Source organism: Ictalurus furcatus, chromosome 9 (assembly GCF_023375685.1).
Source record: "Ictalurus furcatus strain D&B chromosome 9, Billie_1.0, whole genome shotgun sequence".
NCBI lineage: Eukaryota > Metazoa > Chordata > Actinopteri > Siluriformes > Ictaluridae > Ictalurus > Ictalurus furcatus.
In genome coordinates, this window is record NC_071263.1 from 13,348,723 (window position 1) to 13,420,811 (window position 72,089).

The 72,089-nt window shown below is 39.4% G+C and overlaps 3 protein-coding genes and 1 long non-coding RNA gene across 8 annotated transcripts in view; 2 read left to right on the plus strand and 2 right to left on the minus strand.

Annotated features, from left to right (window-relative positions):
- mideasb (mitotic deacetylase associated SANT domain protein b) overlaps window positions 1-6,835 on the plus strand; it is a 32,263-nt gene extending 25,428 nt beyond the window's left edge. For both annotated transcript variants that reach the window (XM_053632713.1, XM_053632712.1), the window contains exons 10-13: window positions 237-380; window positions 472-594; window positions 948-1,132; window positions 5,844-6,835. In XM_053632713.1, coding sequence (XP_053488688.1) covers window positions 237-380; window positions 472-594; window positions 948-1,132; window positions 5,844-6,078 — 687 coding nt within the window. In that variant the 3' untranslated portion in view covers window positions 6,079-6,835. The remainder of the gene's footprint in view (window positions 1-236; window positions 381-471; window positions 595-947; window positions 1,133-5,843) is intronic.
- An 8,371-nt stretch (window positions 6,836-15,206) lies between these two features.
- Window positions 15,207-19,768, minus strand: crip1 (cysteine-rich protein 1). The gene is made up of 5 exons (XM_053633764.1): window positions 19,614-19,768; window positions 16,526-16,620; window positions 16,256-16,313; window positions 15,726-15,786; window positions 15,207-15,575 (listed from the first exon to the last, which is right to left on the minus strand). Exons 1-4 carry the CDS (start codon window positions 19,651-19,653, stop codon window positions 15,746-15,748), a joined length of 234 nt encoding a protein of 77 aa, XP_053489739.1. The 5' UTR covers window positions 19,654-19,768; the 3' UTR covers window positions 15,207-15,575; window positions 15,726-15,745.
- Window positions 19,769-19,791: 23 nt separating this feature from the next.
- Window positions 19,792-59,052, plus strand: LOC128613160 (uncharacterized). Of its 4 annotated transcripts, XR_008386840.1 has the most exons (5): window positions 19,792-19,857; window positions 24,139-24,300; window positions 24,709-24,884; window positions 46,130-46,187; window positions 58,265-59,052. It is a non-coding gene; the product is annotated as an uncharacterized LOC128613160 (long non-coding RNA). The 4 variants fall into 4 exon arrangements; XR_008386839.1 differs by lacking the exon at window positions 58,265-59,052 and having other exon boundaries at window positions 46,130-47,217; XR_008386838.1 differs by lacking the exons at window positions 46,130-46,187; window positions 58,265-59,052 and adding an exon at window positions 25,322-25,578.
- Window positions 40,852-57,218, minus strand: crip2 (cysteine-rich protein 2). The gene is made up of 8 exons (XM_053633763.1): window positions 57,077-57,218; window positions 49,606-49,700; window positions 45,075-45,132; window positions 43,503-43,637; window positions 43,224-43,292; window positions 43,040-43,134; window positions 42,267-42,324; window positions 40,852-42,021 (listed from the first exon to the last, which is right to left on the minus strand). Exons 1-8 carry the CDS (start codon window positions 57,117-57,119, stop codon window positions 41,954-41,956), a joined length of 621 nt encoding a protein of 206 aa, XP_053489738.1. The 5' UTR covers window positions 57,120-57,218; the 3' UTR covers window positions 40,852-41,953.
- Window positions 59,053-72,089: the final 13,037 nt, after the last annotated feature.

The window sequence follows — 72,089 nt, forward strand, 5'->3', positions numbered from 1 at the left end:
AAATAGACTTGCACTTTGATTTCACTTGATTTACATCATGCTGCATATTCACACAACTGGTGTGGACAGTGCAAGAGAAGGCCATCTTGTCATTCATTCATTCATTCAATCATTTATTTATTTTATTGCCTGGCTCAGTCTTTCACACTGTTGCATCGTTATTTGTGGAATAGATGTCTGCTTTCCTAAGCGCTGCGACGTTCACCCGCCACATTGTTGTTGTGGTTGATTCGAAGGTAAACTCCAAGACAGTGGCTCAGTGTGTGGAGTTCTACTACACCTACAAGAAGCAGGTGAAGATCGGCAGGAATGGCACGCTCCTCTACGGTGAAGCAGAGCCTCCTGAAACACGGCCCCCGGAGGAGGAGGTGGACTATAAAGTAAGCCTGTGTGTCTGTGCATGTGGGTTTTATCTCGTATTGACTGGTTTAGAGTGGTAGGGTTTGTAATCTTATCTGCCATCCTGAATAGGGTTCACAGAGATTTGATTTGCGAAAGGAAGAGGAACAGGACAGGAAGTGGGAGGTATCAGGGGACAGGAAGCGAGAGAGCAGCCCTGACAGGGTGACTCAATCTCTACAGGCCAATGAAAGTGTGAGTATCAAGTTGTCCAAACCTTGGGATAAATATAAAGGGGGAAATGAATGGATTCATTTAGCGTATTTGTTACAATTCCTGATGAACTGTTCTACTATTTATTCATAAATGAATAAAACCAAATAAAACTGCAGCTAAATGAAATCCAGATTGTTTATTGTAACTTGCTGCGTTTGTGTAAGACTCATGTCTGGTGCCCTCTTGTGGCTAAAAGCTGTAACAGCATGCTGCTGTTGCTGTAGTAAGGCACAAGTATACTGTAGCTCGAGTGCTGAAATAAGCCATGATAAAAAATATCTTGCGTATGATTTCCTCCCTGTGACTGACTGACTAATCCTCTTATGCTCCAGACTGGGGTAGTACTGGTCCTAAGGAATCAGCAGGATGGAAGACGGGACCATCCAACGGTTACGGTGAGCCACGCCCCCACGGTGCCTCCTAAACCCCGGCCAGAGAGCACAGTGCGGAAGAGCGGGGTTGGGACAAAGGGCTCTGCAGGACAAGAGGGAGAATTTCCATGCAAAAAATGTGGAAGGTAAGACTGCATTGAAACAGACATCAGTGCTGGTGCTTACGAAACACCAGTTTTATGCAAAGAGCTAAGAAAGTCAAACTGGTCTAGGAACAGGAAGAGTAGGAAAGCATGTGATCAAGATTTTAACATTGGTTATGTCACAGATAACACTGCCAATACTCTCTAAATGATTGTTTTCGTATTACTGGCCTGACTTTAAGATGAGACAAGAATATTAACATGCGACTCAAAGTACAGGTGGCGAATATACCCGTGACATTTCTCAAATCATTTTTAATTTTATTGGTTTATGGCAGGGGCTTTCTACTAAAACTCATAATGGTCCCACTAGATTCCTTTCTTACAGAAGTCCTGATAAGCAATTAACTTGACTGAATGTTGACAACTTAATACTTAACTTAATGCCAATAAATACCACACATCCATTATTCTTGTCGGGGGTTTTTTTTTTTCTTCGCAGTGTCACTTCACATGACCAATTTTCATTACTGAATTCTGAATTTCCAGACATTTGTTTTGAGCTTGAAGAAGAGAATAAACACAAACCTCTTTACCCAGTTGTCTTTTAAAAAAAATAAATAAATAAAAGGTGACTACAAATGGGTCTGTGACATCAAATTATTATAATAATACTGGGTCAGGCCTCTTTTTGCTGTGATTCTGGTCCATGTTGACTGCATCAGGCAATACCTGTAGATTTTTCAGGTGAACTTTCATGATGCGAATCTCTCGTTCTACCACGTCCCAAAGGTGTTCTATTGGATTCAGATCCGGTGACTGGGAAGGCCAATGTACTCGTCATGCTCATGAAACCAGTTTGAGACGACTTTTGCTTTGTGACACGGTGCATTATCATGCTGGAAGTAGTCATTAGAAGATAGTAAATTGTGGACATGAAGGGATGCACATGATCAGCAACAATACTCAAATAGACTGTGGACATTCAAGTGATGATCGATTGGTATTAATGACCCAAAGAGTGCCAAGAAATCATTCCTCACACCATTACACCACCTCCACCAGCCTGGACTGTTGACACAACGCAGGTTATGTCCATGGATTCATGCTGTTGGTGCCAAATTCTGACCATTTGTTTACCTCAGCACAAATCAAGATTAATCAGACCAGGCTACATTTTTCCAGTGTTTAACTGTCCAGTTGTGGTGAGTCTGCAGCCTCAGTTTCTGTTCTTGTCTGACAGAAGTGGAACCCGACAGGGTCAAGATTCGAAGTCTTGTGCGTTTTGAGATGCTTTTCGGCTCCCCGCAGTTGTACAGTGTTGTTATGAGTTACTGTAGCCTTTCCGTCAGCTTGATCCAGTCTGGTCATTCTCTGTTGACCGCTCTCATCAAGGTGTTTCCATTCCACAGAACTGCCGCTTACTGGATGTTTTTTTTTCTTTATTGCACCACTCTGAGTAAACCACAAAAAATCTTGAGTTGCTGACCCACAGACAGTTTTTTCCTTTTCCCTCCTCCCCCATACCTTGATCACTTCTGCTACAGTATTTATAGAGTGCTTGCTTCGATCTACTGCATTTCTCTTTTGGTACTGCAGTCTGCCAGCTGATGACCTCTGGTATATGGTGCATATTACACACATTTCTTTATGGAAATGTGATCTAAAAATGATTACTGTCAGACGTCTTGCATCCACTACTAAGAACTGAAACCAAACCAAAAAAAATCCATTTATTTTCAACAATCAAGCGACACAAAGAGCTGCAGTTTTTAATACCTCCTCGGTCTATCTAAATCACTCAAACAGTTTTTGTTCATCTCTTCATCTTCATTTGTTATGTGTGGATTCTTGAGAGCCACGGCCGCTCTGATTTACTGTCTGATGTCTTCATTTATGCTTAACAGATCCACACTGGCACGAGCAGGCGCCAAACTGAAGTGCTCATGGTAGTCGTAGCAGCTGTTAGTCACTGTGTCATGTGCATGAACATTGTTTTTTAATTACCTGTGATCACATTGCCAGCTTCTGTTGATCTGATCTTAATGCTGAAAATAACTTTGAAGTTGTTAGGATATGTTTGTGTGTGTGTGTGTGTGTGTGCAACCCTGTGTGCAACATGTCATTTCCCTTTGTAGTTTTGCTCAAGTGCAAAATCTATGCTCATGTAACCCTTTGAGTATGGGTTTAAATCCTGCTATTCAAGACCTCACCATCTCAAAGCATCAGATTATAATTGATCACATATACATATGCATGGGGTATTTCTTCACATACCCCAGCATGTTAGGAAGTTGGGGTCAGAGCACCGGGTCAACCATGATACAGCGTCCCTGGAGCGGAGAGGGTTAAGGGCCCACCAGTGGCAGCTTGGCAGTGCTGAGGCTTGAACCCCCGACCTTCCGATCAGTAACCCAGAGCCTTAACCAGCAAGCCACCACTGCACTGTTTAAGTGCTGGCTTTGAGCTTTATCTTCTTCCTTTGTTGCATGTAGCAGGAACACGACGTGTGTGTATAATAGGGAAAGTTTGTGAGTAATCTGCATCAGAGTATATCAGTTGAGAGCAATAAAACACAACAGAACATCCGATTCCAATAAGAGGTCCCATATCATATCAGTAATGGCAATGGCGGGCACTGTTATTATCAACTGTCTCTTAGCAACTGAAAGTTTTGAGTAGTGTTCAGTGCCATGCGCTCTGCTGTGTGTGTGTGTGTGTGTGTGTGTGTGTGTGTGTTTCGCCAGTAACCGAGTGCGCACGTGTGTGACTTGGAACATGAAAACATCTTGTACGCGCTGTCCTTCTGCCCACTCACCATTGGCCACTGCTGCTCGTTTGTGTTTTGCCAGTGCATCTGCTCGCACTTTGTCACAAGGCGAATCTCGCTCGTACTTCCTGCTTATCGCAGTATGTGGCCGTATTCCGAGAGCGGTTCATAGCAAGGTGTTTTGATGCTTCATATAATCAAGCAGATCTTTATTGGCAAACGTCTTTCACACGGTTTGTTAACATCAGAAAAGGCACAATATGAATCTTCAAAGGTTAGTGTGTTTATGTGAAGAACAAGATGAGCTGATCTCTGGCATTTTGTAATTTGATTTAAATGTATTAAGGAAAGGATTGGAATACAGGATCCTTTACGACAATTGTTCGCCGCTGAAGATTTGAAACACGATGAAGCATGCTGTTCTAGGTGGTGTGATCCGTTACCTCCCCTTCGTTGGTTTATTTAAAAAAAAAAAATCTTAACAGCCCGTCTTTAAGTATTTATTCCTCTGGTACCACAGTAATTTGGCGCCAGTTCTAATTTAAAAAAATGTATTAATGAATGACATCATAGTTTTTTTTTTGCAGTGTATAGTTAGGTGTAATGTTTAATGTTGCTGTGAAACAAGTTATTTCCTGTTCTCACTATAAACAGTTATTCCCTCACTAACCCCCCCTCTCTCTTTCTCTCTCTCTCTCTCTCTCTCTCTCTTTCTTTCTCTTTCTTTTTCTCTATCTCTTTCTTTCTCTCTCTCTCTTTTTCAAGCATAATAAGAAAAAAACGTTGCTTGTCATGTTACTGAGGAACCGCAAAACCCAAAGCCCTTTGTCCTGAGGACGTACCTGTGTCAGAAAACTTGTGCAAAGTGCTGTCGCTAGAGACACTAGAGAAAATGTTAAATAAATGTCTTCTAACAGAAGACTTCACACGCATTTCTTACTCTGCATTGAGCGTTCAGCATGCACCTGTAAATTGTTTCTCTAGATGCAGTAGTGTATTAGAACGTGTGCATTAATTTCAACTTGTGGTTTTTATTGATCCAGAACTGTCTGAGCCATGCTGTTCTATAAAATACATTTTTAATGTAGGGGGTGGAAAGGTGGCTTAGTGGTTAGCACGTTTTGCTAAATTCTTGAATCCCATCTTCGACCCTGTGTGCGCAGAGTTTGCTTGTTCTCTCCGTAGTTCGGGGGTTTCCTGCAGGTACTCCGCTTTCCTCCCTCAGTCCAAAGACTTGTGGTTGTAGGCTGATTGGTGTGTGAACGGGTGTGTGATTGTGTGTCTATCCAGGATGTCCTTTGCCTTGTACACAGAGTCTCCTGGGATAGGCTCCAGGCTCCCTGCAGCACTGTGTAGGATAAGCGGTACACAAAACGGATGGATGGACGTAAAAAAAAGTGTCAAAACTGGCCACTCAGTTGGTTATATTAAGCCTGTAACACGTATTAAATCAGACCCTCCAGGATTTCTCGATTGCAGAATTGAACGCAAAATCAAGGAAACGCCGCAATATTAGGATGTGACGGCATCACAGCGCGCATTCAGCCAAAAGCCCTCATCGATTCATGTGCGTCGAACGTGATTACAGTTAAAAGGTCTGATTCACCGACAAACATCACTGCAGTTAAAATCTCGCCAATTGAAGTAGTTTTTCACCAAAAAAAAAAAAAAAAGCACAAAAACTCTGCAAGTTGCAATCACCAATTTTGAAAAAAGCCGCCGCAAAATCAAGCAACTCCCCGGAGTTTGACCATGCTTCTAAAGGCAACACTGTGCAGATTAAGACGTGTGTGTGTGTGTGTGTGTGTGTGTGTGAGTGATTTAATGCGGCTCTGCTGGTTAGAACAACCACCGGAGATGCCTGCGCCATGACTAAAAGAATAAATATTTACTTGTACATTCCTGGCACAGTTCAGCTGCTGTGTAATTCAGTCTTTCTGGTGGCTAACCCCAGCGTGTGTGTTCTGTGTGTCATTTCCGCAGGATATTCTATAAGGTGAAAAGCCGGAGCGCTCACATGAAGAGCCACGCCGAGCAAGAGAAGAAAGCGGCGGCTCTCCGGCAACGCGAGGCCGAGGAGCGTGCGGCGGCCGCTGCAGCAGCCTTAATAGCTGCTCAACAGAATGGATCTCGAGGGGAGCAAGCGGCGACACGGCGAGCCAGCAGCGAGGACTCCTCAGACGAGGAAGACTCCACAGACGATGAAGACTGGCACTAGCAAATACTTGGGTCTCTTTTTTTGCTTGCTGGAGCTGGGACTCGTTTTCCAACACGACCTGATGCGCTGGTCTGGCTGAGGAGGAATAACGGGGAGATAGAACATGAACGTCTTCAGGGACTAACTTACTCCATTAATGTGTGTGTGTGTGTGTGTGTGTGTGTGTATGGGCATGTGCCAGAGTGTGAGTGTCAAAGAGAAGCATTCAGGGTTTCTCGGTCAGACATAGGGCTATAGGGAGTACAAGCCAACGGTGTGTGTCTGTGTGTGTCTGTGTGTGTCTGTGTGTGCCAGAGAGTTAGTGTGAAAGAGAAGCATTCAGGATTTCTCGTTCAGACATAGGGCTATAGGGAGTACAAGCCAAGGGGTGTGTGTGTGTGTGTGTGTTTGTGTGTGTGTGTGTGTGTGTGTGTGTTTGTGTGGGTGGAGCGAGGGGCAGTAAAAAACACTGTCTCAAAACACATTCAGACCCCTTACACACACTGCTCCACCTGCTTCCCCTACTCACCTACCCAGCCCAGACTCGCTTCACCTCTCTATTATCCGCTGTGACTCAGTGCTCCGGACTCTGCAAGACATACAAACTGGCAAAGACAGGAGGACGGACTAATGTCTCTCTTCATACCCGCGTTTTTTTCCTCTTTTGATTTTTCTAAATGAAATGTGTTTGAGACTCTCTCTTACGGTTGACTGCCAAAAGCTTGCACAGCTGTACTTGTGCACTAGTTTGTTTTTGTCCCCCCCCCCCCCCCCCCCCCCCCCCCCCCCATTTCGTGATGTTGGGCTTTGGTGTTTTCGTTATGTTTACTTCTGGCCACATCGCTGATGCCTTGGATGTTTGACACTTTTAATCGTGATATGACAATCAATTTTACAGAGGTTCTTTTTTTTTTTTTTATATATATATATATATATATCCAACAAAGCATCATTGTTTTTGATATAGTCATTATTATTATTATTGTTATAATTATCATTATTAGTGTCGTCATTGTACTGTTATATTGTTTTTGGGAAAGGTAACTTTTTATCATTTAGCTGTTAGTTTATTTAAGACTTTTGCTACCTGTGTTTGCGGTGTGTAAAGCTTCTGTAAGGTATCAGGCAGGAAAAGACAGAAACAGAAACCGAGGGTGAAAGTGCAATAGAACAATTTGATATCTTGATGCAAATGTGCTGCCCCTCCTCCTCGTCCTCCTCCTTGTCCTCCATTCCCTGTCCAACTCCAACGCGATCTGAACTTGAACTGAACCCTAATGCAGCCTCGGTTGAACAAGATCATTTGAAGATATTTATTTAATGTTATGTTTTAGGGGGGAATAGAACAAATGTGCTTGAGTGGCTAAAGAATGAAGCGTAAAGTGTTTCAGTTTCTAGCGCTGTGTCGTCACACTCGGACTCTGCTGGCCCAGCACTTGGCGATATCACCATGGCAACAGAGGCTGCTGAACCCCCCCATCCTGTAAGAACAGCCACACTGTGGAGATCTCAGCCAAGAGTAACGGTTCCAATTACTGCTCATCACACTTCAGTCTGCTATGCACTCTGTGTGTGTGTGTGTGTGTGTGTGTGTGTGTGTGTGTGTGGAAGTGTGTTTTTATGCACACATATGTGTATGTATGTGTGGCTGTGTATGGGTGTTAACACCAATAATAAAAACTGTTTCAGACTCAGCCAAGTGAGAAGGAGAAGCTTCCAGATCTATTCAGATTTATTTTTTTATTTTTTTTTTGAATTCTGTATTGGTTGCGAACTTGTGAAGAACTTGACCTGCTCTTTCATACGGGCAGGCCAGGGACCTTGTGGTAAGATGGGTGAGCCAAGGTTGTTTTTTTTTTTTTAAATTAATATAAAAAAAGAAATAAATACAGGATTTGCTGCCACGGAGCCACTGTTGCTTTTATTCAGCCAAGGGAAATGCTTGTATAGGTAATATAATATATACTGTACAAACACGCAGACACATACACGTGTGTGTGTGTGTGTGTGCGTGTATATATATATATATATATATATATATATATATATATATATATATATATATATATATATATATATATATATATATATATGCACACACACCCACTGTGTGTGTGCTTGTGTATAAGAATGAAACAAAATGTATACTTTCTATGCTATTTTCATAGGGACTCGTACACTAATGGTGACCTACATAGAAGTACTTTTTACTACAGTATAACTTATTTGTGTTTAAATTTAATGATCAATTATTGTTTTAAAATAATAAATATGTTAAAAATATATATCCTCTTTGTAAAGTCCTAATTTTTAGTTACAAGCTTGCAAAGAAAATACTGTATTTTCCAAAAAAAAAATTCAAACTGCACAATATGCCACAAGATGTCAGTCTTGTCAGAGAATGCTCCGGCCCTCGACTCGTACAGGGATGGAGAAGTTTCGGGATCCGTCTGCCTTTCAGCTTGTTTTGATTGGAGTTGTTTGATTTGATCTCACGCCATGTTAGCATAAACTTCAGTTCTGTTCGATTATACAGTAGGGCCAGGAATATTGATTGGCAGACAGACAAGCTTCAAGACACAAATGTTTTATGATGTATTGTACATTGCAAAATCCAGAAAGTTGTGCAAATAATATGTCCGTATTCATCAAAGCCTTATCCTATACTGAACAAACTACTCCTTTAACCAAAACTTGGCACAAAGATCTCTCGCTCTGGAATCAGGTCACAGCTTGTGGATTTCTTCTGATGGACTGCAACAGAGTTCCATAAGTTCTAACTTTTTCATAGGTGTTCATTTTGTCTGATTTGTTCTAATCACCTTCTGAATTGAGGCTAGATTTACTCTTGATTCTAGAGGAAGTTTTCTTTTTCTTTCTTTCTTTCTTTTTTTTTGTTGTTTTTTTCTTTTTAATTTCTGATTATAACTTTCCAGCTCAGCAGCTTGAGCATGTCTGTTGTTGGCAGCTGGTGCTGGTCAGAAAAAAACTAGATATTTCATCCTTCCATCCATTCTCTTTATCCTACACAGGGTCGTGGGAAGCCTGGAGCCTATCCCAGGGGATTCGGGGTACAAGACTGGGGGACACACTGGACGGGGTGCCAATCCATTTCAGGGCACAATTGCACACACATTTGCACACACATTCAGACACTACAGACACTTTGGACATGAAAATCAGGCTATAATGCATATCTTTGGACTGAGGGAGGAAACCGGAGTACCTGGAGGAAACCCCCGAAGCACGGGCAGAACATGCAGTCTCCACGCACACAGAGCGGAGGTAGGAATCTGGAGGTGCGAGGTAAACCTGCTAAACTCTAAGCCACCGTGCCCCAGCCAGATATTTCAGCAGGTTACAATTTCGGTTTAATTTTATGTGACAAAACATACTTTCTGAGTTATTCATTTAAAAGTATACACTGGTTGTGGTCGAGGACCATCTCACACTTCTGACTCGTATTGAAATGTATAACTCATATTGACTAAGTTTCCCAAAAGCATTGCAGTACAGATATCATTGTTAAAATAGATCTAGCAGAACACGGTCAGTTAGGATATTTTAAAGTACTTTGTGAAACTTGACTTGTATGTCAGATGCATGTAATTTGCAATAATTCCTAAATATAGTATTGTGCCACCCAGATTAAGACTATTTATAATCTAAAGTGAGTTAATACACAAAATAACCCCTCTCAGCATTATGAGACTGTCAGTTGAGGCAGTTAGGAAAAAATGATTATGTGGAATTCCCCTGCACTTCTATAGAGCTTTAAATGGTTTCATTGTGATGGTGTATCCGAGGTCAGGGTTGTGATGCGGCCACTGGCAGAGAGTAAGACCTGACTGAGACCTCCAAAATTCAGCTACCTTTGAGGCATAAATAAGTCAAAGCTTCTCTCAGTTTTCTGTATTATATCTGTAATACACTTCGATAATGCAACTAAAACAGGAATACTCCATGTCTTAATTCGATTTGTGTTTAATTCGAGTATGACTTTAGTCGGATTAAGGTCATCGATAATCGCTGTTTACATGGTAGTTTCTTAATCAGGGTATTGTCTTAATCGGGTTAATATTGGATTATTGTTGTCCATGTAAATGTACTGACTGTTGCCTTATTTTTAGATTCGTGTAATTTATTAGTGTACTCAGTGGCTTAATGGTTAGTGTCCCCTGCCTTGCTCTCCGAGTTCCTGGGACAGGCTCCAGGCTCCCTCCCTCCCTATGTAGGATAAGCTGTACGGAAAATGGATGGATTAGTGTAGTTTATTTTTAAACAGTGTAACAAGGGACAAATGCACCTCAGTCATGGAATCATCTTTCTGTTAACATTGTAGTCATAATGCAGTGCAAGTGCAAACCTCTCTAAAGTTACATATATCATCACACCTTTTGGTTTGAACAGTGAGGCTGTGCTTCATTTAACTTTTTAAAAATAATAATAAAAAAGCTTTTAGCTGACTTAATAAGCATTTATGATATTTATCACATATTTGGTGATAATACACATTTGGTAGCTAATAATAGGAAGCTATTATTGACATTATAAATCACTTATGGCCTGGGCATATTCTTAAAGGTTTTCCAGAGAGGCTGTGATCTGAAGGAGCAATGAGAGATGTTGGGGAGATGTGTATGATGTTGCTATGGTGTAGAGCACAGATCCAGGCTGGAGCAGAGACAGGAACTGTGCTGAAACACATGCCAGAATAAGCAATCTGGATTCAGGGAAAGACAAATGAGTGCCTGGTGAATATATATTCTCTCTCTGTCACGCTGTCACTCACTCTCTCTCTCTCTATATCTCTCTCTCTCTCTATATATATATCTATCTCTCTCTGTGTCTCTCTCTTTATGTCTCTCTCTCTGTCTCTCTCACTATCTATCTCTCTATCTATCTTTTTGTCTCTCTGTCTCTCTCTTTATCTATGTCTCTCTCTCTCTCTCACTCTCTCTATAACTCTCGCTCTCACACACACAGACACACACACACCATTCAGGCTTAACCCTGGACAAAAAGATAAAGAATATGAATCAGACAAAAAACTGACATATGGAAACAATGAAAGATCTAAGGAGCTACTTTACAGAAAGATCTATTTTATGAAAGTGCATAACGTGGGTCTGCACAATGTAAAACCTGCAGTATTTTAAATGTATTAATCAGTGGAAAGTCAGTATTGAAGCAACGAGGGAACTCGTGGAAAGAAAGCGTTCATATTTTCTTTCATCTTCCAAATTTGAAACAAAACTGACCCTACAATTATGTTTAGATTGGTGGAGTTTTAAGTGATGCAGTAGATCATAGACTTCTGAGGAGAAATGATCCTTGTTCTGACCGTTTGCTGACTTTTATCTGATTACAGGCTTGTAAATGCCCTATAGGCCTAGAGTTTACATACCGTCAAGGGAAAACTTCAGAAGTTTGAAATAGGAAACAGCATATGTAATTGCTTCTCAGTTTGTACATATTTTATCTCATCAGCCAAATCATTTTGACTGAAACGATGTAGAAACAATTCTTCTCTTGCTTGCATTTACAGCTTGTGCAGAATTTACACTAATTGTGTGCCAGGCCTATCTGACATCTCCTGTTTGCGTTGTTAATTTTACAGCTCTCATTAAGCACTGTAAATAACACACAGCAGGAGCTGGCCTGGAGAACTGTAGCACCACGGTGATGCCAGCCAAGAGTTGTGGAGCCGTCTAGGAGTTTCATCATGCCAGCAGGCTAGAGTTTCTTTTAGGAAGCCCTAATCCATACACCAGAGGCAGAAATGTGGTGACCTTTCAAATGCACAATGTTTGTCCTTCTTCTCACTTTGCCCTCATTAGCTCCCTATAGCACATTTGCAGAGAAGTGCTACACTGTAAGTCAATCCTTCCAACAAGCGTAACTGCTTCCATTTCCTCTCCTTCATTACTGTGGAGTGAAGGAGAGGGTGAGCTGGAGAGAGGTATGACAGAAATGGGAACCTTACATGCTCAGTCAATGAGACAAATGGAGACCAGGTTTTACAGTAACTCCCTATCTTACAATTTATGAATAGAACATTGTTTCAGTTGTCCTGTTGAAGTAACACTTTGATTTATGATTTATTAGGTATGATTTATTAGGAAAACGCACAAGGTCTCATAGTGCCTTGGTAGGAGTTCAGTACTGTGCACGTTACTGGATTTCTTGCCAAAATGTTAGCATATAAATGAGGTCTGTGTGAAGGATGGGAGAACAACACATTTTTAAATGGATAAGAGACATTTAGGATTTTCATGGTATACGAGGACATCAGCATGGCGTTCGGACTTCAGCATCCTTATATTGTATCAGAGACTTTTGTATTCAGCTAAGATTAAAATTCTTTTCTAAGAATGACTTTAAAGTAACTTGACCAGTATCCATCTATTTTTCATACCGCTTATCCTACACAGGGTCAGAGGGAGCCTGGGGCCTGGAACCTATCCCAGGGAACTTGCGGCACAAGGCGGGTGACACCCTGAATGGGGTGCCAACCAATCGCAGGCCACAATCGCAGGCCACAATCGCACACTATGGATAATTTTAAAATGCTAATCAGCCTACAACACATGTCATTGGACTGAGGGAGGAAACTGGAGTACCCGGAAGAAACCCCCAGTGCACGGGGAGAACATATAAGCTCCGTGCACACAGGGTGCAGGTGGAGGGATTCGAATCGAACCAGCAACAGCGGAGGTGCGAGGCAAACATGCTAATCACTAACCCACTGTTCCCCTCCTCCACAAACATGACCAATATTGCAAATAAAAAACTATTACTATTTATGAAACTGTCTCCTACAAGAGAGTTTGAAATGTCACCTTACTTTTCTGTCCTTTTGTAATGAGAAGTTCATTTAACTGTACAACCCAATGAAGCTTTAGTGTAATTATGTTGAAGATGTTGACATGGAAGCATTACGATAGAATGGCACAAAAATGCTTGTTATATTTTAAAAGAAGTGATTGATAACAAGTGACTCAAACAGCAAACAGATTAACCAATACACCAGGAAACTATGTGCATGTTTTTTCCACTTGCAAAACAGTATAAGTGGCAAAAAGCATATTTTCCAGTTTGATAATGTGATTATCCAGGCTTATGCAATGAAGTAGTTCAATTCAAGACCTCTATCCACAGCTCCCTTTAAGGCCACGCACATGCACAGCACAATGGTAGAAAAGTATATATGAGAGGAGAACGGCCAAGTAGTTACACTCCAGATTCCAGGAATGACTGAATTTGAGAGGTTTGCAGCAATCTGGTTGGATTAAAAGTGCAGTTTTTTGAGCTACTGTACACCAATGTGACACACTGGCAAAGCTGTATGTCTGTGTCAGCATAGAATCATTCACATTTATTCATTTGGCAGACACTTTTACTAAATTGACTTGAAATGAGGCAGACTATCATCCAAGCATACAGCTGTTAAAGTTTATATATATATATATATATATATATATATATATATATATATATATATATATATATATATATATGGTCTATATAGGGTCACAGTGTAGTCAATACCAATTAATTTATGTAATTATGGTGCATATATTTTATGTCGAGAACTCAAAGCACCATGAACTAAATTTCCCTAATGCTGGGGAAAAAAAACAAGTTTTTTGTTTTTAGTTAAGGAGTACAAATGAACACTAAGATTTAACTGAAAACTGGGGTGCAGTTCAAGTTTGTCTAGTATCTACATATTTTAGTGTTCATTAATGCCTTGCAGAAAACAACATAGGGCTAAAGGTTTTATTATTATTTTATATTTTAAATGTTTATTGCATATAATTTGCCAGATTAGAATGAAGTACATGAGATGTTAAAAATCACGACATGAACAAGTTAAAACATACCTGCTTCCATGAAAGTAGTACTTACAGTACTTTGATTTTTGGATACTGATAATCCGATTAAACTATTCACTATTCCTATTCTTTTTGCTTTTATAAGATTGAGAAATATCCTTTTATTAAAAACTAATAAAGGGAAAAGTATTTTGCTATTGTAACCCTGCTGAATTCAGATTGCAAGAGAACAGACATGAGGAAATTTAGGGATTAAAGATGATCATTTATAAGTGAAAGATTGATGTGTCAGACTATTTCAGGATTCTATATTAATGCCATGGTTGATATTAGAAAAAGTTTATATTGACTTATGTGAGATTTCATTACTGAGTCAAGTTGTGATGTGAGCATGTTCTTCCTGTGTGAACTGATAAAAATGAGAGGGTGGAGGAAAAAAAATGTATTATTATATCCACATGGTCAACTTCTCACATAACATTATAAAAAGTCAGACACCAATAAGGTCATAAGAGCCGAAACAGATGTCTTGTCTTTTTTAAAAAATTTTTTTTATCTCTCTGGCTCTCTATCTACAGTCCCTCAGAATAAGATAAAGCGTCTTTGTTTAGAGGGCTAAGGCATGTGAAAGAGACAGGGTGTTGGCAGGGCATGTGTTGGGTCTTGTTTGGGTTTGTTCCCATGGCAATGTCCACCCTCTGATGGCAGGAGGAAATTGGTGCTGTATGTGTGCACTGAAGAGGACAGTTGAAAACAGATAGGAGTGGCTGGATAATTCAAATCGGTCAAATCTGGGACGGCGGAGAAGACCGAGAATCACTTTAAGACTCCTCTATTGAGTCAGTGTTCTCGATGTGAGTGGGACTGTTCCAGATTTGAGCATTCCATAAGTAGGCAAAGTGAAGGAATGTTACCATATAAGGACATTCTAGTAGTTGGTAAAATGTTGGTACTTAATTGAATCAAAAGCTTAAATACCATTCAGTCGTTCGGCTTCATTCTCAAGCAACTGAGTGATTTATTTAAGAGGAAATGACTGCTAAAATGTAGGACATTAATCTGAAATTAAATCTGCCTTCTAAGTTCTCCTGGGAGCATACACATTTCTAAAGATTGAAGAGTGGAATACAGTTTGTAGGCACTAATTTGTTGGATATGTTTCAGGACTTCTAGTGCAGTAGTTTAAGTGGCAACACTTTTCTGCCCTCTTCTGATGTACAAAATGCAAATAAGCAAGGAGGTCAAAGAACAGAAGTGTATGTGTGAAGGTAAAACAGAGTTTGAATGAGAAATGACACTCCTACACATGAATTTTTACAACTCAAATGTTTAATTACAAAAATTATTTTGTATAGTGCTTCAGAATTATCCCAAGCATCATTTCATGGTTTTATGTATATTAAACTACCTTGCTTAATTTCTTACACTGCATTAAGGCTGGTTTTTGGACTAAAATGTAAATGCCAGTGGACATTAATCAATGAAAAAACATTTTTGTCTAAATTCAGCCTTAACGTAGAGCTCGGAAATCAGCCCTCATTGCTCAGAACACAAAATAGTATGTCCATAAACAGAGGGCCATGGTTTGGTCACTTTTTTCTTCGGTTTAGCTATCTATAGATAAAAATGCTTGCAGCATGGTGTCCTTCTTTCCACTGCTGGGTCATAGAGGGAGGAAACCTGTAAGTCAAAGCCAGAACCAGTATAAACACCACATAATCAATGGACATCAATAGGGTGTGTACTCAGAGCAACTGATAAGGAAAATAAACATTTGTGTAGTTTTTAGGTCTTGAACTACATAATGAATTCACCTCTAAAAATACTCACCTAAAGCCTGCACCTGAGATTTATTTGAATGTGTGGCTCTCTGTGCCTCCACGTCCAAATCCTGAGAGAGACAAAGTGAGAAAAACAGAACGAGTGAGACACTTCAACATATGACATGTTGGCAAATGTTTCAGCTCCATGAGGAAACATTGACAGCCTATAGCAAGGTTTTCTTATCTGGTTACCTGGAATCAACAACCCCAGTCTGCTTATATGAAATTCCTACCAGACCTACAAAGGTGGATCCCTTTTAAAGTGCAGATAAACATTTGGAGTGCAGTTCTCTAAGAAGCAATCCATTTCTGCAAGTAGTGAATGATAAGCTATTGATAAGAAGCCTTAAAGGATTAGCTCTCTGAGCTCAGTTAAATGAACATTAAGATTTAGTGGTTTTGGAAGGACACCATATTTCCTAAATCTATCCATCCATCTATTATAGATCTATTCTTAGTTGAGAAGTCAACCCTGACTGAATGACCAAGATATAATCCAAAGGTGTGGTAATGCAACAGTGAATATTCTTCACTCACCTTTGGGTCCGAATAGTGCAGAGTAACATGGTTTGTTACAGTACGGTTTTCCCTCATGCTGAGAAAGAAAACGTAACTCAGTTTATTGCATATAAATGGATATGGAGCAAAGCCCGTTTGTCCAATCTTCCCCAAGACAAACTTGATTCTACTGTAGTTCCAGACATTGTTTTGACTGCATTGTGATGCCAAAATCAACAGCCCAAGAGTAGAGTCAAAACAGTATTGAGTTACTTTTATTTAATGATTTGCGGTTGATGCGAATCTTACCTCCGCATGGGAGCCTGCAGACAGGGTTTTATTGCATTTCTCACACTTCAGACAGGGTCTGTGCCAGTCCTTACCCAGAGATGACACTCTCTCGGCTGAAACACAGAGACAAGCACTATTGTAATTCTAAAATATGGTTAACGTTGTGAGGGTTTTTATTTTATTTGAGAATGACCATTGTAAAAAGCACAATACAAATAGAATTGAAGATTTTATCCTGATACTACAAATACATCTCTATCTGAATACTCCTCAGATCCTTGCGAGCAAGTCTAATAAAATCAGCTCCACTCAAATTTATTTTTTCCCTTCCCAGTTGTCTCCAAGTTATGGTAAGAAAGACATTAACTCGATGCGTTTCCTGCACAAAAGAATGAGCCCTAAGGAATTCACTACCCCTCCCTTGCAAAGGCCAATAAACTAGGCTTTATCTGTGGGGTATTGCGTAAAAGACAAGAAAACATCTCCCATGACGATCATAAAACAAGGCAAGGACAGAAAGTCATGCATCATGAGACTTTTTACTAGTATTGATGTCTGCACATGCTTTTGTGTCAAAAGATTTTTTTTTAGGAATTGTATGCATTGCATGGAGGCCAAAAGCTTGCAACCCCATGGAGACCGCCCCCCCAAAAAAAGGAAGAGAAAGATGTCAAAAGGCTTTGTACATAAAGTGCAGCACATAAAGCAACCAATAAAATGCAATGCAAATGTAAAATTTAAGTGAAACATTACAATGGCGTTAATTGCTATTAGGCACATCAGACCTGAGGTATAATGTGATTGCGTAGCTGTAGAAGCTATTTCCCAAACTAAACTGAGTTTAGGATAGCATAAAGTTTAATATTGGAACAAACAATATGGCCTGTATAAAATTAAGGCTTGGAGTGGAAGGTGGTGTATTAAATAACTGAAAAGGCTTGGTCCAGAAAGTGTGTGCGTGCACGTATGTGCCCCTTGTATTTTTGCCATGATGTCCTCATCAATTTACCGAGTTTGATGGACTTTACAGATGATCTGTTCTGTATATCGGAGTCCTGGTTACTCCCAGTGACGCACACTAAGGAGCAGGAGAGCTCATTCAAAGCACACACAAAACACGCACGCACAACCATAGAAAATCCTTCTACTGAGAAAAGGTGACTGAGGATAGGAAGGTAAGTGACAGCAGTGGATAGAAATGTGTTGTTTTTCATATGGGTATTTCCTTTCCTGAAAACACTGGTTTATAGAGTAAAAACGATTCTGATAGGATCTCTGACTTGCTTCGTACGAGTCTAACTTCTTGTTCAGTGTTCTGTGAAAACCCTTCAGAGGAAGTGGAAAAATAGATAGAGGTTTCGTTTCACATTTTTAAAAAAATAAATAAACACACACACACACACACACACACACACACACACACACACACACACACACACACACACAGACACACAGACACACAGACACACAGACACACACACAGACACACACACACAGACACACACACACAGACACACACACACACAGACACACCACCTTTATGCACCTAGACAACCTTTATTTAACCCAAGTGAACTAATTATCACTCTAACTTTCCCATGTGGTGTGTGTGTATTTTGTCCCAAATTCATGAAGAGAAATATGAAGTCCATGAGCATAGAGTTCTATGGTGATTACTGGTAAATCTCCAGACACTGAGGATTGTTCTGCTTTGTCCTAAACTGCTCCTCCTACACTGCTGCTGTAGCTGTGGGAGGAAGGCAGGGGGCTTTTGAATTCCTCTAAGGGTGGATTTTATTATTATTTTTTCCATCTCTGGAATATAATAATGTTAAGCCTCCATCAGCCAAGCAGCAATAAAATGATTGCTTCCATCTGAACATTAGTGGTGTAATGAACGAGAAGGTTAACAGATATCAACACTGCTTGTTTCTTCATTTTACTGAGTACATATGCAAAAAACCCCAAAACAACAGCATTTAGAAACATTAGGAGGATGTAACCAGTTGAAAATGCTTTCACAGCTTAATAGAAAATCACCAGAACAGCTGTACCAGTATACAGTATAGCAAAAACAGCAATCGTCGCAACACTGCACTTTGAAACTCACTCTATTGGAGTACACTACATTCCCAGTTTTTAGAGTCTTTCTGGTTTCAACCACTGAATGATATTAAATGTCCTCCCTACTAATTCATTCAAACCTACATAAATATGTACTGTAAACTTTGGACAGATCACAGAGAAGACAGAACAAGCTACTTTTATATATAGAAACAATGACAGAGACACTACAACCCTGACAAAGATGAAGCAGTTACTGAATGAATCATGGGGTTTATTTGGCAGAAGGTGGGCATATTGTCTACAGGAAGGGGGGGGGGGGATATTGGAGGATCAGTTCATCCTACTGTTTGCACTATGTAGGAGCCCAGACGTGTGAGTGTGTGTGAGACTGCTTTGTATTGTAGTCTCAATGTCTTTGCACACCTCAGGCAAAACCCTCCTGACACCAGTCTAAGAGAAACGCTTCAGGTTGTTTTACATGAAACAGAGCATCTCTCATCTCATCTAATTCCCAGATGATCCAGTCAGGATCAACCTGCAGTGTCTGTGTGCTCTACAGGGATTTAAGAGGCACTTTCTTCTTTCAACTTTTATCCTTTTCAGATTACTTTAAGGCAAGGTGTTTTTTTTTTTTGGACCCGTTAAATATGAAGTATTGTCAGAGATTTTCAGCTTCTTAAAATAAAAACAAATAACACTCGTTAGGCCTATTTAGGTAGGCTACATTTATAATAATAATAATAATAATAATAATAATAATAATAATAATAATAATAATATACAGTTATGTTCACTCTCTTTCACAATATTATCTCCTAGCACTGCCCAAACAACTTTCTACCGGACATATTATTCACGAAACAGGAAGTGAGTTCGCATATAGTGCCCATTTTTTTGGTGCACTTCCTTGACGCGCCCTATTTGCGCAATGCACGTTAACACTTGAACATAACTTGTATAACATAACTCGAGTTAACATTCATTTTTGCGTTCTCTTCTTATTAAAAAATAAAAACCAAGCGGAAAGACGTTAGCTTACCAAAGTACACTTCCTTGCTGCACTTGGGGCATTTAGGCATGTTGGCAGTTGCAGTAAAGTTTCCTCTCTAGAATGAAATAGCTCCGGGCGGAACGTCTTACTCAGCAGCAGCAGCAGTTATTAACCCTCCACCTGCACTGACCTCGCCTTCAGCTCCTTCCGCGCTTTTATACAGCGGTGAAGGGGAGGCTCTCAGAGTGCGAGTGTGAGTGTGTGAGTGTGTGTGTGTAAAGGAAGAAAAACGGTAAGTTATGTAAAAACAATTAAGTTATTTCAGTGATTAAGTTATGTCAGAATGATAAGTTATTGGCCAACGCTTCATCAAAACAGTATGGTGAATTCAGATATATTGGAATAGTTTTTGAATTTCTATTTAAATAGCTATGCTTTCTTTCCATTAATGAAATAAAAATATCCCAAAACATTTCTGAAATCCTCAAGATGTTGTATATTTAAATACGAAGGAACAATTTTTCTATCACATTCCTTATTCTGTAGAAGCACTGCTTACCCTGAAAACTATTTTAATGACGTTCATTAATCTTGACAGATTATTTTTATTTGGTTGGTTAGGTCATCGACCTTTTTCATCCATCTTTTCTGTTTAAAACATTATTTATTTGTAACATACTTATTTCTAATCCTAGCGTCAATAAATTGAGTTTCAATAACAGGACTTGGAAAAAACAAACAAAGACAAACCCTCCAAATTCATCAACAACATCTTGTAATGTTTTATGAACACAGCAGAAGAAGTTCAGTTTGCTACATATTAAGATGTTGGCCTAAGAAACATTTTATAATTCATTCTTACATCAATAACAACAATAACAGGGTTTAGAAAATTGAAAAAAAATATTTTCCAAATTCACAAATCTTGTCTAAAGTTCAACATGGACAGATTAATTCAGAAACACAGTGAAAAGTTCATCCATCCATCCATCCATCCATCCATCTATTTTCCATACCGCTTATCCTAGACAGGGTCGTGGGGAGCCTGGAGTCTGTCCTAGGGAACTCTGGGCACAAGGTGGCGGACACCCTGGACGGGGTGGGAACCCATCACAGGGCACAATCGCACACACATTCATACACTATATGGACAATTTTGGAAATGCCAATCAACCTATACCAACGCGTATGAAAAACCCCACAGTAAATGTAATATTTTATAATTGAGATAATTATAATATAACTTGCAGTAACAGCATAACATGGATGTTTTAAAAAAAAAAAAAATCACCATCGATCTCTAAATTTATATGAACACAGTACGTATGCTGAAGTAAGTAAGTAAAAATCTCTGCATACTAAGTAGGCGTTCTAGAAATCCCAGTCTACCTCATCCCCCTTATTAAGCTGTTTCACAAAAACACCATTTAATGCAGATAAAATCCAACAGTACATCATTTAACCCTAGCTGTGGGGTGTTTAGTGCGTCCATTCACCCTCTCTCCACTTATTGTTTTAAGACTATTCCAATTAACCTGTACGACGCTGTCATGAAAATGATTACATTCTAAACATATCTACACGACTTTATGCTTATGTTACAGTAGTTAAGCTTATGTACATGCACTATAAATATGTGAAATATATTAGGTGCGGCAATTTTATGACCTTATGGAGAAAAGAGTCAAAGCATTTGTCATATATCAAAGCACATGTCGTATATCGGGGTTCACTTCCGGTTTGATCCTGACCTCACTTCCTTATATGATGTCACAGGAGTGATGTCACTTTTATCAAGCACTTCCCCTGGAAGAGCTTAGTAACATAAGCTTTGAAATTCACTAATCAGGCCAGGAAATAAATCTGCTAAGTTTTACTGTCCCATTATACCTGAATTCACCATAAGTTCATAAAAGAGAACTAATCTTTTATTATTATTATTCTTTTAGATTTAGTTTATTATCTTTAGCTTTAGCTTTTACTTTATTTTAGTTTAGGTATACAATTACTTACTGTTTGTTAACCCATTTCAACTGTCCATCAATGAAAAGAGACCACCACTGATAAGATAATTTGGTGATTGATATGAGAGTGTGTATGGCACTGGTATCACCTCACTGTCCCTACTGGGTTGAGAAACAGTTCCCCAACCAAAAATATTTACTTAACAGGACCTCTGTGGTCAGAAATAACAACTAATGAAGGTTTAGAGGACACTTAACACACTCTGGTATGGAAGAAGATAACCCTACATAGACCTACAAGACAGATGTGTCTAAAAAGTAGCTAGTAAGTGTAGATAGTGTTTAAAAATTCTACCAATGCTGCTACACCTAATACGCTCATACCAATGCCAACGCCAGATACACTACCAAGGCACTATCATGTCGGTGTCATAGCTGCGCTGAGATAACATATACAGTATATAATAATATCCAAATACTATCTGGCTTATCATGGTCCCCTTCCACTGGTGAACTGGGTAGAGGTGGGTTGATGAATTCACTGAGGTTTATGAGTGTAAGTGTATTTCTTTTAGAATACTGTATTCATATTAATCGTCTTAAGTAGCATGGCTACCTATATATACATCAGTGTCACAGTGAGGCGAACAGCAGCACTACCATATTAACAAAGGCCACGAGATTGACGGAGCCTTCAAAGAGCCTAGACTAAAAACCTTTCATTTTTATCAGAGGTGGAAATAGTGCACAACAGGGACTAACTGTATTTATTCAAGTACCATTCTGACATACAATTTAGTATAGTATTTGGAGTGTTTTTTCCCACCCAAAGGTGCACTTGTGGTTAATACCTTCTTTATTCAGTCCGTACAAGAGTCTGTTGAGTTTTTTGTGATTGTTTTTTTGTGGAAAACTACTCGAATTGGTGAAATTGCAATTGCACAAAATTGTTCTGCACCATCCTTTACAGTGATGTCTTGTTGGTAAATGAAACTTTTTTGCTGTACTCATGTTCAATGCACATGAATCGAAGAGGGATTTGGCTGAATGTGCATTGTGATAATGTCACATGATGCGTCTCAGCCCAAATCTGCAGAACATCTGTGGTAATTTGCAAGCATTCTTACAGGCGGTCTACAAGATCCTCCTAATAATGGTGGCGTTTGCTTGATTTTGCATAAATTTCTGCCAAATCCTGGATTATTATGTTCTCTTATGTGCAAGATTTTCAAGCAGGTTATAGTATAACTTTTAGCATAGTGTGTTGAATCTGTGGGTATTACTTATTCCCAATGCCCCATGTGGAGAATAGACCACCAGTAAACATTGACCAGTTTGTCTTTATGCTGTTCAAGTTAAGGCCAACTATTTGATGGTGTCTCTCCCACAGCTGTTTGTTCTTCCTTTGTTTATGGGTTGTTGTAGGCAATTGGTCCTAGATGAATGCCAAACATTATAGATTTGTAGATATGAACTGTGGAGTGGAATAATACACAAGGAGGCGGGCTAAAATAGGGAAATAATAGGGAATAATGACACATTATTTTAAATAATAGGGAAGAATGACACATGACAAGAATGTCTTTTTCCATTTATAGTATGTTTAACGTCCGCAAAACATGTTCTTTTTTGTTATCAATTGTAACCGCTATAAACAGCTGTTCCCAGATCAGCCTCTCCTTTTTCTTTATCTTGGAGTTAATAAGACACAAAATGCAATATTTAAAGTTACAGCTTTACCACTGACTGTTATAACTGTTATAACTGACAATGCTCAATAAACGTGTCCTAACAGAAAATTGACACTTTAAATGATGTTTCTGTGGCGTGTCCACCATACAAGTCCCTGTGAATTAGCTGTTACTGTATATAGCATATTGGAGTGAGCAGATTAACATAAACCTGTGATTTGCCTTGTGGCCAAACTATTTTCAGAGCAAAAGAATTATACAATGATTCAACACCTTCTGACCAATCAGATTCAAGATTTCAACAATAACTACCCACTAAGAACGACCTTAGTATCTAAGCTTGGATAGATTAGATGTGGATATAACTGTTTTACTATGATGCCTTCATTGGGAAAGTTAGGTTTATGAATAATTGCATGTATTCATTTAGTTGGTGGATACTTAAAGTACTTAAATTAGCACTTTTCATTAAAACAAAAACAAAAAAATGGTATTTTCTTACTATATTACCTCCCAACAGAGTTTTAAGACTGATTGTGTTCTTAGTCCGTGAGCTTGCGAACCAGTATCGGGATGTATTTATTGATGGAGACTTCAAAACACTTCTGTAAGTCGCTCTGGACAAGGGCGTCTGCCAAATGCCGTAAATGTAAATGTAAATGTAGATACTGCAGGTGCTCCCAGGAATGCTAAATAGCCAGAGGCTAATTTTGTTTCCCAACCTTTGTACTTTCTTTGTTTGGAATTTATTTGAAATTTGGGTTTTACTGACATTTGCTACTCATTTGTTGCCCAAACTACAGAGTTTATGAGATTCCTTTACCCTGATCTTGTTCTGATTCCAGCTTAACACTGGATGACATTTCACACTCTGTTCTTTTTTTTCTTTCTTTCTTTTTTTTTTTTTAAACATTTCAGCTATGCCAGGTCTGTGCTGTTCAGGAAACAAATGGCACCTCTCCGAGTTCTTGAAACTTAACATCACAGACTCCCAAATTATTACAGTTTGAGTCAGTCTGAAGAATACACGCAGTTGAACTGGTGATTTATTGAACAAATAAAAAATGACACTGAAGACAGGTACGTTTTGTACAAGCCCAACTTGGAAAACGGAATAATTAAACTTGTTCAAAGGTCCACACTTTCTTAAAAGTGATTAAGGGATTTTCCTTTAATGATTATATCTTTATTAAAATTGTTGAATAGGTATTTAGTGCTTGGAGTCTGCAGCTTTGTTTATGTACTGAATAGTGAGCGCTCTGTACCTCTCAGTGCAATTGACAAACTCAGGGTAGTATTTCAAGACATTATATACATGAAAATAAAATATAAGTTATGCAGTAGTAAGTGAGAAATGAAGAGTAATGATCAGGGATAATAACACTTTCTAAAGCAAATACAGTATGAAAGTTCCTGTAATCAAGTTGTATTTTGGTTATGTAAAGGGGCAAAGACACACTAAAACTTGTTCCCTTCTTTTCTGTACAGATTAGCTTTGAACCTATACGATTTGCGTGCATGTGGTCACTTTGCATTAGGCTGCAAACCGCCAATGGCCACTCCTCATCATTGTTGACTTGTCTCCCAGTGAAGATAAAGAAGACCCAGACCAAACCCATGTGTTTCTCAAATACATCATGTCAACCACTTAATTGCTCAGTAAGGTATGTATCCAAGCACGTACACACACACAAATAATGTGAGCTGTTGTGGCATATTGATTGTCTGAAAATTGTGGGTGTTTTTTTATTTAAATTTTTTTAACCATATTACTTTTTTTTGTAATGAGTCCAGCTGATGCAAAAGCTCCTATTTGAAATATGAATAATGTTCAAATATTTATAAACACTAATATAACAAGATGCTTTTTAATCTGTGTAGTTGTCTGAATAAGGTTTCGGTTCATACGTTTCATACTTTAATGAGCAAAATTCACCAATGACACTGATCCTCTCCAATAATGTGTTTCACTGATCATGGCTCATCTGAGTAGAGGTAAAATAAATCAGACTCAACTGCCTCATGGCACCTTTAAAAACAGATCTGTGTATAATGCCACCCAAGTCATGCATGACCTCACTTCCCTGTTCATCTCTCAAAGGTAGAACACCCTGCTTATGTTTCATCACCATTGCCTGCCATCACCATTGCCTGGGTTTTCTCATTCTCCCTTCTAATTACGTTCCTGTGCCCTGTGTGTGCACCTCCATGCTTTATGAGCTGTGATATTCACCTTCAAGGATGTTTCCATGGAATTTAATTTCCAGTATGTCCAGGAAACCATGTGGCTTTATAATGATTTGTTTTCTTTCTTATATTCTCATTTTTCTGATTATTACCATGCGCACGGTTCCTCCCTTAACCTCAGCAGGAGTGTCTGACCTCAGAACCTGCAGGGCTTTCCTCATTCCTGAAGAGGTGCCAACCTACAGCAGAGCGTGTGCAGACATGAAGGGTGCCAGGCAGTAGTGGCTCAGTGGTTAATGCTCTGGATTACTAATCTGATGGTTGAGGGTTTAGGCCCCAGCACTGCCAAGCTGCCATACCACTATTGGGCCCTTGAGCAGAACCCTCAACACTCTCTGTTCCAGGGGTGTCATTATCATATCTATCCCTGCACTCTAACCCCAACTTCCTAACAAGCTAGTATATGTGATAAAAAGAAGGATATAGTGGTGGTTGACAAGGAGAAAAAGATGGCAGTTGTGATAGATGTGGCAATCCCAGCTGACAGTAATAACAGGCAGAAGGAGCATGAGAAGATCAAGAAGTACCAGAGGCTAAAGGAACAACTGGAACAGATGTAGAAGGTGAAGTCCAAAGTGGTCCCAGTGCTAATAGGTGCATTATAGGGCTGTGAACCTCAAATGGGATAAGTGGCTCCAGCAGATTCCAGGTACAACATCTGAAGTCCTAGGAACCAACCAACCATCAGAGAGGGAGACCACCCACACATATCATTTTATCATGTGAAAAGGAATATTTGTACTGAACATTCTGAAGTCCTGAACCTGATTCCATGTTTTGTATTATTCACCATGTACTGTACATACTGTACTTTATGTACTAGCTAGCTAAATTTTAAGGCTTAGTCATTAGTTAGTTTATGTATTGTGTCTTTGCCCACCAGCTATCTAGAAACAGTGTAGTCATAACTTGAACAACAGCAAACATATGGCATATTTACCACCCTAGTTCAAAAGTAAGGCACAAATTCTACCTGAACTCAGCATGACACACCATTTAGGCTTCGTCTGTGCATGATCTGTAAATGTTTTGTCTACAAGAGTTTCATGTGTGGTAACTGGTAATTCTTACAGTATTTCATACAACTGAACAGTTAGAAACTGTTAATTTCCTGTAATTTATCTGCTTTAAAGTTTGGCACAGAATGTTTTTGTTGAAGGGCTGTTTCCATGAGCTGGATGCTTGTAGGAGCAGGTTATGGATCTTGCTGTAGTAGGATTGAAAGAATACAGTACTCTTCAGGCATTATAGCCTTTAAACTGACAGACACTGTCCAGGCTAAAAGCATCATTTCTGTATAGTGACAGGGGTGTGGAGCTGGGAACAAGACCGGTTTATATGAGGTGAATAGTATCAGTTGGTCTAGACTTTTTGTGCACTGAAAAAATAGCCGTTACAAAACGATAATAAGAAAACGATAACACACACACACACACACACACACCATATATATAGATAAACGCAAGACCATGGTAACAATGGAATGCCATGTAAACATAACTATGATGTGGTTGTTCTGACATTTTTGGTTGTTGAAATTATTTAACACTGACACCTGTACTTTTCACACATTATATATATTAAGGCCATAGGTGAGCCGTAAACACATCATAGCACTTAAAAGAAGCCATGTGTGTTAGTCTAGGCTAAGGTTAGTACAGAGCCTCTCAGTCTGTCCTGCAGGGCCTGCAGCAGTTTTTTTTCTTGCTGTACATTATTTCCAAATACAAACGGGCCATGAAATTTAAACTATTCAGCCAAAATGGTTGATATTACACTTAACTGGATACACTTATTTAGAAAGCATACAGTCCCCTCTGAAAGTATTGGAAGAACAAGGCCAATTCTATTGTTTTTGCTATACACTGAAGACATTTTGGGTTTGAGCTCAAAAGATGAATATGAGATGATAGATAAGAATTTCAGCTTTCATTTCCAGATATTTATTGTACATCTAAATGTGTTAAACAACTTTGAACATGGGACCTTTGGTGGCAGACCACCACTTTTTAGGTGAGCAAAAGTATTGGGAAAAGCTAAAGTAAATTAAAGCATATCCCTTGCTTGCAATAACTGCATCAAGATGGTGACCCACTGACATCACCAAAATGATGCGTTCTTCTTTTGTGATGCTTTTCCAGGCTTGTATCACATCTTCTTTCAGTTGTTGTATGTTTTGGAGGGTTTCTTGGATGCATTTCTCAGTAAATTGGCAGACAGATTGTTCCTGTAATCTTCTGAATTCATTCTGCTGCTACCATCATGAGTTCCATCATCAATAAGGATTAAGTGAGCCTGTACCAGAAGCAGCCATGCAAGCCCAAGTCAAGGTTTTGGATCATGAACAGATCCTTTCTTTCTACACACTTTGGCCTTCCCATTACTTTGGTAGAGGTTAATCTTGTGGTTCATCTCTGTATTTCTTTGCGAATTCCAATCTGGCCTTCTGATTCTTACTGCTGATAAGCTGTTTGCATCTTGTGGTTTGGACTCTATATTTCTGCTCTTAAAGTCTTTTTTGAATGGTGGATACCTTCACCCCTGCCCTGTGGAGGTTGTTGGTGATGTCACTGACTGTTGTTCCTTGGCTGACCTGTCTGATGTCTGGTTGTTAATACACCAGTGTTTTTTTTTTCTTTGTCAGGACATTCCAAATTGTTGTTTTGGCTATGCCCAATGCTTGTGCAATGCTTTGATCACTTGAAAAAAATGGGTGTGTTCAAACAAAAGGTATCATGTTCTAAGAGGTAAATATGAGGAAATGAAAGCTGAAATTCTTATCTATCATGTTATATTCATCTTTTGATCTCAAACCCAAATGTCTTCAGTGTATAGGAAAAAGAAGAAAAAAAATCGGACTTGCCGTTCCAATACTTCCGGACGGGACTGTATCAAATCTAACACACGTGGGGGTAATAATGCATATTTTACTTGCAATGATGAAAAATAGTGATGGGCCTTACTGAAGAAAAGGAAACAGACCTTAAGTGAAGCTGACCTGTTTGTGTTTCCATTTACAGGAGCAAACATGGTAAGACTGTGATTAGTATACAGTATCTACAGCAGTAAATAGACTTTACACTTCTAAAAGTCAGGCTTTGAATCTTCTATCTTTCTAGCTTACTAAATAAGTTGTGCTCAGTTTTCAGAATTACAACATATGTTACTTAACAACCTGTTCTAATGAAATTGCTCAACTTTCACACCTCGATGCAAGCATAAAATGTCGACTAACTGATTCATTCTTCTTTCTTATCTGTAATGCATTCCATGATAAATTCATGAATTCACTGATGCAGTGTATTACACTTAATTAGTATCTATGTATTTTCATTGTACTTTAAACTTGTGTTCTACAAGAAAGCGATTTGTATATTCTAGGGAGTTGTGGGAAGGCTAGTGTTCATGTAAATGCTTCATGCAAAAGGGCACATGTGGAGGACTGAAAGCCTGTTGAATGCTGTGGCTGAAATATGGCAAAAGTGATGAAAAAATCAGGTTTTGGCCTAAATTGTGTTTTTGTTTTTTTTCTATCTATACAAACTTTAACAAATTGTAAAGCAAAAACAAAACAAACAAACATAACTATAGTCTGGTATAAAGACAGAGGTTTTTATGGACATACTTGTGATTTACAGTATATATCCTTTTTATTGCAATGTAAATGTAAATTGCAACGTTCTGCAGTTTCTGTTTTGGGGAATCCAGACTTTAAGACTATAACTTTACTCTCAGTTTAGAAAATACACGAAAGGGAAACATCTTTCAGTCCAGGAAAGCCAGAGGTTTTTTTTCCAGAGTTTTCAGAACTCAATAAAACAGAAACTGTCCAAATTTCTCCATATGAAGTGTTTCTCCAGGCTGCCGCACATATATCTGTGTACTTCTTGGCATATATAGCTAACCTTCCTCCCAAAAACATAAAATTAGCAAACAGCAGCCTGAAAAGCATGTTTCCTGGCAACCAGTGATTATTTGCTTATGGTTGTTTCCTGTGCTATGGTAACAAGAAACGCACAGGATGAAAACAGGAAGTGAAATGTTGTCATGTGTTTTGAACTATGCATTTTGTACTGTTCCTCCTGGGGCTCTGCTGTGAAGGCAATGCAGATGTTAGATTAGGGCACAGTTTTCTGTCCAGACAGAACACTGTATAATGAATAGGTACAGTTTTATAACATTTTATAGTTTCTTATCCTATCACATGCTCTCCCATTAGATGTTCAACCATATACATATTTATGCTAATAAAAATTTGAAGAAGTCAGAATGAATAGTGTTTGTTGAAGGTAACTAGTATTTGATTAGACTGGTGTTGGTCTAACAGTCCCTCAGCTTTTTTGACAACTTTTGTTGGTATTGATGTACACCTTTTGTTCTGGTATTAATGCCAGTGAGTGTTACCTCATCTGAGCGTTATTTGCTACTTTATGCCTGTAAACGTTGGAAATGGTCTATGGAACAAATCTTGCACCTACGTAACATGCCTCTGGGTTACAATTACAGGATTATCATGTCATTCACAACCGATATGTCTTTCTGCCAATATGTAATTTCACCCAGTAACAATCTTTATGATCACACCCATAACTAGAGCTGTAAAAAAAAAAAAAAAAAACTTATTCGAATACGAGTCATATGATTGGTATGTAGTAAAATTAAGTGGATCAAATACTCGTTTGAAGAATTTTTAATGTTTCTACATTTTATTGCTTTTAACATATATTTCTATTTCTCTTTTTACTATGCACATTACATTTAAATATATCAGATTTCACCATCTTCCCCATTACATTTCCATGAATGAACCACAAGAATGTGTATCGACACTGAGTCGTTCATAATATCGGAATCAGATTCAGAATTGTGCTTTTTTGGCCAAGGACATGAATGTCATTTGAATAAGTACTATTTATTTGGCGATACATCCAATACACAATTTACACTATGATTCACCATAAAGAATTTCATTTCCCACTCTTAACTGTCCTTTTCATTGTAGTTACAGCTGCATCTGTGCTTGTCCAAACACACGACCGATCCCATGTGTTGTTCCAACATGTCGTCTAAAGTTACAGAAACCTCACTGCGATATAGCACAGTGAAGACTGGACAGACACCTGTAGGGTACAAGATGATTATCTGCTGATCCTCACTAAACAGTAAGTTTCAGTGTTTAAAATAACTCATAATGTACAGTATAATTCTGATATCAGTAAAGCTGCATAACTAAGGCATTTGAAAGTGTATAATGAGGGATGAGGAAAGAGGTGACGTCTGTCTTTGATAACAATTAAGGGAGGGGCTACCTGTTTTTCGGATTACGAAACTAGACAGAGAATCGCAGTTACATCACATCTGTGAATAAGAGCAGTTCTTATCAGTGTTGCACCGTTGTTTTTAGCTTTGACACAAAATATGACTATAAATATTGACGAGCAGACATTATTGTTTCCTTCCATTTATATAAGACAATCACCACAGAACTATTATATTTCAAGTTAGACAATATTAAATTATGAGCCACACGGCAACAGAACAGCACAGGTTTTTATAAGCAATTATGTGGATTTATTATAGACTATGCCACTTTATGCTTTTGCTGTGAACCATAGTCAGCGGAATTCAAAGTAACTCAACTGGTTAAACTGTTTAGTGATTATACCCATGTTCCTCAAGAAAAACTAGAGACAATATTTAACCTGATAATGCTTTAAAAGTTATTTGCAAACCTGTAAGCAATGAAACTTGGCAGATTCCTCAATGCTAAAGTTTCACATTATGCTTGAATGACACAGTGATGTTAGACAGTGACTCCGTGTGCGTGAGTGTGTGTGTGTGTGTGTGTGTGTGTGTGTGCGCGCATGTGTCTCAGCTGGTTCAATCACATTACAATGGGTGGTGAAAGATGACATCAGACTTAATGTGATAGGAGTTTAGGGTAGGGCCTATTGCTCTTTGTTCAGTGTGTGAAGTCACTGGTGTCTTGCCTACTATACATACAGCACCCTATTTTCCAACCCATTTCATGCCAACTTTCCAGCCTTTCTCTACCAGTCTGGATATCTTCATGTGCTGTGAATCAGAGGGGAGTAGGTTTGGAGCTTGATCATAGATCAGTGTTATTCTGATTTATATAGCCAAAAAGGATAATAACTTTCACAGTGCAGTCAAGCATTGAGTTACCAGCCCAGTCTCTCTTTTTTTCCCCTACTGTAACAAAATGCAGAGGCTAATGCATCTTTCAATCTGCAGAATTATATTTAGCTGGCTTGCTCTGAAAGTGTAATAAGGCCGATCATATGTACGAGTTCTCTAGAGCGCATAAGTACTGCAATCAACCATTCATCTTCTCTAATTTGTTCCCATGCTCTAAACCACCATACTATAGGCACAAATCAGATGCAGCACAGACGCACACCACATCATAATTCTTTCTGGCCGATGCCCAACCACAGCATGGTGAAAATTAGCACACGTAATCAACATGAATGTAGATTTACTGATATTTTTTATAGGGTTTGGGACTTGGGGTTTGGTGTTTAATGTGCGCTTCAAAAATATTAAACCAACGTGGCTGCAATTGAATGTAGTTAGAGTATTTATGTAAGTTAGGCCCATCTGTAATAAGTCCAAGGAGGACTGTATTGCTGTAGTTGAAAGGCTTTGGAACTTTGTAAGTTATTTCATAATGGAGGACCTGGTGTTAAGAAGGGACATGAAAAGACTGGGACAGCTCAGTAATGGGAGCTGCAGTAATGGATCCCTGCTACACCGATTATACAGCGTAAACCCTTTCCTCCACATCCCTGGTTTAGGATTAATAGGCCTGACATAATGTCCACTATAAAAGAGTGAGAGAACTTACTGTACTCCAAAGAAATGGGTTAGCTTGATCTGGATGATAGCTATTTTCAGTTCTATTTTGACTGATTGGTTTGCTTTACCAGAGAGTGTAATGATTGAAAGTCGCTGTGGAAAATATGCTGCTAGTTAAACATGTGTGACAGCAGGAAAAAAGAACTGGAGACTGGAGAAATAATCATTCTCCTCTTATTGGAACTGATCCAGCATTGTGTAGCATCAGTGGGTTTCTTCAGAATGCTTGTAGGCTCAGTTTGACATTTTCTATTTTCCATATTTTTCATTACATAAGAAATCACTACACACCTATGTAAATATTTCTTACTTATGAAGGGATGATGGAAATATAGTTTATAATGCATTATATCACTTTTAACTTACACAGACAGCTTGCTTTAGGAATGCAAGTTGTCGTGTAGAATGTAAGATATACGCAGTATATCCTGTCTATCAGGCCAAGTTTAAATTGATATTATCTAATGTTAAGCATGTGTTGTTAAAGCTCCCATCATCAACCTATCATCAGATCTGAGCATGGCAGCTCCTTTGTGATCTGCTGTTAATAAACACTGTTGTTCTCATAAAATTCGCCCATAAAATAATCGTTACTCTGGAAACAACTTATAAATCTAATGATGGAATATAGCTGTTTGGTACAGTAATTGGAAACACACCTTACTCACTTTGCCAATAAATCTAAATGAATATTTCTGTCTGTGTCCTTAAGTCTCCTTGTCATCTCTTATTAAGACCCAATTTGACCTTCCACAGAACACTAGGGTTTACCTCTAATTGTATGTTTTCTCTTCTCTCCATATATCTTGAGCTTTTGTTTCCTCTGCATGCAGTAATGATTGTTTTTATTTTAAGAAGCATTTCAGTTGCACCTGTTTGATACTGTATGGCCTTGGTTAAAGATGGAAACTGTGCTGTGGTCATGAGTTTTGGGGCTCAAAAGGAGAGACGTGGATTTGTTGAAAAGCTTAGTCTGACTATATACAGCATTTTCATTCATTCATAATTCGTTCATCTACATTAAGAGCGTTATCCTGGTCTGGAGCCTATCGCAGGAACTCTGGGCACAAGGCATGAATGGATGGGACGTCAGTCCATTGCAGTACACCATGCACACACACATATTTGCACCTAGCGGCAATTTAGATTAGCCAATCCATCTACCAGCAGGTTTTGGAATGTAGGAGAACCCAAAAGAAACCCACATGGAATCAGAATCAGAGAGGACGTGCATCAGACCTGGGACCCTGGAGCTGTGAGACCGCAAGACTATGTCACTTTGCTGCACCATACAATATATCATGATTGGAAAATATGAAATACTTACAAATAGTTAATGTTATACTCTATTTCAAGAGTGTACAATTCACTGGTGATTAGTGATTTCCCTTTTCTAACTCATGGCGATTACCTGAGGCAGTCGGACTAGACTCTGGCCTTTCGGGAATGAAGTTATGACTATGATATGATCAATAATGACTAAAAAGGTTTTTTAGGTGCAGTGCATCCATTTAAAAACCCCCCGAAGATTTCTAAGTTAATGAAGGACACCAATGGTTATCCTCTTTACAAGTCTGATTTACAAAATAGCCGTTTTTTTTAAATCAGGTTAATCGTATCATGAATCACATTATGATCTTCCCTAATTCTGGACTAAAATAATGTGTGCTAGGCATCTCTTAATTAAAGTATGGACAAATATCTACTACTTTTATTGCACATTATGACCACCGGATTCTGTGCATTGGATGCCTCTGCAAGTGGTAATTGTGTTTATTTTTTATGTTTTTGATTTAAATAACCTACATTTATGCTATTTTAAGGCTTGTATTCTTGTTATTCCCAAGTAATCAAAGCCAGTGTTTTTGCACTGGTTACTATGAGTAGACTATGCTCCTATAAAAAGAATTCCCAAATTTAAGGAAAGAGCAATGAAAGTTGACATTTTCAAATTGCAAAGTCAAAGCAATCAACTGTGGTCTCAAATGGTAACATTTACAGGCTCTGGTTATGACATATGTCATGTGGTTTTTTCATTTGCTGCCCAAGTATCCAGTAATCAGGTGGTAATCACATGGTAGCCTGAAAAGGATTTCAATTGTCTATTTATTTGAAGTTTCATTTGTCTCTTTCATCATCAGTCTTAATAGAAAACCAATTTTCCTTTTTATATTTGGTTCCTCTGCCTTTAGAAGACAACTAATTTATGTGAATTTTTCCTGAAGAACAGGAAATTAGAGATTTAAACCGCCTGTTGTATGACACAAAATGTCAGCACACTTAAAAATACTCTGGAATGCTGGATGTCTGAGAACTTGCCCGTCTCCATGGCACCTATAACTCTCAAACACAAACTCTGATTCGCTGTCCAGACAAGAAAAGGGCGGCTGAGGGAAATGTTTTCCCAAGTGAGAGAGTTGTAGCAAAGGGTGGGTTTATGTGGGAACGCTTTCAGACCACTAAAGAATTCAGCACTGTGAAATGGTAACTGGTCTGCAGCTGTAGGATGCCGAGGATATTGTGCACAAATCAGTCTAGTTATTGCGGCTCTAGTCTCATGCCTGATATCTCTCTTCCACTTTTACTTGATGTGTATATTGATAGAGTGGAAAACTATAGAGGAACAAAAGAAATGAAAATGTGCAGTGTGGAGGTTTTGTAGTAAATCACCGTGGAATCACTACATTTGGGTACTGAATTTCATTTAGCGTTGCTCCGGTTCTGCATTCAATAAACATTTTCTCAGAACAGGGCAACTGCATTTTACAAATAAACACTGGAATGAAATGGGTCATTTCTTCAGGACCATGGAACAACACACAATAATACCAAAGTCTCTGGGTGTAGCCTCCTTGGCTTCTCTACTGTTCTATCATTCTGGGCAACTAAAATATAAGCCTAGAGAACAAACAAGCTACATCCACAGCCACATCTTGATACATTTTAGACAACTTGCTTGTGCTCCTAATCTAGCTCCAAAAACAGCTGTGATCTCTAAGGGATGGAACTAATGAAGAGGATATCTGATATGGGATGGCGGGCCAGATTAAATGCTGCGACGGGGAGGCTGTAAGTAAACACATTGCCAACAGGAAACTCTGAGACAGAAAATAAAGGAACGAACCAGGGAAAACACTAGTTATTTCCCATAAGGAGTTTTGCAGACTTTCTATAGTCATAAATGGTTTAAAAAACGTAAGACTAAGACTTACCAGTGGCTTTAGAATGAATAATTATTGCTATTACATCCTGCAGGAATAAGTGAACCATTCATTATTTCCTCACTGAAGTTACAGAAGATACATATGTTTTTTTCTCTCCCTGTCCTTGCAATGAAAAGACCACTCTAATATAGAACACCCTACTGTTCGCTCTTTGAGGGCAAGAATGAATGACGAAACCAGAAATGTCGTTTTCCCAGACCATGGCTGACTACATTAGGACCATCTTTACAAGACAGATAACAATAAGGGTAGAAAAGCAGAGGAGTAGGTCTTCTGTTTGGCTTGGCAGTAGCATTCAAGGAGCAGTGCACCCACTTGTTTGATCTATGAGTTGGACAGCAGGAAGTCAAGCCCAGATCTGTTTATCCATGGCTATCTTGCCCAATCTGCTTGCTTAAGTCCTGTTCCTGGCATACAGTAGGAGTGAGAGGATATTGGTATTGGTGAGAGATGGTGTCTGGAAATTCTGAGCATAGAAACAGGCACCAGTCGAAAGTCTTCTAGCCTGTTGTTCACTAACAACGGGTTAATGAAACGGGTTAATTTTTACAGTCTGATTGTCTGAGAGGAAAATGCAATTCCCTCCCAAACTATTGGAACAGCAAGGCCAATTAAATTGTTTTTACTGTGGACTGAAGACATTTGGGTTTGAGATGAAAAGATGAACATGAGAAGAGAGTTTAGAATTTCAGCTTTTATTTCGTGGTATTTATATGTAGATGTGTTAAAAATATAGAACATAGCAGATTTTGAATCAGACCACCCAGTTTGTACACGAGCAAAAATCTTGGAACATTTGAATGACAGGTGTTTCTTGTTACCCAGGTGTGTCCTGTTACATTGATTGTTTATGCAAAAATTAGTTTTAGCCTTCAGATTCACATGTGAAGACTGCATTTGTTGCTAAAAAGGATAAGCCAACATGAAGATCAGAAAGCTGTCTATGGGAGGAAAGCCATTTTGAAGCTGAGAAATGAGGGAAAATCAACCAGAAGTATTGCACAAATGTTGGGCATAGCTAATACAACAATTTGGAATATCCTGAAAAAGAAAGAAAGCACTGGTGTACTGGGCAACAAACAACGAATGGGTTTACCAAGGAAAACAACAACAGCTGATGACAGGAACAGAAGCTGTGAAGAAAAACCCAAAAACAACAGTCAGTGACATCACCAACAACCTTCACAGGGCAGAGGTGAACGTACCACAATCCACTGTTCGAAGAAGACTTTGAGAGCAGAAATATAGAGGCCATACCACAAGATGCAAACCTAGCATCAGCAGTAAGAATCGGAAAGCCAGATTGGAATTTGCAAAGAAATACAGAGATGAGCCACAAAAGTTTGGAACCAAGATTAACCTCTACCAAAGTGATGGAAAGGCCAAAGTGTGGAGAAAGAAAGGATTTGCTCATGATCCAAAACATGCAAGCTCATCTGAGAAACATGGTGGTGGTAGTCTCATGGCTTGGCTGCTTCGGGAACAGGCTCACTAATCTTTATTGATGATTTAACTCCTCAATAAAGCAGAAGAATTCATTCAGAAGTTTACAGAAACAATGTGTCTGCCAATTTACAGAGAAAGTGAATCAGGAGGAAATTTATCATGCTGCAAGACAATGATCCAAAACACACTGCCAACTCAATAAAGGACTTCATCAAGTGGAAAAAAGTGGAAGGTTTTAGACTGGCCAAGTCAATCACCAGATCTTAACCCAACTGATCATGCATTTCACCTCCTGAAGAGGAGACAGAAGGGAGAAACCCCCCGAAACAAACATCAACTGCTGCAGTAAAAGCCTGGAAAAACTTCACAAAAGAAGAAACAAACAATTTGGTGATGTCAGAGAGTCACAGGATTGATGCAGTTATTGCAAGCAAGGAATATGCAACCACATATTAAGTGTTATTTACTTAAAGACATATCTCTTCCTATACTTTTGCTAACTTAAAATTGGGTGGTCTGATACAAAAGGTTCTATGTTTTATGTTGTTTAATGCATCTAGATGTAAATACCAGTAAATAAAAGTTGAAACCTTAACCTCTCATCTCATATACATCTTTTGATCTCAAACCCAAATGTCTTTGGTGTATAGCACAAACAAATGAATTGGCCTTGCCGTTCCAATAGTTTTAGGGGGACTGTATACAGCACTCCAACAGATGAGAAGTATCTAATTTTAGAGTTTTTTTCCCCCTCCAAATAATCCAACCTCATTTGGCTGTCACACAGGTCTTAAATGTTGAGCAGCTGTTTACTTGACACTGAGCCAGCCAGAACATTTTGGAATGAAAAGTTCACCTTAACAAAAATGCTATGCATGTTTCTAAAGTTAATTAGCAGAAAAGAACAACGACTTGACTAAACCAAGATCAATATAGTATAAAGTTTTTTATTTCAATCTCAGTGACCCATTTAGATCCTACAATCTGTATCCACTTTTTTTTCTTTTCTTTTTCTTTTTTTTTTTTTTAAACCATGATACCATCTGCTAGATGAATCTATGATTTCCACCCTGCTGGATGACATCTCCATTTTGGAATACGTCTGCACAAATGTTACTGTAGCATGTGACTGAAAATAGCCATACGCACAGAAGATACAATGTTCCATTGGAGACATAAAAAACATTTTATTTGATTTTTAAATATTCTTCAGTTCAACTTCAGGCCTTTTAAATTATGTGTTTAGCTATTATTGAGTTATTATTAACTTCTGTGTGTATGTGTGTGTGTGTGTGTGTGTATAAGCACAGCATCAGACATTCTCCAAACTAAATCTCATTTTATCTGGCCAGACCCTGTTTCATTTGGCTGCTAGCATCAGAAAACTACCATGGACCCTTGTGTGCATAGACAGATCTGCATTTCATCTCTTATAAGAACAATACTTCCCTAGTGGATACTCAAAAGTTCTGGAGTCTGTATCCAGCCCACAGCATTACTTCCTTGGGTGGAGTTTGATGAGACAGAGTGCAGTTGGGTTACAGACAGACACTTCAGTATTCCTTAGCTGTAGGATCAGGCCTGGGTACTGGATATATACAATATTCAAACCTTTTAATATGATGATGTGACACGATTGAGCTGTTTTAGTATTATGAGGTGTCATTTGAGAATATTTATAGCACTGAGGTAACTTTTATGTTACACTTGTGTGTGTGAGATCACCATCGGCCAGTCTAACTTAAAGCATGCATGGCTACCCCAGCAAGACATTATTATTATTATTATTAGTAGTAGTAGTAGTAGTAGTAGTAGTAGTAGTCAGTGAAGTTACCGATGCCATAAGATGAGGACTCTGTAGATCTCAGTAGTTTGTCCAATGGTGAGAACTGTCAACAATTTTAATGTCAAGTGTAATATAATTTTCTATCAGTGTGGATTAGTATTTTACACCACCCTAGCTTGCCTCCCCAATAAAGTCATTGGGTTTAACAGTGCTACTTCATTGTACTCTGCCTACTGTACTCTGCCTACACCTCTGATGATCACATCTTTGAGGGAAATATGTAACATTACCCGTTTTTGTATGCATACAGAAACTTGTAGGTTGCTGCTTATGTGGCCTTTATCACATTGTCCTAACATGAGGTCAGGGTGAAATTGACTCCCACACAGGGTGTGTAGTGTATATGGCGTGCCAGTGGAAATCTTTGTTCCTCCTATTCCCATGAAAATATGACATGTACATGTACAGTGTCACACTATTTAATCATTTGTTCTTATCTGAATTTATTGCTATGTTTTGTTGTCAAAGAGCTTGGTTATAAAGAGATAGCACTGCAAAAGCATTAACTTTGTACCTGCAAAGTAATTCATTAAAAAAGATCCTATTGCCAATGCATAACTATGCTTCTTACATTTTCATGTAGTAGATTAATATATAATGGTGAGATCAGCTGGATATGATTTGTGCGCTCTGTGTGAGTGATGTGTATGGTCACTGCCGGTCATGTCTGAGGACTCGTGAAAAGTTATCAGTAAATGTACTGCCAGGTCTGCCTTTGGCATTCAGTGAATGCCTGGGCGTGGTAGAGGGAAAGGTCGAACAGTTAGCCTGCTGTGAGCAATGTTATGCTGATAGCAACACAGCATATGCGATGAGGCATTTGTTGTTAAATTGTATGTAGCACAGAAGAAAATACATAGTATATTGGGTATAACGTATGCCAATTTCCAAAACAGTTCTGACTTGTCAAGACATGGACTCCACAAGACCCCTGAAGGTATCTGACACCAAGACGTTAGCAGCAGATCCTTTAAGTCCTGTAAATTGTGAGTTGGGGACTCCATGGACTGTCCTGCACATCCCAGATGCTCGATCGGATCGAAGTCTGGGGAATTCAGAGGCCAAGTCAACACCTTGAACCCTTGATCATGTTCCTCATACCATTCCTGAACAAATTTTGCAGTGTGGCAGGGAGCATTATCCTGCTGACAGAGGCCACTGCCATTAGGGAATACCTTTGCCTTGAAGGGGTGTACTTGGCCTGCAACAATGTTTAGATAGGTTGTACATGTCAAAGTAACATCCACATGGACCCAAGGTTTCTGAGAACACAGGATGTTTAGTGACCTCTACTGTCAAGTACCAGTTTGAAAAAATGGAAGCAAAACATTCATTCATCTTCAGTGACTGCTTTTTCCTTGTCAGGGTCGCAGTGGATCCGGAGACTATCCCGGAAACACGGGACACAAGAGGGGATACACCCTGAAGGAGATGCCACTCCATTGCAGGGCACCATGGACACACTCATTCACACTGAGCTTTGTCAGATGTTTTTGGGAGGTGGGAGGAAACCTCTGGTTTGGAGCAAATCCACATGGACACTTAGAAAACATGTGAAACTCCACTGAGGGAACTTAGAGCTGTGAGGCAAAAGACTACCTGCTGAGCAACAATGCTACTTGGATGCAAAACAATTAAAAGCAATTTATGATTTATGGGGCAATGGTGGTTTAGGGATTAAGGCTCTGGGTTACTGATCGGAAGGTCAGGGGTTCAAGCCCCAGCACTGCCAAGCTACCACTGTTGGGCCCTTAACCCTCTCTGCTCCAGGGACGCTGCATCATGGCAGACCCTGCGCTCTGACCCCAGCTTCCTAACATGCTGGGGTATGTGAAAAAAAAGAAGTTCACTGTGCTGTATTGTATATGTGATCAATAAAGACTCATTACAATTTACATTGCTGTATGAAACTTAATGTTGACCTTGGGAACACAATTCCTTTTGATCCACATTTACTTACATCTTGAATGAAAAACATTCAGAGCAAAGAAAGGTTGTATACAAATTTATTAAGAACACAGAAGCAGCAGGACTTGGAACATAGAACCTACTAAAAAGAAATTATACAGTCAATAACAGTCCTAAAGCACATTCCGTAAGAATGCATTGTCATTAAAGTTTAACTTAAAGCTTCCTATTAGCTAATTGACTGCCAATGTGTTTTCATGCAAATTATTTTTCAACGTTCAGACCACATTGGTGTAATACATTAAAGAAATTGATACATTTCACTTGTTGGACATAAAATGGTCAGTCACTACAAGTACTAGTCTCAGCTACTTGATCATCAGGGATCCATCATAAAGCCACACAACACCCTTCTACCTCACAACCACCAGGAGAAAAGTTTGGTTTCTCTCATAAAAATAAGATTTGACCCTGTATTTGACTGTCTGTAGATTTCATACACATCTTTGTTGAGTTAGAAATGCTGTGAGGCAGCCAAAGTGTAAATCTGGGTTGGTGAATATCTGGTAGATTTATGGTAGACTTATTTATTGTAGATTTAGTACTGCAGCGCTGCACCTGGGCAAAGAGGTTCGAGAAGTGAGACCAATATGCCTGTCAGCAAGGTATTAAAAAACCCAAATCCTTTATACATAAAACATTTTCAGAACTTTTTTTTTTTTTTTTTTTTTTAAACACATTTCATTATATTCAGCTGGAAAACCACCATAGATATTTTTCCTACAGTGCTGTATGACTGACATTGTAACTAGCACCCTATTGTGGAAGAGCATGGTACAACATAATAATAATGGGTTGGAGAACATACATAAGATCTATTTGTAAAACTTTTAAATAGATTTCCATACTCCATAAGGAATATCCAGAACAGTGAGGTCAGACTAACAGCATCTATGCATATAAAAGGATGAAGCCATTACACACCCATCAGTGAAGGGTCATTGAATGTGGCATCAGGTTTCCATAGATGTCCATGTTGGCACTGCTCTCAATCGGTGTGGCTGGAGGCTGAGGAATGTGGTAGGGAGTGTGTGTGAGAGAGAGCCTGTATGAGCTAATGTAGTGGCTGTGTCTGTAGTGGTAATGTGTGACTCTAGTGCAGGGACATTTTGAAGTCGCCAGCTCATGGCTGGGCCTCTGGGTTGACCTCCTTGTCGTAAATGTAGCTGCCGACACCACCCGTGTTCACTCCTGAAAGCACCACAATAATACAATCCAGTCGTATGACAAAGGGTCATTTCCACAGACAAAACAGCCAATAAGCTGAAAAATTAGTTTAGATTATTTCTTAATAATTATTCATTTTACAGAAGTGCACGTGCCTCCTCTCAAAGTTAAGCACTAGACATGTATTTTCAGAATCCATTTTAAATCGTGCATGCTGAAGAGAATAATGTATTGAACAGCTCCACCTAGAGGGTAAAAATAGATTGTACCTTTTGGCCCGAACAGGACAGCGTAGCATGGTTTATGGCAGTAAGGCTGGCCATCATGCTGACAAAATAAAGCAAATATCAGGATTTGGATACATTTTCTACTAGGGGTTTTACAAGTTTAAATTTCCACAGTATGCTTAGCTATCATGGTTATCATGGTATTAATCATCCTTTTATAAACACACAGTGGTGACAAAGGAAAAGCTTATTATTAATAGCAACGCTATGTTCTTCTGAGGGTTTGATAGCAGTCATGTATGAGAACATTAAAATATGCTAGGAGTGGCAGAAAATGTACGGTGTACTAAACAGTAGCGGATTTCTATGAGGCTCGTGTCCCTTGTGTGTAGAAATGGGGAAAAGGAGTGAAGGAGGTAAGGGAGGGAGTTGAATAATCCAGGGAGTCACAGCTGGACACAAAAGGGATGAGAACACTGGCATAAGGAACTTCAGCAGGTAAAAAAAAAAAAAATTAATAAGGGTAGAAGTTTATAGATGGAATTGCATTTTGGATTTTGAAAAAGTCAGCGCTGAGGTAACTGAAACCATAATCTTATTTTTCACACATTAAAATGAAATGTTACGGTTTGTTACAATTGGGCACTTTGTATTAAAAATAACTTCATGCAACCGTAAACATATGGCAGAATCACTGCATACAACCTTTCAGATCATCCTGCTTCTAAATGACCAAACTGTTTAAAAAAAAAGAAATCACAGTGAGGACACTATGGGTTTATCTGCTCAGTCTTTTGTATTCTTCATCTCCTCACCTCTGCATGACTCCCTGGAGCCAGGGTCTTGCTGCACCTCTCACAGCGCAGGCATGGCCGATGCCAGTCCTTCCCCAGAGACGTCACCTTCTCAGCTGCCAAGACACAATAAAACTTTATTAAGATTCATATTACCAAGTGCTAGACTATACATTACAAATTTACCCGAGACTGAGCAACCTACCAAAGTAGACCCTCTTATTACACTTGGGGCACATGTTTGCCTCCCCAGAAAAGGTGGTGATGCTTCCAGCTGAAAGGAGAAAACAGAAATACAGACAGACACTCAGACTTCCTTTTGTGCGGTTTTGTTGTTTTTACTGCATACCGAGTATCCAGTAAAGAACGTGTTTGATTATGGCCTCTGGGCTGCAGCTGTGGGAAAAGCTGGGCTCACTGGCCTGCGCAATTCCCCAGAGGGACTGAGTTTGTGTGAACACAGTCTAAGCAATTCTTTTTGTACCTTTAGAAGGAGGTCTGCTGGGTGCTGGGAACCGCTTCTCTTCAGGTTTGGGTGCAGAGTCCACAGTAACCGGGGCTGGGTCTTTGTTTATGGGTGCCTCATACACATAAGAGCCTGCACCCCCAATGTTAACACCTGCACAAGCACACAGATGAAAACACAATAAAAGCATAAAGTTAAACATCTTTCATATTTTAGTTCTGGTTCAGTTTAGTTAGGAAAAGCCCATCTATGTCCCTAAATATTTCAGTCCAAAAAGTGTTGTCATTATTAATAAATTCACTAACATCCAACATCAATTTAACAAACATCTAACATGTATTGTCCAGCAGAGGGCCCTCTGTCATACAAAACTGTACAGACAGCCATTTATCTCTTGTGATCAGCAGATAACCTGCAACAACTCTGAACAGGTGGAATGAAATTAATTTATTTTACTTCCTTTTACAGACGGGTGAAAGCTCAGTCTACTCACTCAGAATTTACTGAATCTGTTTTACTGAAGACTGCCTAAATCCTCTGCTTACAGTTTGAACACGGTTTTCATACATTTGAAAGTGCAAGCATTATATCCTGCAATAACTGATTAGAGCTACTGGCAATTGCAGCTGTTTTAAAACCAAACGCAGAAACCCTGAAAAGTTCAAAGCTTCAACAACTGAAGTAGTACGATACCATAAGTGTTCATATTAAGTGCATCACTCCTGTATAGGCACACATCAATAGGTTACTGGTATCAGTTTTCAGTCCAGCACCATGCTCTACTCTTACAGTGGGGAAAAAAAAAAAGAAAAAAAAAAAAGGTCCGATACCATCCAAATACTGTGTGATATTGGGTGAAGTGGGTGTCTTCATCTAGTGTATACTGTCACACTAATGAACAGAGCAGAAAGAGACAGCATTCTTAAAATATTCCACAATTACAATTAATGATGGTGATCAAAGCAAACCGTGCTGTGAGAAAATATTAAGAGGAAATGCTTCAGCATCTGCCTACAATACAAGCAACTAGATGAAACATCTAGAGAATATGAAGGTCTGAATGCAGATCTGAATGTGCAGAGCAGTATCAGTGTATTTGTGAGCATGGAGCAGGAAAACATGCAGAGAAATGGTCACATGTGAGAACACTTCAGCTCTGCGAGCACTGAGACATGTAGGCTTCAGGTCTCCACTTTACTTGTGAATCAAGGTGCAATTCATGGCACCTTGTGCCAAGTACCACGCTCACTGCTACTGCTCTGAATGCTCAGGTTTGCCTCTCCCACAGTCTCTATTAAACCTACTGTCTAAATGCAAGAACATCTCAAACATAAAATTCAGAATGAGGAGTTCAGTGCTGGCAGCATACAGCAACAACCAACATAAACAAAGATCAATAAAATTTCCCATGATGCCCCTGATTGCTTACTATCAAGTAGGGTATTCATTTCGTTCTCAGTATCAGAATCTTTATCAATAAGTATCAGTATGTACTCAATCATACTTGGTATTAAATGGTATTAAAATAGTACTGATGCATTGATTATTTCACTACTAGTTTTTGTATGTGGTCATGAACTCAGTTCTCACCTTTTGGCCCAAAGAGGGCAGCATAGCAGGGCTTGTGACAAAAGGGTTTCCCACCATGCTGCAAAAAAGAGGCAGAAGAATGTGAGCAAGGCATGAATTAAAACCTGGCAGCTGTTTACAACAATATCTCCACCTGTTATAAGTATGATGGTGTCTGAAGTCTTAAATCTACTTGTGCGCACTTGAGTGCAAGTTTTTGTTTGCTGTGGCTTTCATTTAGCTAGATACTCAGTTTCCATTGGAATCTTTCTTAATAACCAATCCATTTGGGTTTAAAAGCCAAAGAAAGGCTTGTTGTCCTGTGACATCGGCTCCCCTTTCTCGATACCTCTGTTAACAGTTACTAGGGTTCTGTTGATTCATGAACTAGAACAAGCAGGTGTGTGCTGAATATGAATAACCTTCACTTCTATGACTGGGGAGAGGCTGGGATGTCATCATGGAAACAACTATTGGCCAGCTGTGAGAGGATGTCAGGAGGAAATCATGAACAAGGCCAGTGGCCCGGTCAACAGATGTCTGCTGGGAAAAATTGCAAAAATGCCTACAATCTCACTATACCAGATAGTTATACCACACATGGTCAAGACTGAGAAAGGGCAGATTCTTACTCCTCAGGACTACTGAACAGGGTAAATACTGTAAGTGCAAGTCCATTTCCATTGCACACTGTTAATGCCATCAATAAGACTCCGGTGCAATGGCTTTCCCAGCCTATCACTCAACACAGGGATTCATTTCATTTCGAGCCTGCCTGCTTTCTCTACAGATACCAGTGAGATGAATTAGGAGGTCCCAGCCCACTCACTTCCCACAACCTAATACCAAAGTCTTTGCCATGGTTTTTCCATCAGAAACCCAACCCCAGGTTTTCCAAGAGCACAGACTCATGAACCCCCAAAGTCCTTCAAGAGGAGAATGTCTTATAACTGAACTTTTGGATGCCAAACCACAGCACAGTAATATCTAGAAGATTGTTTGCCATTATGAGACAACCTATCCACCTAGAACTATCCATCCAACCAACCATTTTCTGTACCACTTATTCTACACAGGGTCGCAGGGAGCCTGGAGCCCATCCCAGGGGACATCTCTAAAGTGCACTGAAGAAAGGTATAGTGCCATCAGTCTTAAAGTGGAAAACATATCCTATAGTCATGATTGTTGATACGCTCATTTCCAGAACAGTGGGGCTCCAAGAGACACATTCTTACCATGGCCAGATAAGCTCCACATCTGATGCAGGGGTTGACAAATTAGTAGCCTGGGGTGAAAGTTTTTTTTTTTTTTTTTTTTTTATTATCTGACAGGTGACAAGTAGGCTACTGATATGGCAGTCACCAGGATTTCTTCTCCTGCCCCTTAGTTGGATAATAAAACCTGCATTGTGGTATAGTGGGTAATGTTGCCACCTCATAGCTCCAGGGTCACTCATTAAATCCAGAGCTTGGGACTCTGTCTTTATGGAGTTACCCCATGTTCCCCCTCACAAAAACCATGCCCCTAGGTGGACTGGCTACACCAAACTACCCCTAGGTGGGAATAAGCTCTGGATCCACCGTGACTCTGACCAGGATAAAACGGTTACTGAATATGACTAAATGAAAGAAAATACTTTCATTCAGTTAATGTGCTTTAGTGGTTATACACTTTATATTTCTTGATTGGTTGATAATGTACTATAGCTCACTACTTGTTTCCGATTTTCACCACCTGCTGCATTACAGACATCAACAGAGGATGCATTATGGCTGTTGGTAAGAACTAATCTTGATTAGTTGGATAACTAATGCCAATCGGACTAACTAGTTTAAATTACATTAGCTGCTTTCCCAGGCAGTCAAAACATAGCGACTTGGGCAACCACATTTGAGCACACATTCAAGATGGACTACATAAGTTACTGAGGTGACCTCGCCTAGACTGAAAGTACAAAATACCCTCATTGAGAGATTACAGATGCAGGCTGGCATTCAGCTGGGGATGGTAGAGGCCCTGTTTATACATTAAATGCAAATGTAAAAGTGTATCTGGCCCGACACCCCCACACACAGATCACGTTCCCAGGGGCCTGAAGCCCTCTCCCTCTTCAAACAGACCAGTCTTGCCCTAGCCCCAAAGCCTCTGAAGCAAATACAATTTATCAGAATATCAACATGTACCATACACATGATACAAGACACATTTGCTGTGCCTCAAATTTATACAATGAAGTGATGTCATTTTATTCATATGATTATTTAGTGATATGATAATTTCTACTGTAGGTATAATACTCAAATTAGTTGTTTGCCCATTTGTTTTTGAAAAGTTGATAAATTGGCAATATCCTACCAGTAATTGTTTAAAAACAGAACTAAGAAAATGAAATACAGCTTTAAGCCTAAGTGTTAAAGGATGTTCTCCCACCACTTCAGGGGTTTCCTCCGGGTACTCTGGTTTCCTCCCCCAGGCCAAAGACATGCGCTGTAGGCTGATTGGCATTTCCAAATTGTCCATAGTGTGTGAATGGGTGTAGGATAGTGTGCGTGATTGTGATAAGTGGTATGGAAAATGGATGGAAGTGTTAAATATTGCTGTGTAATGATGAGATTTGTGCACTCTAGGTAATCAAATACTCAGTTAACCTTTAGAGGTGCAAGTATTCTACTAGTAAAGTGACCATTCAACTGTCAAAGTTGGGGAGAAAAAGGAAAAGCAATCGATCTGTATTTTGCTAGAGAACATCCAATATGCCACACCAAACTGTCTTACAGAAGTTCACTAAACCTGGTGATTAATTAATTTACAATCATAATCCAGTAGCATCTGACTCAAGCACATATCAACAAATAATCACAGCAGACTCTGACAAGAACAAACACTTTGAAACAGTGATTCAGTCAGATCAGAAAACAATTCACAGCCTATAACAAAATGACAGTGAGGTTTATGCTACATCAAAATTAAGCAGAAAGGACATCCCTAGCTTTGACTTCTTCATAAGGATGTACTTACAGGCAGATATTTCCAGGACTGATTAAGGTGGATTTGATAGAGACTGTAACAAAGGAAACAAAATGGTACACACTATGGCCACACTATCATATACACTCACCAAAATTCTGACCCTACCATCTGTGTGCCTCAGCAGAAATTGAGATTCATCAGTCCAGGCCACGTTTTTCCAGTCTTCAACTGTTCCGTTTTGGTGAGCCTGTGCCCACTACAGCCTCAGTTTTCTGATCCTGGCTGACAGAAGTCGAACCAGATATGGGCTTCCGCTGTTGTGGCATACCCACCTCAGTTACCGTAGCCTTTCTGTCAGCTCGAACCAGTCTGGCCATTCTCTGCTGAACTCCCTCATCAACAAGGCATTTCTGTGCACAGAACTGCCGCTCACTGGATGTTTTTTTTTTTTATTTTTTATTGTACCATTCTGAGTAAACTCTAGAGACTGTTGAGGGTCAAATTCCCAGGAGATCAGTAGTTCTAGAAATACTCAAACCAGCCCATCTGTCACCAACAATCATGCCATGGTCAAAATCACTGAGATCACATTTTTTCCCCATTCTGATGGATGATGTGAACATTGTACTTCTGCCATACGATTGACTGCTTAGGTATTTGTATGAATGGGTAGGTGTACAGGTGTTCCTAATAAAGTGCTCAGTGAGTGTAGATACTGTCAAAAAACAGCTTTACAAAAATCCAAAGTGGATTTCTGTTTAGAAGCCTAATGAGCGAGCCAGAGGTGACAGTGTAACAAGATGATATGAGGAAGAAACCTTGAGAGGAACCAGACTCAAAAGGGAACCCATCCTCTTCTGGCTGACACCCGATAGTGGGATTATAAGTCATTACTTCTACAACTGTACACTATAATGGCAAACAGTACTAAGTGTGTTGAAGGGATGTTCAACATGTTCCCAATCAGCATAATAGTCTTTATGATTACAATACAATTCATTTAAAAAAATAAATAAACACACACACACACACACACACACACACACTATATATATATATATAAAAATATAAAATTGTTTTCCTGGGGGTATGGTGGCTTAGTGGTTAGCATGTTTGCTTCACACCTCCAAGGTCAGGGGTTCGATTCCTGCCACGGCCCTGTGTGTGTGGAGTTTGCATGTTTTCCCTGTGCTGCGGGGGTTTCCTCTGGGTACTCCGGTTTGCTCCCCCAGTCCAAAGACATGCATGGTAGGCTGATTGGCATTTCCAAAGTGTCAGTAGTGTATGAGTGGGTGTGAGAAAGTGTATGTGATTGTGCCTGCGATAGGGTGACACCCCGTCCAGGGTGTACCCGCCCTGTGCCCCATGCACCTTGGGATAGGCTCCAGGTTCACTGCAACCCTGTAGGATATGCTGTATAGAAAATGGATGGATGGATTTTTTTTCCTCTGAAAACATTTTAGGATGTCTTATATTCTGGTGTGATCGAGCTAACAAAGTAGTTCTTCCTGCTACCCTGGGAAAATGGTAACATGGACCCTTCAATGTGCTCCTGTACACAGTACATGCTGTAAACACTCACCTCAGCGTGGCCTCCTGCTGTCAGGGTTTTGCTGCAGCGTTCACACTTCAGGCAAAATTTGTGCCAGTCCTTCCCCAGAGAGGTCACCTTTTCAGCTAATGGAGCAAGAGAGAGGAAAGGAAGGAGAACAGAAAGAGACCAGGCGAGAGAAAAGAAGTATAGATGTTAATTCTTAATAGACCCATCAGCAAGCCAAAGTGGTTACTCTACCTATTTCCTTAAATCCTAAGAATGAAGCTCCTTTGGCTACATTCCAGAATTTTATGATTTACATTGTGCTCTAGTGAGATGATAAAACCTTGTAAATGTGGTTTCCTGCACTTTATCAAAAGCCATTTTTGGCACTGCTGTAGAGGAAGCACTTAAAATAAGTACATTGCTAAGCAATGTTGGTGATTTTGACAACGTCTGTCAAAATGGTCTATCCTAGTTCCTTCATCGAAATGTGAAACATGTCACATCTTCAGAGAGGAAGTGCTGGTGTAGGTCCAGATTTTGTGCCACACCTTCTCAAGAACCTTAGCATTGCCAATTTGAATGATTTTTTTTCAAAACATAAAAGATTTGCATTAAAAGCATGCTTTGAATCGTTGCTTGAAAGGTTTCACCAACAATGGCTCTTTTGTAATCTACATCCAAGCAAGCAACAATCACAGCTACACAAATCCATATGTTGTGCATGTATATAACAAAATTACAACAGAACTTTTCAAGAAACTTCGTTATTCTGCAGAAGTAAAGCAAGCTGCAGAAGTTTCCTACACTTGTCTCAAGTCTTAGCACCTTACTCCTGATGTATGCATTCTTTTTGCTGCAATTTTCACTTAGTACATAATTTTATAGACCAAGTTCTCAAAACAGTGGAACATCCTCCTTCTCTGCCATTGCGATACATCAGTAACTCTACTTTAGAGTCATAAGAGCCCAAGTAAGTCAGATTTCTTTTCTCCAGAGCATTTATTTTAATAGCTATCAGGATGTAAAGACAACTGGGCTGAAGTTTTTTTATTTTTTTTATTATTTTTTTTTTTTTAAATCAATTGTAGCACCTTTAAATTTTCAATAAAGAAATCAAATTCGATAAATCTGCTCCATGCATCTTGTTTGCTTGGTAATTCAACAGATAGCAATGAACAGAACTCTACTCCTTGTCCGAGATTCTCAAATTCAGTCTACCCCAGGGACATAGGTGCAAGACACAGATACACCCAGATGGGATGCCAGTCCATCAAACACTTATAAATGTCCCCTTGGAGTGAAGAGTAGCTAATCCACCTGCTGGTATTTTCCCATAGAACCCAGAGGGAACCAATATAGACAGAGATCCCACACAAACAGTAACCAGAGGTAAGGATTGAAACTCAGACCCTGGACCTCTGAAGCAACCAGACTACCTGCTGTACCACTTAATATGAAACTCTGTATGGCTAAATTCTTTGGAAATGGTTGGCTATTATAGAGCCAATGGGGTTCAAAAGTCTGAGAGCACAAGTGAAAATGATTCTACTTTGCATTCTTTTCTAATTGAATACAACAATTTTCATTCCAAATTATTATTGACAACAGCTTTAGTTAAAAGCAAAATCTTTGAAATATTTGCATGAATTTCAGAGTTTTAATATTTGGTACATCCCCTTTCTGCTTTAATGACCGTGTGCACTCAAGCTGATATGAACTTTTTGTAAAACCTTACGATCCATTTTAGAGCAAATCCATCAGTGTAAAGTCTGAACACATGCTTCAACAAAAGACATTAGACATGAGGAAAATCTGATCTTTTATACAAATCAGTTAACATGGTCAATATCACACATTTGCTTACATGTAAATAGGGACCTAGAAATAGTGCAGAATCTTGAATATTGAACACTTACTTTCTTTGGGTTAAATATGCCAAATTTCTAAAACCTTCAGGTCATTTCCAATTTCAATTAAATAAAAATTTTTTAAAAATAAAAGATTTTCACTGTGGTCTCAGATCTTTGGACCCCGCTGTATGTTCATAATCTATATAAAGTGGTAGTGCACCATTTAACATTAAAAAAAAAAAAGGAAATTGCCTTGTTGTTGCAGCTGCAGCTTTGTTTTTGCATCATGTACATCAACACTTCTCCTGCTGATACACTTGAATGCAAAATTGAAGCTGCAGCTGGACATCCAAGTTGTCAACGTCTCATTCTGAATCTTTTGTATCCTAATCACCTCATTTCCTGTAGACGGTTCCTGTCCCTTCAGGAGTGTCCCAAGTGGCATAAGCCCAGTCCTAAGAATACTCCTTCCCATTATAAATCTCCTCTTGTTCACAATGCAGAATGGAGTCATGCTGGGGCAGCTTGCGTCCACCAGCGGAAACACCTCCTCTTATCAGACCCGGGCACAACCGGTCAAAGAGGGCAAGCTATTTCCTCCAGGTCTCTCCTCTTCCATAGCTTTTCTGCCTGAACAGGGAGTATTGTTTTAGGTCCATCAGTCCCACTGCCTCCTCAGACTCTCTCGTGGGAGCAGCTCAGGGGAACAGGGATCATTTTCATGTTGAAACAAAATGAATCCCAGCACAAAAAAAAAAAAAAAAAAAAAAAAAAAAAAAGAAGTGCTGGACTCCAGCAAGGGCATGGTAATAATGCACCTACTATATTGCAGATACTCCATGACTACAAAGCTACACCTGTTGTCTAGAGATTCAGTGGAAGAACAGTTCCCCACAGCACAAATTATTGCTAATAAAACAAGAGGCTAATCTGTTCACTGAGCCATTAGAAGTGAGACACGATGTAGTGCCAGGCCTAAGAAGACCAAGTGGGAGAAAAAGCAGACATAGACTTGTAGTTAAAAGTTATTGTGGTTATTGTGAGAGACCAGAGGTTGTCTGAGTGTTTGTACAATGCAGCAAATACTGTCTCAGCTGGCCCCCATCCAGTTACTTATACATATACATATACATATTTCAGGCTGCACTAGCTGCATAAATACATCATCATTTCAGTTATATCCAAACAGCCTGGCGGTCACCACGAGTTATCTTCATGCCAGATAATGATGTCCCCATCACTGGGGACACTGTAGTAGTTAGAATTGCATTATGGAGTCATGTTTCCTGGAATGAAGGACACCAATGCACAGGACACCAATGAAGCACCATGTAAGATTATCCATGGGGGGGATATCAGGCTTTATCTAGTGTAGTGGATAGAGCACAACATGCATACCTGATTACAGACAGAAATTCTTGTGCTGCATGTTGCACATATATTACTGCTTATGAAAAGTATGAGCTAGCGTTAAAGTTTCTTCTGTTGCATATCAAATAAAAGCAAATATCTAAACATGATTACATTATCCCATATAAGAGGTTGTTATCCCTGTTAGAGACTCTTTTAGTGCAAACAGTTTCACCATTATCCTGACTCTCGTTCGTTCATTTGACACTGGAACATTTTCACAGAATTAGCAACTACTTTAATTGTTGTTACGTTTGTGTGTGTGGTCTGTGATAATCCAAGTAGGGGAATAGTTTAAGAGGTGTATTTAAGTGGGTAATGGGGAGAGGAGAAATCGCAGGGCGCTGGTAATTTACAGAGGCTCTTTACAGGGCTCACTGAAAGGAGGATCTTTTTCTGGTAGGCTAATCGCTTTTCCGTGATTATCAACAGTAAGTCAGCAACCCAACAACCTACGCCAGAGAGACTGAGGAAAAACACGGGGGAGGCTGGGAAAAATACAATTCTTGGTTGTTGACCCTGCATTTAGCGAATGGATAATGTGTAATCACAGGCAAATACAAGCAGGGCCTCCAACAATATTTGCAAAGCTGAACTCCTCATCAGACCTTCCAATCCCAGCTCTGACTTCTGTTCTGAATGCATGCCAGCTGGGCCCATACAGCATTCCAGTTATAGGGCACTGATTACTACATGATCTGCTCATCTCATAGGTCAGGATGTGGGACTAAACCTCCCCTGCACAAACATGGAAGAGGCCTGACAGTACAGTTATAGCATAAATAACCTCGACAAAACTGTGAGCCATTCCAGTGCTTCCTCTCCAGTCTCTTATTATTAACAGCACGTTCGCTCTGAAATAACATTATCCGCTTTAACAGCTGTGCCGCTTCTGATCTATGAAGGCACTCCCGACTAAGCTCCATGGCCTTAACCTAATTTAGAGGAGACATGCTGCTAATATCTCCAAACAAATCATAAATTTGTCAGTGGAGTGTGAGCTCTGAGCTCCAGTTAGAGTTGGTTTCTGAACGCAGGCGTTATATAGCAGTAGCACTGGGTGTGGCAGGAAATCTCTGGTGTGCAGATGTGTCTGGCCTTCTCAGGCTGATGCAAAGGGCTCTTCAAACCTGGCTACAGAAGACCACTGTGGTGCCAACCAAGGTGGGGTTTCCTCACTGAGGGAAAGTCACCATAACAGGCCCTTGTGCAAGCGTTACTTATGTAGGACCCTATGATTATCACAATATGGAATCGGCAAACTAAGACAGAAAAACAGCCTTCAGAAATTAACACAAGGGTGCACAAAATTTCTGAACATTAACCATTTTGAGTGATTGGAGAAGTTTACATGTTTCCCAAACCAACTAGAACGTTCCATAATAATGGACAAAATTAACATGCTCAGTGAGCTACCATATTCACATACAACAAAAAAAATAATTGAGAGTTACTGTAATAGTTTCTTGCCAAATCTTAACAGTTAGCCAATACTGTACAGTTATTTTATCAAACATTAAACCTTTGCATGATCACAGCTTGTGTTCTCACAACATGCAACATCAACAGTATTCATTACAGAGAACATGAAAAATAACTATCAACAAAGTTATACAAAGACCAACATGCATGCTTATATAAATTACTGTTAAACTCGAATTACATCAGGCTGATTCACAAAACGCTTCATGTACAAATGGTAGTATGTTGCCAAATAATGAGGTAGGTGTGTGATGACTGACGCATGGAATAGGCATAAAGCCCTTTTTCCCCCTCCTGCCTTACTTGGCTACATTCAAATATAGCAAAGTAAGCATGAAAGAAATATATAAATAAGCTCAAAGATAAAGAGAATTTCTAAATATAATTGCCACCCTACATAAAGGAAGCGCTGAAGACAATTAATGAGAAATGTGGCTTTTTGGCCTTTCACTTGAAAAGCAGCAGCCTCCCACTAACACTTACAACAGCTGTAGCACAGTTACAGAATCTTTTACCAATAAAGGAAAAAGCAAAATAAAACGTTCGCTTGAACCATTTAAAATGCCTCCTCAAACACAGTGGTTTACCACTTCCATTTTAAACAGGATACATGATGTGTAGAAGCCGATTTGAAAAGACCGTTTGGGACAGCAGGCTGTACATAAAGAGGACGCATGGTCAAATCTTCCTCCCGTTTTACAACCCCACAGCTAATTTCAATACCGAACATGCTAACAGTTAGTAAATGGAAAGTCTTAATAGTTCTTAAAACACTTCCTTTCTTGTTTTCCTGGTGCCAAGCTGTAAAGACATGAAATAACTCGAAAGTACCGACTTTCTAATAGATTATAAGGAATATCAAATCTTACATTCAGAAGTCAGTATGTAAAATTACAGAATACTATGTTACTTTAGATGTCCAGCAGTATTTAATCAGAATATGGATCTTCTCTCCAGCAAACTCAAGTAGTTATGTTTTGCAGCAATAAGGCTGCGAAGGTCTTGGGAGAACTCTTTGCTTTTACCCATCATGAGAGGTTTCTTGTGTGACACCTTGGTAACGAAAAGTCTTTTTATAGATGATCAATTTACTAACCCAGCTGATATTAATCTGCACAGATAGGAGGTATAATTACTTACGGATTTCAGCTGGTTCCTTGCCATGGAGTACTGCTTTTTCTTAGCGTGTTTTTTCCTGTGTCATTCCACTTTAATACACACAACTTTATTTATGTAATTTAATGTTTGGATTTATTTGTAGGTGTGGATTTCTTGAGTTAATACCAAAGTCTGGTGAAACTTTCATGTGAATAGCCTCATAGGAAATATATTTACTGAAAAAAGTGTTGATGCGTTCAATACTTATTTCCCCCACTGTATATATGTGTGTATAATATAAAAAGGGTGGAAACCTTTCAGAAATTCCATCATCAGACATTAAGGGTGGCTCTAAGACAGGGAGGAGTGGGACACACCCCAGAGACCACAGCTGCCATGATTTCAGCTGGATGCTAATATTAGCACACTGTTTAACTGATCCAGCCCAGCACCCCATGACGCAGACAAAACCATTGGGTCTAGGGTTTTGTAAAATCTAGCGTATCCACAGCCTGAACCATGTACAGAAATAAACAATGCCTCTACACACAGCACTGTAGATGAAAAGAAAAGAAAAAAAAGGGCCAATTAGAAATCGGACCCTGTCAAAATAAAACAATCCAGCGTCAAGACCCCTGTGACTTCCAGTTCAAACCTGGCATAATTATGCAAATACCAAAACCAAACGGTCTCTTGAGGGACATTGCTTATTCGAGTATAAAGGATGAACGGCTGTAAGGCTGCGATTGCTGTTATATAACCCTGATTCCATTCACCTAATTGATTTTATTACATGACAGCATGACTGACAGGAGGAGTTACAGTTTAATATCCGAGAATAAGTTCACCACACAGACAATGTACCATTGGATCACTTTATAAATAAGATCAATGAAAAGGGTCCTACAGAAAGGATGGATATATTGAATGGTCCTGCATGGTCAGACTGCAGGGGAAGTAAATCAGGAAGTACATTAGAGTACAGTGCTAATGGATCATTCATTTTGTGAAAAGTGCCTTTTCAATCCAGTACAAAATGTCTGAAACTGGACTAAACCTCATCCAATGAGGACTTTTGTATGAAAATGACATGAAAAACAAACAGTCATGATGAGGGTTCACCAGTAAAACATTAACAACATTAAACACATGACTCTGTCTGAGAGGTGTGCTCATATAACTGCTGCTTTCGTGTCAACATTAGCTAATACAACTGAAAAACGAAAAATTAAAATGAAGAAAGATAAGACACTGCAAGTCAGTCGTGTGTGTGAGTACTCCTCTCGTTCAACTTGATAAAGTAAACAGAGGTTTGTACTTTAAAGAGCAGAGATGTACATCTGGTGTCAGTTCTGCATGAAATGTCGTCACTGTGTAAAGTGTAAAGTGAACGCACCTCATCAGCTAATAGCAGAAAGTATTTTTGCTCAAGTGCTGAGGTGATTTACGAGTGACTTGAATGTCTAGGGAGCGATATTGAGCCCTGTGGAGATTTGACAGATTTGTATTCCAGCCTTCTTTAATTCAGCTTTTTGTACTGAAGCGGCACAAAAGCAAGACACAAAGATGAAGCCACCTTACATTTGGACTCTGTCCACTAACCGATATTAAACGTGTTCAGACTCAAAATTCCGTTTAAAATTTGGGAAAGAAATTTCATTGAATAAACTTACCAAAATAGACTGTTTTCTCGCATTTTGGACACTTTGACGCCATGCTTGTTTCCTGTTTTTAAAGCAGATATTGCTGTTTGGTGCTCAGATTCAATATTCGGCTTTTCTCAGGCGCACGCCAGAAGCATTTTGCTGGAGCATCCCGCTTCGAGGCTCTATATTTGCATAGCTCCGCCCATCAGACGTGACAGATTGAACGCTCCGCCCACATTTCCGCTGTGCTCATAGGTCCGGCGACCTGTCAATCACAGTGTGCTTGCAGGTCTGGGACATCCACAGAGAGGGCCGAGGAGAGGGGTCTGTGTCTCCCTGTTTTTCCATCCTTGAGCTAGTGTGCAACAAAAGCTCCTTTCACTGCTCATGAATAGAGATTCTTCAGGACAGGCCAGACCCGTTAGCAGTGTGAAATCTTTCAGAATGACATTGGCACGTCCTAGTCATGCTTAGATCACTTCCTTACTTGTTTTCCTAGGGTCAGACTTAAAACTGGTCATTTGTAGGACTCCCTTGTGCAATTTTTCCACTGGTCACAAATAACCATCCTTTTTTAAACCAACTTTTTTTTTCTTTTTTTGTCTATGCTTCCAATTCTTTTATCTTTCTTTATCATTCAGCAAAAAAGAAAAGAAAAGAAGTGTTACCATAGTGTGAAACTGTTAATGTTCCTATTCACACACCCACATGCTGTCTGATGACACTGAGCAGATCCTAGCATCATTCTGTAGATAAATTTAACACGTCCTGTTTCTCAGCTATCTCAAACCGTGAGACAGGGACAAGTCACTATTTTAAAAAGCTTCCCACCAAAGTAAAATCTACACATCTGCTTTGACTATTTGACTGTCTACAGATAAGTCTCTGTGGTGTTTACAGCTTTGCAGTGCCAGGGGTTTCCGAGTCAGTAAGCTTGCTGTGATTGCAGCTTTGTGTGGCTTGGTAACCGAGACACTTGCTGCATAAGCATTGTAGGGCAGAATTTCTCCCTAAGCAGGCAATAAATACTGATTTGGGACGCAAGTAAATAAATACTTACATGAAGAAACATTAACCCTGGACATAATATTTAGGCTAGCTGCATATTATGCTGCAATATATGTTTTTAGGCCGCTAAAATAAGTTTGAATTTTCTGTGAAATGTGTATAGCATGCTTCACTGATACCTCTTTTCATTTGTGTCCTTATCCACAGACCTAAGAGCCAAACGGTGCTGAAGCCTCCCTGTCCTAACTGATTACACGCTATTTTTCCTGGGACAACAGCCCAGAGCAAGTGAATGTTTATGCTAACTATGGATTTCCTGCGCTGTTCTCTTTGCAGGCTCCACCTAAATCCACACTACATAGCATCACTCAGCAAGAGGGCCACATTACGATTCATGTGGCATTTGGAACATCTGCATCCTTAATGTATATGTGCATGTTTACACAATGATACTCAAAATAGTCAGGGAATTTTAAGGGTGTGGTTGTTTGCATGTGTCCCTTTGCCATTAAATGAGAGTGAGTAAGAGAGAAAAAGAGAGAAAGAGAAGACAGAGAGCGAGAGAGAGAACTGCAATTTTAGTTTTGAATACTTTGTTTAAAAAAAAAAAAGAAGAAGAGGATATTGGTGTTTATTTTAACAGCACAGTTCACTATGGAGAGACCAAAAGTAGAAGAGCTATTATCAGACCTTTGAGAGAGCGTTAGAAACCAACTATCTGGGTGGAGAGCAGCACTGTCTGTTGTAGGTTGATAATAGCCTACACAGGTCAGATTAACAACTTTCCAAATTTCATTATTAGAGAGAGAGACGACTTTTCAAGATATTGTCATGAGTTGTCATTTATAGCAATAAAAAGGGGACATTCTATTCATCTTATGTTATAGTCAGAAAAAATACAACAATCAAAAAGAATCTTTTTATTAGAAGTAGACAAGTCCTAGTTTTCATGGTTTTCTGACTCTATGCCTAAGATATCAATGCACTCTTAGAGAGTAAATCTCTCTCCTCTTCCCCCAGTCCAAACACATGGCTCTGTCACAGCTTCCACCCAGTAGAAATGGCTACTCTCTCAGCACACATCCTTCCTCAGGGAGCTGCCCTCTCCTCCAGAACCTCACGCTCTTGCTTGGCTAATCTGGGCCACTATATTTAGCCTGGATATTTACAAATCTGTCATATCATTGTCAAATGAATGTTTGTCTAAGTACACAAGGACAAATCTAATGCTATTTCAAAGAAATGAGATCAGATAGTCATGGGCAGCTTGGCGTTTCTGCTGGTTCAAAACGCTTAAAAGACCAGTGGTTCAATATTTCAAGGCATTACATTATTGTCAGCTATAGGAGGAATCATACAGCTTTCATGGGTTGGTTTGGGTAATCCACACCAGAATTATTGTTTATGAAACTAAGCAACAATTAATTTTAAAATAAATAACACAGGGCAATGTGTTGATCTTTTAAGCTTAAACGTAACATATTATATATACATATGTATGTTGCATTCATTCTGGTTTTAAATTAATGGCACACACACAGTTTGGTGTATTTGGTGAAGTGTCCTGTGGAATAACAGCACTGGGCCTCTTCCTGGAATGTCTAACCAGTCTTTAGACATAGCCGGATCTTGGACACTTCCATGCAGAGCATTTGAAATTCCTTTATATTCATAAGTTTGTAAATGTAAACTGCACTTTTCGATTTAGACAAATCCAGACATCGACACTGATCTTGCTGAATGATCTATGGCTAAGTCATAACCTCCTGTCAGAGACAACCAGATTTTATAGTAATATATCCTTGTGGCAGAATTCATGATCCATAATCTTCATAAAAGTCTCTGGACCATTCGTCAGCCGCAATTATATCTTCAATGATAGTTTGTTTGTATTTTCTTTTGAGTTGCCAATAATGTTTTTGGGAGAACATACCTGTACTTCTATTCAGAAAAAAATATTTTTGGTAAAGAAAAAGTAAGTAGTTTCTCCAGATGTTTAAGTGGAAAATTTGAATCCTTGTGTGTAATGTTCTCTTAAAGGGCACCAGTAATTCTGGAGATAACAGTAGACACATGTTATCACACACGTATGATGCAAGTCCCAAAGTCCTCATGGCATATCAACTGATTGAGATGTCAATGTGCTTTTTTTTTGCCTCTTAAGAACATACAGTATCTCACAAAAGTGAGTACACCCCTCACATTTTTGTAAATATTTGATTATATCTTTTAATGTGATAACACTGAAGAAATGACACTTTGCTACAATGTAAAGTAGTGAGTGTACAGCTTGTGTAACAGTGTAAATTTGCCGTCCCCTCAAAATAACTCAACACACAGCCATTAATGTCTAAACCATTGGCAACAAAAGTGAGTACACCCCTAAGTGAAAATGTCCAAATTGTGCCCAAAGTGTCAATATTTTGTGTGGCCACCATTATTTTCCAGCACTGCCTTAACCCTCTTGGGCATGGAGTTCACCAGAGCTTCACAGGTTGCCGCTGGTGTCCTCTTCCACTCCTCCATGACGACATCACGGAGCTGGTGGATGTTCAAGACCTTGTGCTCCTCCACCTTCCGTTTGAGGATGCCCCACAGATGCTCAATAGGGTTTAGGTCTGGAGACATGCTTGGCCAGTCCATCACCTTCACCCTCAGCTTCTTTAGCAAGGAAGTGGTCGTCTTGGAGGTGTGTTTGGGGTCGTTATCATGTTGGAAGACTGCATACTGATCATGCTCTGCTTCAGTATGTCACAGTACACGTTGGCATTCATGGTTCCCTCAATGAACTGTAGCTCCCCAGTGCCAGCAGCACTCATGCAGCCCCAGACCATGACACTCCCACCACCATGCTTGACTGTAGGCAAGACACACTTGTCTTTGTACTCCTCACCTGGTTGTCGCCACACACGCTTGACACCATCTGAACCAAATAAGTTTATCTTGGTCTCATCAGACCACAGGACATGGTTCCAGTAATCCATGTCCTTAGTCTGCTTGTCTTCAGCAAACTGCGGGCTTTCTTGTGCATCATCTTTAGAAGAGACTTCCTTCTCAGATGACAGCCATGCAGACCAATTTGATGCAGTGTGCGGTGTATGGTCTGAGCACTGACAGGCTGACCCCCCACCCCTTCAACCTCTGCAGCAATGCTGGCAGCACTCATACATCTATTTCCCAAATACAACCTCTGGATATGACGCTGAGCATGGGCACTCAACTTCTTTGGTTGACCATGGCAAGGCCTGTTCTGAGTGGAACCTGTCCTGTTAAACCGCTGTATGGTCTTGGCCACCATGCTGCAGCTCAGTGTCACGGTCTTGGCAGTCTTCTTATAGCCTAGGCCATCTTTATGTAGAGCAACAATTCTTTTTCTTTTTTCCTTGCCATGAGGTGCCATGTTGAACTTCCAGTGACCAGTATGGGGGAGTGTGAGAGCGATGACACCAACTTTAACACACCTGCTCCCCATTCATACCTGACACCTTGTAACACTAACAAGTCACATGACAATGGGGAGGGAAAATAGCTAATTGGGCCCAATTTGGACATTTTCACTTAGGGGTGTACTCACTTTTGTTGCTAGTGGTTTAGACAGCAATGCCTGTGTGTTGAGTTATTTTGAGGGGACAGCAAATTTACACTGTTACACAAGCTGTACACTCACTACTTTACATTGTAGCAAAGTGTCATTTCTTCAGTGTTGTCACATGAAAAAATAATAATCAAATATTTACAAAAATGTGAGGGGTGTACTCACTTTTGTGAGATACCATACACTCATGTCTGCTTTATTGGAAACACCTGCACTTTCATAAATTTATTTAATCAGCCAATCATGTGGCAGCAGCGCAAAGCGAAACATGATGAAGATACAGGTTAAGAGCTTCAGGTAATGTTCACATCAAACATCAGAATGAAGAAAATGTGTGATCTCTGTGTCTTTAACAGTAACAGTTATTGGGGGCAGGTGGGCTGGTTTGAGTATTTCAGAAATTGCTGATCTCCTGGGATTTTCACAAAAAAAAAAAAATTCTCTAATGATTGCAGATTGAGTGAATAACAGTTCTGTGGGTAGAAAGGCCTTGTTGATAAGAGAGGTCAGAGGAAAATGGCCAGCTTGGTTTGAGCTGCCAGGAAGGATATAGTAACTCATATAATCAGTCTTTACAACTGTGGTGAGCAGAAAAGCATCTCAGCATGCACAAAACATTGAACCTTGTGGTGGATGGGCTACAACAGCAGAAGACCACATCAGGTTCCACTCCAAGAACAAGAATCTGGGGCTATCATGGGCACAGGCTCAGCCAAACTGGACAATTGAAGACTGTAAAAAGACCAGGTGATTTTGTTCCCCCTAATCTTCAACTGTCGCGTTTGGATGATGCCACGATCAGTGTCACAGAGATCATAGTCTTTTCTTCATCGATGATGTTTGACGTGAACAGTGTATCAACACTTTTAAACCCCTGTTTATTGCCTGAATCTTTTCATATTTGTAGGGGAGTGAATTGTCTCCACTAATGTCAGTGATAATAGTGATAATGTTGATGATTACTTTTTTAAACAGCGATTAGTATGGTCAGTGTTATAGATTTAACAAAGTAATGCGTCTGTATATTAACAGATCTAAAGCCAATACTGCTATAGACTAATTTAAAAGTACAGAATGGGAACATTACACTATTCACAGTGTGCATGGCCATGTTGATTTGATGTCACTCCGTAAACGGTAAAGGAACTGGCAGTTGAGAAGACTACCCCAAGCTGATGAGTTGAAATTTCAAGGTGAGTAAGGTGCTTTTCTGTGGAAAAGCACCTTACAATACCAGGGCTATGATATGTCATTGTAATTTTTTACTTACTCTCTTACATTAATTTCTTTAAAAGCAAAATGTTTATTAAATATATAGTTTATCTAGGTCTTTTTAAGAATACACTGTTTCTTAATGAACTCACAAGTGTGAAAGCTCTAGCTTCTCACTCACATCTAATGGTTTTTATGGTTATAGAACTTTGCTGTCAGTTTCCCAGAAATAACAGTGTATTGATTACATTATTGATTGAACTTTATCTGAGTATTGATTACATTCTGGACAGCTAGTCGCTTATGTAACTACCACAAATCATACCAATATACTTTTGTTCAACATTTTTGATCAGGTTAGAAGTTTGCAAGCTATGTGGTTTGTATGTGTTTGTGTGTGTGTGTGTGTGTGTGTGTTTTCTATTTAACTACACATGTTGACATATAGTATGTATTGATGCATTCATATGGGGGGGCTGTAAAGTTAGGAGTAGTGATTCCAAGGGCCCTAACCACACAAAGCGCAAGGGGATCTAGGGAACAAAAACAGTCCCTAGGGAATTAAAAATGTCCAGGACGGGGAGCCAAGTGGATTAACCTGTCAAGAGGCCCTAAAAGTCCTCCTGGCACCCTTTTAGCAGTGGTTGCCCAAACTCAGGGCTGTCTCAAAGGGTTATTGGCCAAAATGGGGTATTGCCCAGTTCCTCACGCTGGTTATGCGTCACCGAAAATTATAGTAGCAGAGAATACATGTGAAATTGATGCTGGAATAAAAGTCTGCAACCAGAAAAGAAAATTGCTAGTGAGAACTCTCACAATATTTTTTCAAATTAAGAAAGATTATTTTTAGTCATAGCATATCAAGCACACTAATGTTACCTCACATAGGCTAGTTCGTTTCAGCCAGGTAGGAGCTATGATGAGCAGTGAGGGAGGTGTGTATATCGTAAATGGCAAAGTAAAATGGTTTCCCTTGGCAGAAGGCAGCAACTATATTTTTGATTGATTGTGTTACTGATCATAGAAAATGAGTTGCTATCAGTCATCACATGCTGGCTGCTTTGCTGTACTGTATATGAAGTATATTTTATTTGTGTTCACTCATTTACTTGCAATGGCCTTTTTGGTCATTAGAGCATAAGGACAATATAAATATTGTGGGAAATATCCAGGGTCTGCAGTCATAATCTAGCCATGTAACCTATTCACTCTCATACTCATACTAATATATATATATATATATATATATATATATATATATATATATATATATATATATATATATATATATATATAATTTTAAGCGTGTTTTTCATTCAAATGGATTGCAAGTAGATTTTTTCCATTCTGAACCGAGAGGATGGAAAGGTTTCTGAGGTGCATATTTTCCAGTATCAACAGCAGATACCTGAACTTCATTTACCATTTAAGCCTGCATTATAAACAGACATCTGTGCTTACTCTTTGTGTATATTTGAATTTACCATGTGCCCACTGTTTAAGTTGCTGAATCTCAGCAGGACATCCAGTGTTACGCTGGCAGTGCGGCGGTGGTTATTACGTTTGGTTCTACAGCTTATTTATATGCACACAGAACACACAAGACACATTTCCTCAGCCCAGGCCCCACAACAAAAAGACCAACGCAGGAACCGAACACCACTTGAGAGGTACTGACTGTCAGTGCAGCTGGGCAAGGCAAATCCCCAAGGTTTATCCATAAATCCTGGACAAATTACATGCATACACACTATTGTTCTGTGTATTTCAGTGTGTCTTAAGAAGAGAAGAACATGGACATTCTGTGGGTCTGGAGCCACTAATCCTGGTTGTACCTCCATCTGTTCAACTACCATAGTTGCTATCCTACTTCCCACTTCATGGTTTCACTGTTCCTCTGCCAACAGTGGAATGGACAACACAGGGCATGAGGGGGCAGCTGTCCTCTTTTTTACGGCCATGCTCGCTCCTTGGATTCCTGGCACTCTCCTTCATGCTGGAAGAGGAGAAGAGTGGAATTTCCCAGCAGGGCATGGCAGGGCAGATGGAGACTGAGCTTGTGTCTGTTCAGAACAGCTGAGAGTTTGAACTTCCAAACACACCAATACTCATGAAAATCATAATGGCCCACATGGTGATCATCAACAAAAAGAACATTTAGCAATCATCCATGATAATTTGCTCCTGACATTTTCCTTTTGTCCCTGAGTAGTTGATAAATCATGGGCCCTTTTCACAAAACCTGGAAGTTCATAGAAGCAGAGTAAAATTATTTCTGGTAAGCCTTACTGTTGAATGTTCACAACAGAAACACCATGATTTTTTTTTTTTATCACCTTTGCTCGGAGTAGAAAAGTGTTTTCACCTCATGTTTGTCAACCCTGCTGAGATTAAACTTCGAAGATGTGTCCAGAATTGGACAACACTCAGCAACGAAGGATTCCAAGCTGAATAAAGGATATCAATTCATCATGGAAGAATTCATTCACACCTATCAGGGTCAGGTTATGTTAACTGACATTAGCATTGATGATGATGATTGTCGATAGGCAAAAACAAACAATTTTTTTCACTGACAGAAACCTTTTGCTAACCTTAGCTAGCTGTGTTTGTAATCAAATGGGAATTTAGTTCATACTTGTAATGAGAATGCAACCTGTGTGTGTGGAGATTGCATGGCTACTCTGGTTTCCTTCCACAGTCCAAACACATGTTTCTAAGGGCCTGTTTACACGACAAAATTTTCAACTAAAAACGGAAAACGTTTTATGTGGTTTGGCTGTTCGTTTACACAACAACGGCGTTTTGGGGCCTGAAAACGCAAACTTTTGAAAACGGGTTTCAAACTGCAAGTTTTTGAAAATTATGTCTAAATTGTAGTGTGTCATTGTGCCCAATGATGGACTGGCCCCCCATCCAGGGTGTCCCATGCCGTGTGCCCTACGTCCCCTGGGATATGCTCCAGGCTCCTGTTGACCCTGTGTAGGATAAGCGGTACAGAAAATGGATGGATGGATCCCTTTGTAACTCCTCATTGCTCCAACCCATTGTTTTCTCTGCTTTTTATTCACAGGAAAGCTATGAAAGCTGAGGTAAAGCTGTTTTTGTTTACAACTGTTACACAAAAGCACACTGCAAAAACTCTTACTCTTCAGCTCAACCATGGTTGTAGCAGAAGTAATGTTCTAGCCTGTGAAGGCTAATTCTGGCAGGAAAGTACGCGTTATGTGCTTTCCCCATGCCAAAAACCGTCTCACACCTTCATCTTAAAACAGAGTACACGTTCATTATGAATACTGTACATAATGAGACCAAACACAGGCAGACTCACATACACTTACAGACAGCCATTCAGACAGCATTGTCTGTCCCTCAATAATTTAATAATACTGGGTGCAAAACCGGAAAAGGAAAGCAGTAGTGGCAGGGAAAGTAATGTTAGTGTCTAACTCACAGTGGCTAAATCTTTGTTGAAATCTAATTTCTTGAAGTACATGATGAAAGACTCACAATGAACCAGTTATTTCACTGCTGTTTTCCCCTGTCAAAAGGCAGAACGGTGCAGATTTGTGTTGGCAGTCCAAGCAGTATTATATATACTTTTGGAACCAGTTTCATTATTATGATCTGATTAGTCAATGTCCAGTGTTTGTGAAGTAGTTCTTATCTGTGTTTGGTCAATGCTTAGCATTCAGAGTGACTGGATCCAGTCTGCCAATATCCCTGTTAGAGTGAGAGGTAAAGAAACCTCTTTAGAGTCCTGGGGACTCACTGCCCAGTACAGTTTGAAGTTCTCCCTGCTTTCATTTACACTTTATCCACCACATGAAGGGCTTAAAAATTACTTCATTAGTTGGCTCAGGTGTATCAGTGGTAGGAAATACTCTAAACTCTGCAGGGCAACGAGTCCCTGGGATTAAATCTGAAAAACCCTAGAGTGAAGAGCATATTAGGACAAAGGCCAGGTCAGTGACTATAAGTGGGTTAACAGTACCCTCTGCTGGTGATTGATACACGTTGCATCTAACAGTGTAATAAATCGTTCTGACTAAAAATGAACATTTCAGAAATGTGCTAAAGCCTCAATAAACAGATTTAACAAGTCTGTATAAAATCATATTAACTTTATACCTTTTATAAAGTTTTATGCCATTTTTCCTTATTTGATGTCTCCCTGTAGGCTGGTGTTGTGGGTTCTACCTGTTATACAAGTGACCTGCTAAAATATGTGTTCAAAATATTTTAATATATTACTATCCATCCATTTTCCATACTGTTTATCCTACACAGGGCCGCAGGGGAGCCTGGAGCCTATCCCAGGGAGCTCAGGGCACAAGGTCGGGACACCCTGGACAGGGTGCTAACCCATCACAGGGCACAATCTCACACATGTCACAGCATACATGTCTTTGGAGCAGGGGAAGAAACCAGAGTACCTGGAGAAAGCCCCCAAAGCACAGGGAGAACATACAAACTCCGCACACACACGGTGGAGGCAGGATTCGAACCTCCAACCCTGGTGCAAGGGTTGCAAGGCAAACATTCTAACCACTAAACTTTTGAGACAGCAGCTAGGCTGCAGCTAATCCTAGACAGCTGGTGAGGATATTGAATAAAATCATTAGCTTGATGTTACTATTATGAAATCATCATTGTTGAGCCTCACAGTTTGAGGCATAAAACTATTATGCATAAACCTAGGAACGCACTCCCTGAAAGACATGCAGGCAACATCATTTGTGATAACTGTTTCATAAGTGTTTCATGGTTGTAATCCTGCTGTGTAGCTTCTGAATAGTAAGCATGGTAAACAGAAAAGAGGGGGCACGATGGCTTAGTGGTTAGCACGTTTGCCTCACACCTCCAGCATTGGAGGCTTAAATCCTGCCTCGGCCCTGTGTGCATAGAGCTTGCGTGTTCTACCCATGCCTTGGGGGTTTCCTCCAGGTACTCCAGATTCCTCCCCTTTCCAAAGACATGCGTTGTAGGCTGATTGGCATTTCCAAATTTTCTGTAGTGTGTTATTGTGCCCTGCAGTGGGTTGGCATCCCATCCAGGGTGTCCCTTGCCTTGTGCCCCGAGCTCCCTGGGACAGGCTCCAGGCTCCCCATAACTCTGTGTAGGCTAAGCGGTATGGAAAATGGGTGGATGGTAAACAGAAAAGCTGCACTTGCCTTTAACTAGCTCTTTTGTTCAAACCATATTAAAAACTTATGCTTTCCTTAAGTTCACTTACTCTAACTTTTCCCTTAGTGCAGTTTATACTGTGTTCAGATGCAAAGTTTGCATAGCCTTTAACTTCTACTATCTTTCTACCTATTATACGTTATCATACCTAGAAATCTAGAATCTAGTGTTGCAAAGTGTAATCACTTACATTATTGTCAACGATAGGCTGTATGACTCTATAGTCTGTGCTAAAAAGATTCAGCCACAGTCTCCACTTCATACCATTTTGTATATTTTATACTTATGACCATTGGTGCTGCTATTTTTCCTACAAAAGTATTGGTCACAAAAAAGTAAAACAAACAAACAAACGAGCAAAAAAAGTTTTAGCACTGCTAGCACATTATTCCAGCCAGCCCTGATCCTATTTCATTATAATGTGAGGAATTGGCACTAATAAATAAAAAGAAATAGAAAATAAATAAATAAATAAATAAACTAATTAATTAATTAATATCATAAAACTAAAACCTGTACAGTTTTATCTAAGATTTTAAGGTGGTCCTGAATTGGACTTTATGTCTACATCTCTCGTTTGGAGTTGATTATGATGAATCTAGTTGCTAGCGTTTGATCATAAAGTTCATTGTTCAGATCACTCCAGGTGTATGTTGTTTTCTGAAAAGAATTGACAATTAGGACATTCAGCTTTCACCAGCATGGTTTAATGAAAATCAATTATAAAATGTTTATTATAGGCTAGGCATAAATTCTCTTTTGCATATGTGTGTGTGTGTGTGTGTGTGCACATCTACTGTAAATATCCAAGCAAACATCTTTCATATCTCAAGCCTCTTATATGTAGTTATACATTTTAAAGTAGGAAAGGAATCTGGAACAAGAGCTGTGTCATATCAGACATACTAGGATAAGAACATTAGGGAGTATGTAGGTGTGTGTAACTGCACCTGCATGCAATGCCTTTTAAAGCAGAACTGAATGGAGTGTGCTTGTTCAGTTTGGCTATTTGCTAACAATAAAAACAATTCCCATAATTTCCAAGATGGTGCAACCGTGAGACTAGAAGTAGACTGTGCTCGCCTAATTGACTGAATTTGCTAGGCATATTTTGACAGCCAACTCAGTTTTGGATATATTAACCACAGATTTTATGAAAAAAAGAAAGAATATAGATGTTTGAACACACACAGAAACACAGACATGCACACAAAGATCAACACTATGGAACTGGTAGGTTGGTAGGTCGAAGTCTGCCATTGGTTGAGACCTGTCACATGACTGCAGATTACAGCTGGAGGCAGAGCTGCGTTTGTTGGCGTTTCATATGGTGTAGATCAGACACGCACACCACAGCATTCCTCTCAGTCTATGCTAGCGATAACCACCAAAGTCTTCTGCTCTAAAACCAGCACCCTCAAAGGACCTACCTCACTTGATCACATACCTACCACCTTAAAGGAAAAGTCCACCTTAAAATACACCAATGCTTATATTGAAATATTTGTGATGTGCTTTTTGATTTTTTTTATTTATTTTATTAATTTTTTTTGTGTTTCATTGATGTATATATAATGAATATATAGGTTGGTGCTGTGTTTTTGTCATCCCTCTGAGAAGTTAGCAGTTGTCTACCATGCTAACATCACAGGGTGTTACAGTGTTCTTTAAAACCCTTAAAAGGAAAAAGGATTTCAACAATCTCAAACATAAGGGATAGCACTTTGGTTATCGTGTTAGCTCCGACAAATAAAAGAGCAAGACCTTCTTCTCTTAGTCACCATTTCCCATTAATGCTGAATGTCATTTTAATTAGAAATCCAACATGGAGGTACTGAATAAAAAACACAGAGTTGCAGCAAAGACATTGATCAAATAGATGACAAGCACGTTGGTATACAGATGAGGAGGTGAGGGAGCTGGACAGACTAAAGGATAAAGAGCTGCTGCATGGCTCTCTTTACATAGAGAAAAACATGTCAGTGAAACAAGTTTAAACTAAAAAAGTTAACTCAGAATTTCATTACAAAATACAGCACAAATATTGCTGGCCACTGACATTCACATTTTCATTGTAAGGATTAATATGCAAGTCATATGAATGCATGTATTTTTTCCATTAGGTACCAGTGTACATGTACTTTAGTATGCCTTGTTGGGGTTTCCTGAACATTCAAGTACTGATGAAAAATACTAATAGCAGAGAAATCACTGAGTGTGACCCAAAACATCTAATAATAGAGTGCTACAAAAATGAGTCCTAAAACCCGGGAATGAGTTAACGTTTGAGCACTTCCGGTTCCATCGTCCCAAAGTCAATGGTTTTTTTAAATTGGTTTATTGGTTAAATGTCTGAAATAAGGTCTGTGGTTAACTCAAGCTCAACATATTTTGACGTTTTATTCTACGACATAAAATACATAAGTAATACCCCACTCGTGATATTGTTTAGCTTTTATGTGTCTTGAAAAAGGTGATTGCTAACAAGTGGCTAAATGGGACTACAGAGGTTGTCAGGGACATTAAACGTCATCATGCCAAACAGGAAAACTCATCTACTACAGCCTTGTTGTGTTTATACTCACGCTCTTGCCAACTATTCCAACTCAAACTTTCCAACTTGTAGATTTAGCAGTTGATAGTATTTTACAGTTCTAGTGTAGTTTTTCAAGCTGTAGTGCTGTAAAGCTTCGTGGTGGTGACGTTGAAGTCATGTGACCATGGTGTATTTTGTTTAAAGCCTAACTTTAGCTTTTTACTTCTGCTGATTGTATTTTAGGCATTCATATTCATAAACGGTGTGTTCATTTGTGAAGATTATCTTGATGAACAAAACGTGTACGAATTATAAACTTTTGTTGGTCACAGAACTTTTTTTCTGCAATAATCCAAAAGCCAATGGAAAAATGCTATTGACTTTTTGTTGAGGGAACCACGGTGATGCTAACTTTTGGGTTGGCCTACAAAAATGCGTCATTTTTGCAGCACTCTATACAATGTTCACAAGCTGCATAAATGATGTGTACCATAGTACAGCTTGTGACATTTGTGTCCTGTTTAGAGAAAGTTCACTGAACTCCCCAAAATTCACTGATTACAATCCACCATCTTACACTCAATCCAGACCCAGTGTGAGCTGTACATAACTTCAGCACTAATGTTTTTTTTGTCAGTTGTACTGAGAGCTGTTAGTCTCGTGGTAATACACAACTAAGTGTTTCCTGCTGTCACCCCAATCTCCGCTCGGCTCCGCTTATTTACATGCTGACTCATTCTCTTCAGAAAAGCTCTGGAACTTATACCACCCACAACGGCAATTTTTGAAATGCAGTGATTCAAGTTTTCCTTCCATCAAAGGAAGGCATGGCTTGGTGCTAATGTGGGGAAGCAGGGGCGTTCCACAAATTTCTGGGTCTTGTGCAAATACAGACTCTGTGGTCCCTCACATTTTATGAAAATAGAATTTTTATAGTCCTGGGTAGGCACTTCCACTATTTCACTATAGTGTGATCCTGTGGTACAGTTAAACACCTGCCTATTTGGAAATGAGTGAAATTGATAGTGGAGTTATATATGAGCTGTGAGCTGTAGAACTTTCCAATCTTCTCAGAATTGTCATGTAGTGATGTCATGTCCTGTGGCTAAAAGGCTACAGACTAGATCACAGTCCACAACATCTGGTGGCTGAACAGTTAGAATAACGGACAGAAAGAAACACTGCACTTACCAGTACTGTTAATATGGTTGATGATGACTGGTTGGTGGAGATGGCGAAAATAGTTGTTAGTCCATATGATCATGTGATGCTGTGTTGTTGCTGACAATTGTACTACCAGTGTCTGCCAAAACGAGTGGAAGTGAACAAATGGGTGCATATTTGGAGATAACAAGATGTGTTGATATGTGTGTGCTGACTGTCCAAAAAAGTCATGTGTCAATAGTTTTACTTTTACAACCATTCATCTGGGGGTGGCATGATGGGTAAGAGTTCCAGGATCCCCGGTTTAATCCTGAGCTCGGTTTACTGTCTGCGCAGAG

Coding starts and splice junctions, on each gene's coding strand:
- crip2 (XM_053633763.1), bottom strand. CDS start 57,119: ATGGCGTCAAAGTGTCCAAAATGCGAGAAAACAGTCTATTTTG. Junction 49,701..57,076: donor CGAGAAAACAGTCTATTTTG/GTAAGTTTATTC, acceptor TTGCTCCATTAG/CTGAAAAGGTGACCTCTCTG. Junction 42,022..42,266: donor TGTCCTGTTCGGGCCAAAAG/GTACAATCTATT, acceptor TGGTGCTTTCAG/GAGTGAACACGGGTGGTGTC.
- crip1 (XM_053633764.1), bottom strand. CDS start 19,653: ATGCCTAAATGCCCCAAGTGCAGCAAGGAAGTGTACTTTG. Junction 16,314..16,525: donor CTGCAGGCTCCCATGCGGAG/GTAAGATTCGCA, acceptor TTTCTTTCTCAG/CATGAGGGAAAACCGTACTG. Junction 15,787..16,255: donor TGCACTATTCGGACCCAAAG/GTGAGTGAAGAA, acceptor TGTCTCTCTCAG/GATTTGGACGTGGAGGCACA.